Genomic DNA, 72,089 nt, shown 5'->3' with positions numbered 1-72,089 from the left:
TATAAAGAGGATAAAATTCCTGAAAAGGAGACATCTCCTGGTGAAGAAAAGATCCCTCCAAAGGAATATATTCCTAAACAATTAGATGACAACCAAATAAAAATAAACCCTACAATTCCTATAGTTGAACAATCTTATGCTTCCTTATAAAATCCTCCCCTCCCCGAGAGACTTCAATGTGAAAAAGGAATAAAAAGACAAATTATAACATGTCAGATGAATTGAAAAATATTTGCATCAAATTTTCATTGCTTCAGTCTATAAAGGAAATACCTATATTTTCAAAGACAATAAAGGAGTTATGTATCAAGAAACCAAGAAGAAAAAGAAAAGACATTAAAAAATTCAATTGGTGGGTAAAATTGTAGATATTATGATGGGGAAACCAATAATTGAAAAATATTCAAATCCACATAGCCCCATTGTAAAAATCCATATCAATAATATTGAAATTCTAAACACTTTAATTGATTTAGGTGCAACAATTAATATCACGAGTAAGAATACTATGGATCAACTAAGGTTAAAAAATATTCAATATACCCCAACTCTATTTCATTAGAAAATAGGTCTGTTGTCAAACCTAATGGTATATTAGAAGATGTTTTAATATCCTTAGATTCATGGGAGTATCCTCTTGAATTTATGATATTAAATCCCAAAAATAATCTAGGATGACACTCATTGATCCTTGGCAGACCATGGTTAGCTATATTTGATGCATTCATAAGTTGTAGATCAAGTGATATGTTCATTTCTGGAAATTCTACTATGAAATTCACATTATCTCCACCTGCAAAAATAATAACTAAAAGACATAATGAAGTTTGGATTGAAGATGATGATGATGAAGACATTGAAAACATTCAACAAGTATTAACTATTTCACAAATGATGAAGAGGATCAATTAGTAAATCTAATGAAGAATCACGATTTTACTAAATACCGTGAGAAAAAGGGGTAGACTTTGTGTGGTGTTCGACATCAACTCATTTACTTACACCATACAAATTGTAGTAGAGTACCTTGAGAGCCATTAACATCGTCGGCGGTTTCTCTCGCATTTCTTAATGACTTAAATCATCGTCTGGTAATCAGATGGTGTCTACCATGTTTGACCTCAAATCATTGATTCACATGGTTAGACTTGTATGTTGGTTGATCATGTGAAGGAAATAAAAGATCCCAGATCTAGTTTCATGCATATGGGCTACAATTTCAGGAGTTATATAGATATCAAAATGTATGATGGACATTGTTACACAGACAATCATCTAGCCATGGGTCCACCAGTTGTCATCTGTGGATGTGTCTTTTGATCATTATACATGTTATGTTAGCTTAGTGTTGAATATGGGTATGCCTCCCTCAGCAACAAATATGTCATGATGACAATGTATTATAACAGATAAAGTTCACCAATTGTTCTTCATCCATACTTGTCACAAGGTAAAGCACTTCAGTCATCAGTCGTAATTTCTGAATTTCCACTTTAGGAGGCAATATTTTATATGCTATTTTATCACATCTAATTAATAGGCCTCCTAATTGAATTAGTCAACATCCTATATTCCCCTTTGTCATCATCTTGCACAAATCCCTAAGCATGCCTCTTTCATTCCATAGAGTTTCTGCCTGAAATTGCATCATCTAAGTCAGTTTTAGTATTGAAAAATGTTCATCTACAAGTTTCTCCACTACGGTCTGTGATTATCACCTACAGGTTGCTTCTCTTTGCACGTGTGTTGGTTCTAAAAATTCAGGAAAAAGTGAGAAATTATAGAGGATTCCTCTTCCAGAAGATTCTAGAATTTGTTACAACCATTTACCTCAAATAAAACATTCAGATCCTATCCTATCCTACTTTGGAGTTTCCATCCCTTATCCTTTGATCCCATCATACAAGTTCTTCTTCAACTTTCACACGAATTTCTCCTTCCCTTTGACCTCATACCATGTGGCTGCTACATATATATTTCTTCCTCCAAATACCCATGAAGAGAGGTTGTCTTTAAATCTAACTGCTCAAGATGAAATTTTTTTACTGCCACTAGACATAAAATAGTTCTTATTTGAGTCATTTTAACAACAAGAGAAAAAATTCCATCAAAGTATATACCTTTCTTTTGTGCAAACCGATTCACCACAAATCTAGCCTTATACCTCTGTCTTCCTTCAACCTATAAACCCATTTATTCTACAATGTTTTTTTACCTGCAGGAAAATTGACTAAGTCCCAAGTCTGGTTATGCATCAAGGAGACCATCTCTTCTTCCATGGCTTGCTCCACTTCTTCCTGGTTTCTACCTGCATTGTTTTTACATATATTTTTGGTTTACCAGAATCAGTGAATAATACATAATATAATTTAGGAGAGTATCATTCAAGGGGTTAACTTATCCTTGTATATCTTCTAACTCAACTTTTATGTGTTTGAGGTGCCTTTTTCTATTGTGGTTGTTATTTTTGTTGTGGATGTTGATCATTATAATTTTCAAGCAACTTTACTTTTCATGTGATCTCATCAAGCACTGTGTATTTTTTTTTCCTTTTCTTGTTTCTTTCCCTGCATCTGATCCTTATACAAGACCTTTTCATTGAATATGACATCTCTTCTTCTAATGATTTTGTAATTTTCATAATCATATAAGCGATAACCAAAGTCATTAACACCATATCGAATAAACGTACATTTATTTGATTTTGCCTCAAGTTTTGTTCCATTTCCTTTATTAATGTGGACAAAGGCTTCATAACCGAAATTATTTAAAAATGAGTAGTTTACCTTTTTATGTCTCCATGCCTCCTCTGGAATACCACCATCCAAGGAACTTGAATGACCTCTGTTTATTAGATAAACAACAGTATCTACAACATTTGTCCAAAATTGTATCTTGCAACACATCACCTATCACATTTGCTTCATGATTTTTCTCTTGTTGTCCATCTCCTTCTTTTCCCTTCCAAGATTTGCAGTCCTTTTTCAGGTGTCTTTTCTTCCCACATTTCCAATACATTATCCCTGATCTAGATTTGGATATGTCTTTTCTTGACTTACTATGATTTCCTAGGCTCCTTCCTCTTTCCATTTTTCTTCCCCTAGTCTTTGCAGTCAAAGCATTACCTGATGTCTCACCGGAGATTTTCCATCACATTTCCTCTCTAACGATGGCACCAACAACATCATCAAACTTTAAAGTACTATATCTAGAGGCAAAGTTACTAATATCCATAACTAGGCCATTCCAACTTTCTGGAAATGAGCACAAAAATAATAGAGCCCTAACTTCATCGTTAAAATTTACCCCTACAGAGCTTAACTTCTTGGTAACTGTGTTAAATTAATTTAAATGATCAACAACAAATCCACCTTATGAAATATTCATATTAAATAAACACTTCATAAGAAATACCTTTTTTGAGGCTAATGGTTTTTCATATAATTTGGCCAATGTTGTCATTAAACCCTCTGTTGTCGTTTCCTTTGAAATGTTGAATGGCACCAACATTGCCATGAACAATCGTATTGTTCCTAGTGCATTTCTGTCGAGAAGATCCCATTCTTCATTTGGCATACTTGTCACCATCTTCTATTTTCCGCTCAATGGTAGGTATAAATGTTTTCGATATAGATAATCTTCCATCCGCGTCTTCCACAACTAGTAGTTTTGGATGTAAAATTTTCTACCATAAACCTACCAGCTTCCTCCATTACCCCCACTCAACCAAGAACCCTTCTTTCATGTGAGTTTATTATCCAAATAGACCTTTGATTCTAATATCAATTGTTAGAAAATTATATATTATAGAGCAATGGAACACATAAAATATTGCATACACACAAACACGAAAAACACATAAATCAAGAGAGACATAGGTATACGTGGTTCACCCAATTTGGACTTCATCCATGGAGAAACAACCAGTCATTCCTTTTATATTATCCAACAAAATGAAGAGATACAACCTACAACAGATCTGGTGTAATTTCCTCTTCACTCTCACACAGTCCCCTCTTTCTTTCTCGCTCAGAATAATCATACACAACTGCAATACAATTCCCTCATATAAAATGAGAGTTGCCTTCTAGGGAAAAAACCCTAAATTAACACAAATTCTATTGTCTGTTCATCCACCTAATGAACAACCCAGACTAATTAAAAAATTATAATATTTTACAAGGTAATTTTTCATCTATTTTTAGCTTCGGGGCTGCTACCCCCAAACCCCCGAACCCCCTATCCAAGGGGGAAAGCCGCCCCTCCCTCCCTGTGTGGATGGGTATACAATCTTCTTGGGGTATTATCTAGCTGAAATAAAGACCTCTGAATCAAGAAGATAATTAGGCTCCACATCCAACAATGCGAAGGTCCTATTTTGATCTAGAAGCTTAGATGTCAATGACAGTTCTCGATTCTAAGAAATAATTCCTTAAGTTGTTAACCTTAATACCATTATAAAAACATGTTGATTTGGAAGTGAAAGATAGTCAATTAAGTTCTAAATTGTTTTTATTATCATTTCCTATTGTGAAATCTATTTTTACACTTCAAGTAATACAAGCTCTAGTAATGGTATCTTTGTGATTGTTTTGGTGATTCAACTCTCGTGATATGAGTTCTTAACCTTTCACACTCATTAGAAGGGCCCCTTGAGGACGTGTGAGATAGTATACATGTATTTTGTCATTTTTATTTAATTTCTTTATGCTCAGCAACTAGATTAGAATCAACTTTACTTTGTTGTTCATTTTATTTAGATGCTTTGTTTCATTTCAATACTTTGTTTTTTAAATTAGAATTGCACTCATTTCTCTTTGTTTCATTACAAGTCAAGGACATGATAATAAATCAAAAACATCAAAAGATTTACCTTGAATTGTCTTTATAAGCTTAGTCTCATATCTATGTTTAGGTTAATATGTGTAGCTCCGGTTCATAACACACACACACACACACTAGTAATCTCTTATGTGCTCAAATGTTTGTAGATATTTCCTTTCCTTTTTGGTTACTGCTTTCTAGAAAAGTTTCAATTTCAAGTTTGGTAGATTATTTATGCTTTCACAAGTTTGATAGTTTAGACTTTATTTCAAGCCTCATATATTAAATTTGCCTCAACGTTTCATAGAATAGGTTTCTTTTCCAAAGTCAACAGTTTATATTTATTTTCAAAGCATAGTAGAGTAATTTTGTCTTTCAAATTTCAATAGAATAATATTTCATTTCCTTGTTTCATAGAACATATTTTAGATCTATCACATTAGCATAGTTTGCTTTGAATTCATTTAATTTTCAAGTCTTGAATTTAATATTGACCTTTGGGATAGAACATGCATGTGTGTTTACTAAGTTCTAGTCATCAATAGGTTTAACTTTCATCTTGCAATTATAATTGTTTTCTAGCATATATAGCGACAAGTGTACTTTGCAAGTTCACGAACCCTAGATTGATGATTTAATGTAAGTAATTTAATCAAAGATTAAACTATCCAACATTTTTGGCACCATTGTCGGGGAAATATACATAGGTGTCTACTTTTAATATAAAATTCCTTTTCATTTAAACACTTTTATTTATAGGGAATAGTGACACGAGAGATAAGAACCTTCAGATCATGATTGTGGGGTTATCTCTAAACTAGAGTTGTCACAACTACATTTCATAATAGTTGAATTCATTCTTTAGATGCACAATTAAATTCATATTAAAATAATTTAGGACATATGTATATAGAATGATATTTTAGGGGTAGATTTGTAATTAGAGGGTGTAGTTCAATACCAACATCACCAACAACCCCTACTAGACCACATAGTGCCAAACCACCTTTGATACATGCATTCCATCATTTGCAGGTAGAAAAATAATTCCTGAAGTGCATAGGTCAAAAATTCAACTTAGGGACTCACTAAATTCATATACAGAAGCTGCAGTAGAAGAACCTACATCCCCAACTGAAGGAGACATATTTCTTTCCTCAACTGGTGAAAAATACATAGGAAAAGAGTTAGAGGTACCTAGCGAAGAACAAGAAGTAGAAGAAGATATTTTTTTGAACTGCGATTGACAGGGGAACCAAAGTAAGAGGAGTTAGCTGAAGACAAGCCTATCATCCAACCTTATATTAGCTCTGAAGAATCTACAATAGTGGGTGAAGAAGGAGAAGTACGTAATGTAGAGGAAAACTAAGAATTGGTGGAGGTAGAGGTAGAGTAGGAGGAGTTAGTATAGGAGGTAGAGGTAGAGTAGGAGGAGTTAGTATAGGAGGTCGCGGTGGTACAGGAGGAAGGGGAGGTGATGGAGATTTTCATGAACATGATCCTTTTGGATTCCCTATTTTAGATATAGAGACCACTTCTACCATGAAATATATTTTCCCATATATCCTCCCTAACTTCTGTGGGCTAAGAAATGAGGATACAAAAACATTTGTTTTCGAGTTTGAGTTATTGTGTAGATCATATGACTATTTGATTAATACTAAAAAACTAAAAGTATTTCCTCCTATTTTAAAATATGGGGCTCTTAAATGGCTCATGAGTCTATGAACACATTCTATAAGGAAATGGGACAATATGAAAAAAATATTCCTAGAAAAATACAAATATTATTGCATGCATCGTGACCTTAAGGATGAAGTTTTTCATTAGGGGAATTTTGAGGTCTAAAATGGGCCTCCTTAGAAAAATGTACAACCAAAATAAACTTTATAAGAACTAATAGGATTTGAGATGATGATGTCAACCACGGGGGATGATTCAACATTTGTGGAGTAAAAAAGTAAAAAGATTAAAAAATAATAAAATAATAAAACTACTTTTTCATCTCGTATTTTAAACTTATCTTCCTAAGGTTTTACTCAAATTTCAAGCGGGATTACTTGTTCGATGCAAAATTTAATTCCCCATCCAAGTAGTACCCATGTTGCCTACTTTCGATGGGCTGTGCTACACGAAATATGTGAAATACATGAAAAAATGTGATTGCAATCACATTTTTCATGTATTTCTTATTTTTCATGTAGCAGGGTCAATCAAAAGTATGAAACATGGGTACTCCTTGGATGAGGAATCAAATTCTTTATCCAATGAGTGTTTTCGCTCAAAATTTGAGTAAACCCACAGGGAGATAAGTTGAAAATACGAGTTGAAAAAATAGTTTTTTCTTTTTCCCCTCTAAAATATTATGATGTAATCTAATCTTATTTTATTATTTCTACCTCAAAATTCCCCTAATGAAGATGCCCAAAAAATGGATGAAAGCCCTGAAGATATTGTGGAGAGGTTCGTTTATTATGTCAAAAGAGATAAATTACATAATTTAGAAGAAGACACGTTAAAAACTCTCTTGATAAAATCCATAAGAGCTGAATGCATTAATATTATTAACCTGTGGGGTAAAGGAGATGTTTCTCAATTGTTATTTCAAGATTTTGTGAGCTATGCAAACACATTTCAAGAGGAAAATCAAAATACGGTAAGAATCTAAGAGATCTGGTTATGTCAAGGGTAAGAAAATCTGCATCTGGAATGGTAACTAGAGCATAATCATGTAATTTTCTTGATAAATTTAAAAATGATATTATTGGGAATCTTAGTGAGAAATTAGATATGCTAAGAATAGAAAACAAGAAAAAAGTTGAAAAGTTTCATTGTCTATTTTATGTCCTAGATGTAGGAAGAAACATGCATTACGAAAATGCCCTCTTGATAGTATTGACATATGTGTTATATGTGCAGAAAATCATGCTACAAATGAGTTCCCTTCAATGCTTAAACTTAAAGCTATTTCCCAAGAAGAAGTTGGGACAAGGCAAACTAAACTACTTTTCTATGCTGCTTCTAGAAGACCTTGCCAACCTCTATAAAAAAGGCATGGCACAAGATCCCAATGCATAATATCAATGGTATGCACAACCACAAAGTAATTGGAATACATCCTTACCATGGAAAGCTTGCACATCTCAACCACAAAAACTGTCTTGGTCACAAGGATGGCAAGGATCTTATGGTAGGAATCCCCAATATCCTCAGACTTTCCAACAGCCATACCCTCAATACTGAACCCAGTATTATTCTCCTCCAAAACCTCTACAATCCATCCAACCGCAATTGTAACCTTAATTAACCTCAAGTCAACCACTTCCACTACCATCTAATTAATTTCCTCAGAAATCTAATCAAATTTATACACAACCACTCCCCAATCCGAATAATAAAGCACCATAACAACCCATCTATAATGTCCAAGGAAAAAATTCAAATTTGTATGATAACTCCTATAGATTTAAATGGTGTCCAGCTGGTCAAGTATTGCAAAAGAAAACACCTCCAGTTGTCATCCAAGAATATAAAGAGGATAAAATTCCTGAAAAGGAGACATCTCCTGGTCAAGAAAAAACCCCTCCAAAGGAAGATATTCCTAAACAATTAGATGACATCTAAATAAAAATAAACCCTACAATTCCTATAGTTGAACAACTTTATGCTTCCTTATAAAATCCTCCCCTCCCCGAGAGACTTCAATCTGATAAAGGAATAAAAAGACAAATTATAACATGCCAGATGAATTGAAAAATATTTGCATCGAAATTTCATTGCTTCAGTTTATAAAGGAAATACCTATATTTTCAAAGACAATAAAGGAGTTGTGTATCAAGAAATCAAGAAGAAAAATAAAAGACATTAAAAAAATTCAATTGGTGGGAAAAATTGTATATATTATGATGGGGAAACCAATAATCGAAAAATATTCAAATCCATGTAGCCCCATTGTAAAAATCCATATCAATAATATTGAAATTCTAAACACTTTGATTGATTTAGGTGCAACTATTAATTGTTGGCATTACGTTTTCTGGTATGACTGTATGTTACAGATGTTGTACTTGATGGCAACTCCAGTGGTAAGGCTCTCAGTTTGATGAAAATTAAGAAGGACGCAGGCAATCGGTTCCGAAAGTGCGCCCCCGCAGGTATACCATGCAGAAACCGCATCCAGGGACGTCGGCCGGCCGTTCAGGGGGTGCGTCCACCCAGTGCACACATTTCAAGGCAGAGAAAAGCACGTGGGGGTTTCTTGTGTGGTATCTAGCCGACGGTTTTGTGTTTCTATGGTGTCGGCTCGTGGTATTGTTCCATGTTTTGGGGAGAAGCTTGCCTATATAAAGCAAAGGAGTTCATTTGGATTGTGCAATTGTCTTGGGTTGAATATCTTATTTGGTGAGATCTAGTCCAGATCTAAAAAGGCGAATCTTCTAATGGACTGTGATCTCTATGGCGCATGAACAGATTGATAGATCTGACTGTTTGGGTTTGTTCTGAAGTCTTCATATCATTTATATCTGAAGGGTCGCAGGTTCAGTGAAGGGAAAGTGCGCCAGGACGCAGGTACTGTAAAGGACAAGTGCGCCGAGACGCAGTACAGTAGAGAGAGACCTGCGTGGGGACGCAGGGCGATCAAGGTTCAGGTGCGTCTCTGAAGCAGAAGGACGCGGCGCGATAGTGTTTTCAGGTGCGTCTCTGTAGCGAAAGACGCGGCGCGATAGTATCCTTGGGTGCATCCCTGAAGCAACAGAACGCAGAGCAGTCAAAGGAACAGTGCGTGGGCACGCAACGAAGCAGAAGGATATCTGCGGGTGGACGCAGAATAGCAGAAGGTTAACAGCGTCTGGTCGCAGGCCACAGAAAAGAAAACTGCGTCTCTGTTTTAAGATGTTCTGTTGATTGAATTTCTCTATTGATAAGGTGTTCTGGGTTAGTTCTGTTGTTGCTGATCTGATATCTGTAGTGATCTATATCTGTTATGTACTTGTTGATCATCTGATGCTTTATGAAAAGAAGTAGGGGGTTGTAGCTCCCTTCCAGGAGTAGACTGGAAAACGAGAGAGAGAGAGAGAGTTGCAGCTCTCTGCAGGTTGCAGCCTGCGTACTGGTAAAGGACTGCACCAATACAAAATCATTGTAAAAGAAGTTTCTAAATTGAAAGAAGATAGAGACATATTGCAGCAGGTGGTTTTCACCCACATTGGGTTTCCACCTTACATCTTGTGTTCTTTGGTGTGACTATCTGTTTTTCATGCTCATTATTTTATGGTACTGACATGCTAAAATAATTCAAAGATCAAATAAGGAAGATTTATTTAATTGCTAGATAATACTGATTCACCCCCCCTCTCAGTATTATTTCCAACAATTGGTATCAGAGCAGGTCCTTCAGAGAAGCTTGATCGCTTGAAGGTAGTTCGTTCATCATGAGCAACTACGAGAGAGAAGCATCAATCAGGCCACCGATTTTTGATGGGACAAACTTCAATTATTGGAAAGTAAGAGTTACTGCATATCTTCAATCTCTTGGTACAGAAGTTTGGGACATTGTAGAAACAGGCTATGCTTTTCCTTCAGCTACTCCTACAGATCCAGCTGAGAAAAAGAAGTATGAAACAAATGCAAAAGCAGTCAGTACTCTATTAGGAAGTATATCCCAAATAGAATTCATGAAGGTCATGCACTTCAAATCAGCAAAAGAGATATGGGACAAAATGATCACTAGCTATGAAGGAGATGAACAGGTAAAACAAGCTAAACTTCAAACTCTCAGGATTCAATATGAGACTCTCAAAATGTATAATGATGAAAGTGTGGCTAATTATTTTCTTCGGGTAGATGAGATTGTTAATTGTATGAAAAATTTGGGTGAAGAAATAAAAGAGACTATAGTAGTTCAAAAGATTCTAAGATCATTATCCCCCAAGTTTGAATCTAAAGTATCTGCAATAGAAGAAAAGGAAAATCTCCGTGTTCTCACTATGTCTCAGCTACATGGAATTCTAACTGCTTATGAAATGAGAAAGGGAGGTCCATCAGACAAAAGGGAAGCTGCTTTTAAGGCATCAGGCAAAGAAGATTACTATGAAGTAAGCCATGTTCCAGAAGAAGAGGAAGAAGAATCAAATTTTGTCAGAAGTCTTCAAAGGGGTTCTGGAAGGTTCAGAGGTAAGCTACCTTTCAAATGCTTTGCTTGTGGAAGAGTAGGTCATTATGCTGCAAAATGTCCTTATAAGGATAAAGGAAAAGAACCTGCTAGATGGAACAAGAAACAAAGTGCAAATAAGAAAAGCTACTACACCCATGAAGATAGTGATGGCTTATCAAACAGTGATGAAGATGAACAAGGTAATAAATATAAGCTGTTAATGGCATTTGAAGATGATGATTATGAGGATGCTGTAGATGTGGATAATCTCTATGATGAAATTACTAGACTCAAGAGATGCATAGAAGAAAAGAATGTGATCATTGATACTTTGCAATTTCAAATTGATGAAAAAGAAAAACATCTTGAAAAACTAGAAGGTGAAATTGTTGGTCTCAGAAAAGAAATAGAGAAAACAAAAGCTATTAATCTTAAGTTTGTCAAAGGATCTGAAACTTTGGATGAGATTATCAATGTGCAGCGGTCTCCTCTAAACAAGACAAGTTTGGGCTATAATGGAGAAACCTCTCAAGCATCCACCTCAAAAATTTATCTTGATGCAGCAAGAAGAAATGACCAGAAGAACAATGAAGATAATCAGATAAAGCAGGGACGAATTACAAACAGAAACTATCAGGGACAATCCATCTTAAGGGTGAACAAAAGCTACAACCAGCCACAGGTAAAATCTTCTCAGTTTGGTTCAAGAATAGATGAAAATAGAAATTACAATCAGTTGGCTGGTAGATTCAATAACCGCAGAAGCTTCTTCAATGGACAATGCTTTTCTTGCCATAACTTTGGTCACAAAGCAGCTCAATGTGTTGCATATAAAACAATCATGACTAGGGAAGCTCAAAAACAAAGAAGTATGACAGGGATTACAAAAAGGACCTATAACAACTTTTCGGTTCTTGAAAATGAAGTTGAATGTTCTATTTGCAATAATTTTGGTCATGAAGACTCTGAATGTAGGAGCAGGTTTCAGGAGAAAAAGGAACAAGCCATAAGCACCAAAACATGGAGAATAAAGGAACCTCAAACAGAAAGATGTGGGATAGCATTTTATGCAGAAGGTCAAGAAAATCTATGGTACATTGACAGTGGATGTTCGAAACATATGACAGGTGATAAAGAAAAAATTGAATCTTATTCTACTTTAGAAAAGGGAAAGAAAGTTTCTTTTGGAAATGATACTCCTGCAACTATAAAAGGAAAAGGTATTGCTCCTTTAAAAGAAAAGGTCAAGGCTGGAAATGTTCTGTATGTTGATGGATTGAAGCATAATCTACTAAGTGTCAGCCAGATGTGTGATCAAAAAACCGAGGTTATTTTCAGATCGAATGGATGTCTTGTTCGTGATCTTGATACAGGTAAAACAGTACTCAAAGGCAAAAGAACTCCAAATAATCTGTACATATTTGAAGAAGGACAACAACAATGCTATCTTAGCAAGGATGAAGAGCACTGGTTATGGCATCGAAGGTTGGGACATCTAAGCTTCTCACAAATAAGGAAAGCATGCAAATATCAGGCAGTTCGCGATCTTCCAGATATCAAAATTCCTGACAACACCATATGCAGATCATGTCAGTTTGGAAAACAAACCAGGACTAACTTTCCAGAGAAAGAGGGATCAGCTAGCATGCCTCTTGAGCTAGTACATACAGATACATGTGGCCCATTCAGGAAAAGAACACCTAGAGGAGAGGAATACTTGATATTATTTATTGACGATTTCTCCAGGTTTGTCTGGTTAGGACTTATGAAGCACAAAGATGAAGCATTCGAAAAATTCAAGACCTTCAAAGCCTTGGTTGAAAATGAATCAGGTCACAAAATTAAGTGCCTCAGATCAGACAAAGGTGGGGAATTTACTTCAAATGAATTTTTCGATTTCTGTGATGAACATGGGATAAGGAGAGAATTCTCTACAGCTAGAACTCCTCAGCAAAATGGAGTTGTTGAAAGAATGAACAGAACAATCCAACAAATGGCTCGTGCTATGCTTGATGAATCAGGAACTCCCGCAACTTTCTGGGGTGAAGCTGCACATGCTGCGGTTATTATTCTCAACAAGACAAATGTCCGGGTAAACAGCACTCAAACTCCTCATGAGCTCTGGAGTGGTAAAAATCCTTCGGTAAAGCACTTCAAAATCTTTGGGAGCAAATGCTATATCAAGAATACTGATGAGCAGCTTGGCAAACTTGAACCTAGAGCAGATGAAGGCATTCTTCTTGGCTATTCTCCACACAGCAAAGCATACAAATGCTACAATAAAAGACTTGGCAGAATTGTTGACAGCATTGATGTAGTGGTTGATGAGAAGGGATATATTCCTAGGCAAGTACATCATGAAGATATAGAAGAAGATGAAGGCTACCCTCAAAGACAGAATAATGAAGAAGAAGAACCCCAAGGAGAAATTCAAGAAGAACCAGAGGAGCAGATAAGAATAGAAGAGAAAACTCCATCCAGATATGTTCAGAAGAATCATCCAGAATCTCAGATTGTGGGGCAGAAAGAAGCAGGTGTACAAACAAGAAGAACAGCTGCAGAAGCCTCAAGCTATTTGGCATTACTCTCCTCTACTGAACCACAAAATGTGAAAGAAGCATGCAAAGATGAATGTTGGGTGAAAGCAATGGATGAAGAACTTGAGCAAATCGAAAAGAACAACACTTGGGAGCTGGTTCCTAGACCAAAGGATAAGAATGTTATCGGAACAAAATGGGTCTTCAAAAATAAATTGAATGAAAGTGGAGAAGTAATTAGAAACAAAGCCAAACTTGTTTGTAAAGGGTATGCGCAGCAAGAAGGAATAGACTTTGAAGAAACTTTTGCTCCTGTTGCAAGACTTGAGGCCATCCGAATGTTCCTTGCTCTCTCAAGTTTTCAAAACTTCAAAGTATTTCAAATGGACGTGAAATCAGCCTTTCTGAATGGAGACTTAGAAGAAGAAGTGTACATTGAACAGCCAGATGGGTTCATTCTTGGAAATGATCCAAATCTTGTATGCCGATTGAAAAAGGCTCTCTATGGTCTCAAACAAGCTCCAAGGGCTTGGTACTACCGGTTGGACAAATATCTTCATCAACAAGGTTTCTCAAAAGGTTCAGCAGATAGCAATCTGTATATAAAAGTTGAAAATGACAAATTGCTAATACTTGTTGTGTATGTAGATGACATTATTTTTGGCAGCAATGAAGAAGCTATGAGTCAAAGCTTTGCCTCAGTCATGCAGAAAGAATTTGAAATGTCCTTGCTAGGAGAATTGACATATTTCCTTGGTTTGCAAATCCAACAAAAGGAAGGAGGAATCTTATTATCTCAAACCAAGTATCTCAAGCAGATTTTGAAGAAATATGACATGGAAGATGCAAAACCTGTATGTACACCCATGGTCACAGGATGTAGTCTCAGTGCAAATGATGAATCTGCAGCAATACATCAACCAACCTACAGATCTATGATTGGAAGTTTACTATATTTGACAGGTACCCGACCAGACATCATGCATGCAGTTGGAATAGTTGGAAGATTTCAGGCAAATCCGAAGGAGACTCATCTTCAAGCAGTAAAGAGAATTTTCAAATATCTTCAAGGGACTCAAAATTATGGCTTATGGTATCCTAGAGATACAGATCTTACTCTTCATGCTTATACAGATGCAGATTGGGCCGGAAGTGTGGATGACAGGAAAAGCACAAGTGGTGGTGCGTTCTTTATGGGTTCCAGACTGGTATCTTGGTTCAGCAAGAAACAGAGTTCGATTGCCTTGTCTACAGCTGAAGCGGAATATGTTGCTGCTGCATCTTGTTGCACTCAACTCCTTTGGATGATGCAGACTTTGCAGGATTTTCAAATCACTTGTACACCACCTATCCCCATCTTATGTGATAACACAAGTGCAATCAGCATCTCAAAGAATCCGGTCATGCATTCAAAAACCAAGCACATACCAATCAAGTACCATTTTCTCCGGGAACAAGTGCTTGAACAGAAAGTCAAGTTGGAGTATGTTCCTTCCAAGGAACAAGTTGCTGATATTCTTACCAAACCATTGCCCAGGGACACGTTTGAATACCTCAGGCAAAAGCTGGGGGTTGTTGATGCATCATCTTGTTGAACCTCTTCTTATTGGTGGTACAGGCTCAGGGGGAGCACATAATGCATTGTTGGCATTATGGAGAAGGATATCTTGGAAATAGCTGCAATATGTCTCTATCTCTTTCATAGTGGTGCGTTGCTGCAGATCTGGTCCATGCGCTTAGGGGGAGCATACCCTTTGCTCTTGATGTCAAAGGGGGAGAATGAAGCTGAAGTTTGTGAGGTTGCCATCAAGTCCAAAGGGGGAGATTGTTGGCATTACGTTTTCTGGTATGACTGTATGTTACAGATGTTGTACTTGATGGAAACTCCAGTGGTAAGGCTCTCAGTTTGATGAAAATTAAGAAGGACGTAGGCAATCGGTTCCGAAAGTGCGCCCCCGTAGGTATACCATGCAGAAACCGCGTCCAGGGACGCCGGCCGGCTGTTCAGGGGGTGCGTCCACCCAGTGCACACATTTCAAGGCAGAGAAAAGCACGTGGGGGTTTCTTGTGTGGTATCTAGCCGACGGTTTTGTGTTTCTATGGTGTCGGCTCGTGGTATTGTTCCATGTTTTGGGGAGAAGCTTGCCTATATAAAGCAAAGGAGTTCATTTGGATTGTGCAATTGTCTTGGGTTGAATATCTTATTTGGTGAGATCTAGTCCAGATCTAAAAAGGCGAATCTTCTAATGGACTGTGATCTCTATGGCGCATGAACAGATTGATAGATCTGACTGTTTGGGTTTGTTCTGAAGTCTTCATATCATTTATATCTGAAGGGTCGCAGGTTCAGTGAAGGGAAAGTGCGCCGGGACGCAGGTACTGTAAAGGACAAGTGCGCCGAGACGCAGTACAGTAGAGAGAGACCTGCGTGGGGACGCAGGGCGATCAAGGTTCAGGTGCGTCTCTGAAGCAGAAGGACGCGGCGCGATAGTGTTTTCAGGTGCGTCTCTGTAGCGAAAGACGCGGCGCGATAGTATCCTTGGGTGCGTCCCTGAAGCAACAGAACGCAGAGCAGTCAAAGGAACAGTGCGTGGGCACGCAGCGAAGCAGAAGGATATCTGCGGGTGGATGCAGAATAGCAGAAGGTTAACAGCGTCTGGTCGCAGGCCACAGAAAAGAAAACTGCGTCTCTGTTTTAAGATGTTCTGTTGATTGAATTTCTCTATTGATAAGGTGTTCTGGGTTAGTTCTGTTGTTGCTGATCTGATATCTGTAGTGATCTATATCTGTTATGTACTTGTTGATCATCTGATGCTTTATGAAAAGAAGTAGGGGGTTGTAGCTCCCTTCCAGGAGTAGACTGGAAAACGAGAGAGAGAGAGAGAGTTGCAGCTCTCTGCAGGTTGCAGCCTGCGTACTGGTAAAGGACTGCACCATTAAAAAATCATTGTAAAAGAAGTTTCTAAATTGAAAGAAGATAGAGACATATTGCAGCAGGTGGTTTTCACCCACATTGGGTTTCCACCTTACATCTTGTGTTCTTTGGTGTGACTATCTGTTTTTCATGCTCATTATTTTATGGTACTGACATGCTAAAATAATTCAAAGATCAAATAAGGAAGATTTATTTAATTGCTAGATAATACTGATTCACCCCCCCTCTCAGTATTATTTCCAACATTAATATCATGAGTAAGAATACTATGGATCAACTAAGGTTAAAAGATATTCAATATATCCCAACTCTATTGCATTAGAAAATAGATCTGTTGTCAAACCTAATGGTATATTAGAAGATGTCTCAATATCCTTAGATTCATGGGAGTATCCTCTTGAATTTAAGATATTAAATCCCAAAAATAATCTAGGATGACACCCATTGATCCTTGGTAGACCATGGTTAGCTATAGTTGATGCATTCATAAGTTGTAGATCTAGTGATATGTTCATTTCTGGCAATTCTACTATGAAATTCACATTATATCCACCTGTAAAAATAATAACTGAAATACATAATGAATTTTGGATTGAATATGATGATGATGAAGACATTGAAAACATTCAACAAGTATTAACTATTTCACAAAATGATGAAGAGGATCAATTAGTAAATCTAATGAAGAATCATTATTTTACTAAATATTGTGAGAAAAAGGGGTAGACTCTGTGTGGTGTTCAACATCAACTCATTTACTCACACCATACAAATTGTATTAGAGCCTTGAGAGCCATTAACATTGTCGATGATTTCTCTCACATTTGTTAATGACTTACATCATCGTCTGGTAATCAGATGTTGTCTACCATGTTCGACCTCAAATCATTGATTCACATGGTTAGGCTTATACGTTGGTTGGTCGTGTGAAGGAAATAAAAGACCCCAGATCTAGTTTCATGCATATGGGATACAATTTCAGGAGTAATATAGATATCGCAATGTATGATGGCCATTGTCACACAAATAATCATCTAGTCATGGGTCCACTAGTTGTCATCTATGGATGTGTCTTTTGATCATTATCCATGTTATGTTATCCTAGTGTTGAGTATGGGTATGCCTCCCTCAGCAACAAATATGTCATGATGAAAATGTATTGTAATAGATGAAGTTCACCGATTGTTCTTCATCTCGACTTGTCACAAGGTAAAGCACTTTAGTCATCAGTCATCATTTCTGGCTTTCCACTTTAGGAGGCAATATGTTATATGCTATTTTATCACATCTAATTAAAAGGCCTCCTAATGGAATTAGTCAACATCCTATATTCCCCTTTGTCATCATCTTGCACAAATCCCTAAGCATGCCTCTTTCATTCCACAAAGTTTCTACCTAAAATTGCATCATCTAAGCCAGTTTTAGTACCAATGCTCCCTGGCCTCCTGTTGGACAATGTTCATGGATAGGTTTCTCCACTATTGCCTGTGATGATCACCTACAGGTTGCTTCTCTTTGCACGTGTGTTGGTTCTAAAAATTCAGGAAAAAGAGAGAAATTATGTAGGATTCCTCTTCCAAAAGATTCTAGAATTTGTTACAACCATTTACCTCAAATAAAACATTCAGATCCTATCCTATCCTACTTTGGAGTTTCCATCCCTTATCCTTTTATCCCATCATACAAGTTCTTTTTCAATTTTCACACTAATTTCTCGTTCCCTTTGACCTCATACCATGTTGCTACTACATATATATTTCTTCCTCCAAATACCCATGAAGAGAGGTTGTCTTTAAATCTAACTTCTTAAGATGCAAGTTTTTTGTTGCCACTAGACATAAAATAGTTCTTATTGGAGTCATTTTAACAACAAGAGAAAAAATTCCATCAAAGTATATTCCTTTCTTTGGTGCAAACCCCTTCACCACGAGTTTAGCCTTATACCTCTATTTTCCTCCATCTTCTTCCTTCAACCTATAAACCCATTTATTCTACAATGTTTTTTTACCTCTAGGAAAATTGACTAAGTCCCAAGTCTGGTTATGCATCAAGGAGACCATCTCTTCTTCCATGGCTTGCTCCCACTTCTTCCTAGTTTCTACCCGCATTGTTTTTTCATATATTTCTGGTTTACCAGAATTAGTAAATAATACATAATATAATTCAGGAGAGTATCATTCAAGGGGTTTACTTATCCTTGTATATCTTCTAACTCCACTTTTATGTGTTTGAGGTGCCTTTTTCTGTTGTGGTTGTTATTGTTGTTGTGGATGTTGATCCTTACAATTTTCAAGAAACTTTACTTTTCATGTGATCTCATCAAGCATTGTGTATTCTTTGTTTTCCTTTTCTTGTTTCTTTCCCTACATCTGATCCTTATACAAGACCTTTTCATTGATTATGACATCTCTTCTTCTAATGATTTTGTGATTTTCATAATCATATAAGCGATAACCAAAGTCATTAACACCATATCGAATAAACGTACATTTATTTGATTTTGCCTCAAGTTTTGTTCCATTTTCTTTATTAATGTGGACAAAGGCTTCACAACCGAAAGTACTTAAAAATGAGTAGTTTACCTTTTTACTTGTCCATGCCTCTTCTGGAATACCACCATCCAAGGAACTTGAAGGACCTCTTTTTATTAGATAAACAACAATATCTACAACATTTGTCCAAAATTGTATCTTACAACACATCACCTATCAAATTTGCTTCATGATTTTTCTCTTGTTGTCCATCTCCTTCTTTTCCCTTCCGAGATTTGTAGTCTTTTTTTAGGCCTTTCTTCCCACATTTCCAATACACTATCCCTGATCTAGATTTGGATATGCCTTTTCTTGACTTACTATGATTTCCTGGGCTTCTTCCTCTTTTCATTTTTCTTCCCCTAGTCTTTGCAGTCAAACCATTACCTGATGTCTCACCGGGGATTTTCCATCTAATTTCCTCTCTAAGGATGGCACCAACAACATCATCAAACTTTAAAGTACTAGATCCAGAGACAAAGTTACTAATATCCATAACTAGGCCATTCCAACTTTCTAGAAATGAGCACAAAAATAATAGAGCCCTAATTTCATCATTAAAATTTACCCCTACAGAGCTTAACTTCTTGGTAACCATGTTAAATTAATTTAAATGATCAACAACAAATCCACCTTATGAAATATTCATATTAAATAAACGCTTCAGAAGAAATGCCTTGTTTGAGGCTAAGGGTTTTTCATATAATTTGGCCAATGTCATCATTAAACCCTCTGTTGTCATTTCCTTTGAAATGTTGAATGGCACCAACATTGCCATAAACAATCGTATTGTTCCTAGTGCATTTCTGTCGATAAGATCCCATTCTTGATTTGGTATACTTGTTAGCTTCTTCTATTTTCTGCTCAATGGTAGGTATAGATGTTTCCGATATAGATAATCTTCCATCTGCATCTTCCACAACGCGTAGTTTTGGATGTTAAAATTTTCTACCCTAAACCCACCATCTTCCTCCATTACCCCCACTCAAACCAGGAACCCTTCTTTCCTGCGAGTTTATTAGCCAAGTAGACCTTTGACTCTAATACCAATTGTTAGAAAATTATATATTACAGAGCAATGGAACACATAAAATATTGCATAAACACAAACATGGAAAACACATAAATCAAGAGAGACACAGATATACGTGGTTCACCCAATTTGGACTTCATCCATGGAGAAACAACCATTCATTCATTTTATATTATCCAACAAAATAAAGAGATACAACCTACAACAGATCTGGTGTAATTTCCTCTTCACTCTCACATAGTCCCCTCTTACATTCTCACTCATAATAATCATACACAACTGCAATACAATTCCCTCATATAAAATGAGAGTTGCCTTCTAGGGAAAAAACCCTAAATTAACACAACTTCTGTTGTCAGTTCATCCACCTTATGAACGACCCAGATTAATTAAAAAATCATAATATTTTACAAGGTAATTTTTCATCTATTTTTAGCTTCAAGGGCGCTAATCCCAAACCCCTGATCCCCCTATCCAGGGGGGAAGAGCCCCCCCTCTCTCCCTGCGTGGAGGGGTATACAATCTTCTTGGGGTATTATCTGGCTGAAATAAAGACCTCTAAATCAAGAAGATAATTAGGCTCCACATCCAACAATGCGAAGGTCCTATTTTAATCTAGAAGCTTAGATGTCAATTACAGTTCTCGATTATAAGAAATAATTCCTTAAGTTGTTAACCTTGAAACCATTATAAAAACACATTGATTTGGAAGTGAAAGATAGTCAATTAAGTTCTAAATTGTTTTTATTATCATTTCCTATTGTGAAATCTATTTTTACACTTCAAGTAATACAAGTTGTAGTCAAGGTAACTTTGTGATTGCTTTGGTGATTCAACTCTCGTGATATGAGTTCTTAACCTTCCACACTCATTAGGAGGGCCCCTTGAGGATGTGTGAGATAGTATACATGTATTTTGTCATTTTTATTTAATATCTTTATGCTCTGTAACTAGATTAGAATCAACTTTACTTTGTTGTTCATTTTATTTAGATGCTCTGTTTCATTTCAATACTTTGTTTTTAAATTAGAATTGCACTCATTTCTCTTTGTTTCATTACAAGTCAAGGACATGATAATAAATCAAAAAAATCAAAAGATTTACCTTGAAGTGTCTTTTTAAGCTTAGTCTCATATCTATGTTTAGGTTATTATGAGTAGCTCCGGTTCATAACACACACACACACTAGTAATTTCTTACATGCTCAAATGTTTGTGATATTTCCTTTCCTTTTTGGTTACTGCTTTCTAGAAAAGTTTAAATTTCAAGTTTGGTAGATTATTTATGCTTTCACAAGTTTGATAGTTTAGACTTTATTTCAAGCCTCATAGATTAAATTTGCCTCAACGTTTCATAAAATAGGTTTCTTTGCCAGAGTTAATAGTTTAGATTTATTTTCAAAGCATGGTAGAGTAATTTTGTCTTTCAAACTTCAATAGAATAATATTTCATTTCCTTGTTTCATAGAACATATTTTAGATCTATCACATTTTAGCATAGTTTTCTTTGAATTCATTTAATTTCCAAGTCTTGAATTTAATATTGGCCTTTGGGATAGAAAATGCATGTGTGCTTACTAAGTTTTAGTCATAAATAGGTTTAACTTTCATCTTGCAATTATAATAGTTTTCTAGCATATATAGCGACAAGTGTACTTTGCAAGTTCACGAACCCTAGATTGATCATTTAATGTAAGTAATTTAATCAAAAATTAAATTATCCAACATTTTTGGCACCACTGTCGGGGAAATATACATAGGTGTCTACTTTTAATATTAAATTCCTTTTCATTTAAACAATTTTATTTAGAGGGAGTAGTGAGACGAGAGATAAGAACCTTCAGATCATGATTGTGGGGTTATGTCTAAACTAGAGTTGTCACAACTACAATTTCATTATTTAGATGCATAATTAAATTCATATTAAAATAATTTTGGACACATGTATATAGAATGATATTTTAGGAGTAGATTTGTAACTAGAGGGTGTAGTTCAATACCAACATCACCAACCACCCCTACTACCACGTAGTGCCAAACCACCTTTGATACATGCATTCCATCATTTGCAGGTAGAAAAATAATTCCCGAAGTGCATAGGTAAAAGTTTCAACTTAGGAACTCACTAACTTCATCTATAGAAGTTGCAGTAGAAGAACCTACATCCCCAACTGAAGGAGACATATTTCTTTCCTCAACTGGTGAAAAATACATAGGACAAGAGTTAGAGGTACCTAGCGAAGAACAAGAAGTAGAAGAAGATTTTTTTTTTGAACTGCGATTGACAGACGAACCAGAGTAAGAGTAGTTAGTTGAAGACAACACTATCATAGAACCTTATATTAGCTCTGAAGAATCTAAAATAGTGGGTGAAGAAGGAGAAGTACATAATGTAGAGGAAAAACTAAGAATTGGTGGAGGTAGAGGTAGAGAAGGAGGAGTTGGTATAGGAGGTTGAGGTGGTAGAGGAGGAAGGGGAGATGATGGAGATTGTCATGAACATGATCCGTTTGGATTCCCTATTTTAGATATCGATACCACTTCTACCATGAAATATATTTTCCCATATATCCTCCCTAACTTCCGTGGGCTTAGAAATGAGGATCCAAAAACATTTGTTTTTGAGTTTGAGTTATTGTGTAGATCATATGGCTATTTGATTGATACTAAAAAACTAAAATTATTTCTTCCTACTTTAAAATATGGGGCTCGTAAATGGTTCATGAGACTATGAACACATTCTATAAGGACATGGGACAATATGAAAAAAATATTCTTAGAAAAATACAAATATTATTGCATGCATTGTGACCTTAAGGATGAAGTTTTTCATTAGGGGAATTTCGAGGTCTAAAATGGGCCTCCTTAGAAAAATGTGCAACCAAAATAAACTTTATAAGAACTAATAGGATTTGAGATGATGATGTCAACCATGGGGGATGATTCACCATTTTTGGAGTAAAAAAGTAAAAAGATTAAAAAATAATAAAATAATAAAACTACTTTTTCATCTCGAATTTTAAACTTATCTTCCTAATGTTTTACTCAAATTTCAAGCAGGATTACGTTGTTGATGCAAAATTTAATTCCCCATCCAAGGAGTACCCATGTTGCATACTTTCGATGGGCCGTGCTACACGAAATATGTGAAATACATGAAAAATGTGATTGCAATCACATTTTTCATCTATTTCTTATTTTTCATGTAGCAGGGTCCATCAAAAGTATGAAACATGGGTAATCCTTGGATGAGGAATAAAATTCTTCATCCAATGAGTGTTTTCACTTGAAATTTGAGTAAACCCATAGGGAGATAAGTTGAAAGTAAGAGTTGAAAAAATAGTTTTTTCTTTTTCCCCTCTAAAATATTATGATGTAATCTAATCTTATTTTATTATTTCCGCTATTAGTTTATAATTTCCTTAGGAGGCCCATTTTAAACCTCAAAATTCCCCTAATGAAGATGACCCAAAAAATGGATGAAAGCCCTGAAGATTTTGTGGAGAGGTTCGTTTATAATGTCAAAAGAGATAAATTGCATAATTTAGAAGAAGACACAGTAAAAACTCTCTTGATAAAATCCATAAGAGATGAATGCATTGATATTATTAACCTGTGGGGTAAAGGATATGTTTCTCAATTGTTATTTCAAGATTTTTGTGAGCTATGCAAATACATTTCAAGAGGAAAATCAAAATACAGTAAGAATCTAAGAGATCTGGGTATGTCAAGGGTAAGAAAATCTGCATCTCGAATGGTAATAGAGCATAATCATGTAATTTTCTTGATAACCTTAAAAATGATATTATTGGGAATCTTAGTGAGAAATTAGATATGCTAAGAATAGAAAACAAGAAAAAAAGTTGAAAAGTTTCATTGTCTATTTTATATCCTAGATGTAGGAAAAAACAGGCATTATGAAAATTCCCTCTTGATAGTGTTGACATATGTGGTATATGTGTAGAAAATCATGCTACAAATGAGTTCCCTTCAATACTTAAACTTAAAGCTATTTTCCAAGAATAATTTGGGAGAAGTCAAACTAAACTACTTTTCTATGATGCTTCCAGAAGACCTTGCCAACCTCTATAAAAAAGGTATGACACAAGATCCCAATGCACAATATCAACGGTATGCACAACCACAAAGTAATTTCAAACTTGGCCATCTCAACCACAAAAACCATCTTGGTCACAAGGATGGCAAGAATCTTATGGTAGGAATTCCCAATATCCTCAGACTTTCCAACAACCATACCCTCAATACTGAACCTCAGTATTATTCTCCTCCCAAACCTCTATAATCCATCCAATCACAATTTTAACCTTAATTAACCTCAAGTCAACCATTTCCACTACCATATAATTCATTTCCTCAGAAATCTAATCAACTTTCTACACAACCACTCCCCAATCCGAATAATAAAGCACCTCAGCAACCCATCTATAATGTCAAGGGAAAAAAATTTCAAATTTGTATGATAACTCCTACAGATTTAAATGGTGTCCATTTGGTCAAGTATTGCAAAAGAAAACACCTCCAGTTGTCATCCAAGAATATAAAGAGGATAAAATTCTTGAAAAGGAGACATCTCCTGGTCAACAAAAGGCCCCTCCAAAGGAAGATATTCCTAAACAATTAGATGACAACCAAATAAAAATAAACCCTACAATTCCTATAGTTGAACAACCTTATGCTTCCTTATAAAATCCTCCCCTCCCCGAGAGACTTCAATGTGATAAAGGAATAAAAAGACAAATTATAACATGCCAGAAGAACTGAAAAGTATTTGCATCAAAATTTCATTGCTTTCGTCTATAAAGGAAATACCTATATTTTCAAAGACAATAAAGGAGTTGTGTATCAAGAAACCAAGAATAAAAAGAAAAGACATTAAAAAATTCAATTGGTGGGAAAAATTGTAGATATTATGATGGGGAAACCAATAATCGAAAAATATTCAAATCCACGTAGCCCCATTGTAAAAATCCATATCAATAATATTGAAATTATAAACACTTTTATTGATTTAGGTGCAACTATTAATATCATGAGTAAGAATACTATGGATCAACTAAGGTTAAAAGATATTCAATATACCCCAACACTATTGCATTAGAAAATAGATCTGTTGTCAAACCTAATGGTATATTAGAAGATGTTTCAATATCCTTAGATTCATGGGAGTATCCTCTTGAATTTATGATATTAAATCCCAAAAATAATCTAGGATGACACCCATTGATCCTTGGTATACCGTGGTTAGCTATAGTTGATGCATTCATAAGTTGTAGATCTAGTGATATGTTCATTTCTGGAAATTCTACTATGAAATTCACATTATATCCACCTGCAAAAATAATAACTGAAATAGATAATGAAGTTTGGATTGAAGATGATGATGATGAAGACATTGAAAACATTCAACAAGTATTAACTATTTCACAAAATGATGAAGAGGATCAATTAGTATATCTAATGAAGAATCACAATTTTACTAAATACCATAAGAAAAAGGGGTAGACTCTATCTGGTGTTTGACATCAACTCATTTACTCACACCAGACAAATTGTACTAGAGTACCTTGGAGCCATTAACATCGTCGGTGGTTTCTCTCGCATTTGTTAATGACTTACATCATCGTCTGGTAATCAGATGGTGTCTACCATGTTCGACCTCAAACCATTGATTCACATGGTTAGACTTGTACGTTGGTTGGTCGTGTGAAGGAAATAAAAGACCCCAGATCTAGTTTCATGCATATGGGCTGCGATTTTGGGAGTTATATAGATATCATAATGTATGATGGCCATTGTCACACAGGCAATCATCTAGTCATGGGTCCACTAGTTGTCATCTATGGATGCGTCTTTTTATCATTATACATGTTATGTTAGCTTATGTGTTGAGTATGGGTATGCCTCCCTCAGCAACAAATATGTCATGATGAAAATGTATTGTAACAGATGAAGTTCACCGATTGTTCTTCATCCTGACTTGTCACAAGGTAAAGTACTTCAGTCATCAGTCGTCATTTCTGACTTTCCACTTTAGGAGGCAATATGTTATACACTATTTTATCACATCTAATTAATAGGCCTCCTAATGGAATTAGTCAACATCCTATATTCCCCTTTGTCATCATCTTGCACAAATCCCTAAGCATGCATCTTTCATTCCACAGAGTTTCTGCCTGAAATTGCACCATCTAAGCCAGTTTTAGTACCAACTCTCCCTGGGCTCCTATTGGACAATGTTCATCTATAGGTTTCTCCACTATGGTCTATGATGATCACCTATAGGTTTCTTCTCTTTGCATGTGTGTTGGTTCTAAAAATTCAGGAAAAAGAGTGAAATTCTGGATGATTCCTCTTCTAGAAGATTCTAGAATTTTTTACAACCATTTACCTCAGATAAAACATTCAGATCCTATCCTATCCTACTTTGGAGTTTCCATCCCTTATCCTTTGATCCCATCCTCCCATCAAAGTTGGATATAAAAACTTAGATTGCTAATTGGATAAGAACTCCCAAGTTACCCCACTCCTCTATATATTTACAACCTTCCATATGGAAGGGGTTGGATTTTGGAGAGTGATTCTACCCCTATGTTGATGTGGTGAGAGGTTTCATTTCATGCATTTAGGTTGATTGGAGTTTCACATTGTGATAAGGAAAGGACAATTCAGCCTTGTAGGATCTCTTCTACAAGATCAACATCTATTTATGGTTGTAAACTCCTTCCATTTACATTAATGCAAATAATTCTTTGTTTTCCTATATGTGATGTTTTTACTTCATATATTTCAATACCATGCTCATCTATTGAATAGAGTATTTATATGATACTACATAGATCTTGTATTTTCTTGGCTTGTGTTATCTGATTGTGTAGCTTCTAATTTTGGCAACCAGTGCTGGAATTGGAAAGAATTTTAGGTAGGCTAGATACCTTCATCTATTTTCTTTAAGGAAAGAATTGTGTTCCTTGTCTCTCTGTTGTTCTAGGTTAGCCACCAAACCTATGGGAGATACTTTTGCCCACAATCGTAAATCCCATATAACATCCCATCTAATTAGCAACCATCTCTTCCCCCTTTTGTTAATTTGAATTTGATGAAGCCATTAAGGGTAATATAGACCTCATAGGGCATGGAGTCACCATCAAAGACCACAAAGGGATGTTGATATTCATATATACACGGACAACAAGGATGGACACTAATAATGTAGTGGAGTTAATAGGTCTGATAATGGGGACATAGTATGCCTAGACTCAAGGTTACAATACTATGTTTGTGGAAGGGGACTCCAAAATCATCATTAACATGGTTTGCAAACTACAAGAAGGTTCCCATATACACAAGGTATCTAAAATCTGGAGATAGGAATCACTGCTAGAACAGGTAGCGCTTATTATATCAAAGACCTCAGCTTTAGTTCTAATGTGTGTTAAGAAAATAGGGAACAAAATGGTGGATCTGTTGGCTAATAATGGATTCTTGGAGTCATCTCATCCAATGGTGTCGGTGTGGAATTTCCTACCTGCCTCCCCTATGGATATGGCCTACTAACAGATGGTTCAAGAATATTTCCCAATCCTAGATGGGGTGATGAATGAAGTAAAGGAAGGTGGGTGGTGGGTTACCACCACCCCAGTAGGCCAATAGACCAGGGGATGTGGATCCATTCCTTCAACAAGTGTAATATAGCCACAAAGGGAAATTACCCCTCCTCGTCCTAACATATGAACTATCAATTGGATTATTCTTATTGCAACATAATATGTGTGAAGGAGAAGTTGGTAATTATGGTTAACATGTATGGATCCATTCAAATGCACAGTCTAAAGCTTGATCACAAAAGTGCACTAGAACAACTTCCAGGTTGGCATGATAATCACAACTAGAGGGAGACGAGGTGTCAGCAATTCATTATTCAGGTGAAGGCTCTCATCACCATGTTGTTGGTGCAACGAGGAGAGGAGCATTGTGTTTTTTAGTTCTAGATTGAATTAAGATGAATTGCTAATTTAGGGTGGTGAATCAGAAAGGGAAATGGAAACTATCTCTAGTTGAATAAGAAATTACTGAGCTATCAAGAGGCAAAGGTACAATTAATTTTGTTAAATATTGTTTCACTTTCACTCTTTACATGGAGCATACCAAATTTATTTTCATGTAATTTCCCTCCTTTTCACTTGAGTCCTCTTTCTGATACTAGTTATTGATTTCTTTGTTTAGAAGGTGTCTTATGTGTCTCCTCATGTTTCAATTAGATCCTAGGGGTGGGTGGCCTATGTGTTCGTACTACTTAGACCCAAACCACTGGAAAATACAAAATATGGAGGGGTATGAGGGATCCCTAAACCCAGGTGTGATTGACATATTATCTTAGGCCAGAGAAAGTTTCTTGTGATATTAGACGTGTAGTTTATTTGGACTATGTTTCCTCTTATAGTTGGAGCTCCTTATTCTGTCTTAAGAATTTTATTATTTGTTGAAGGCGTTGGCTGAAGCCTATGTAGGTCTTTGTATGATGGTGGTGCATACTCCCTTAAGATTTTATGGGTTTTGGTTTTCTCATTGGCAACCACATAGTAACATGGGATAGGTGGTGGCAATATTGCATCTGGAAAAATGTTAGATTGGGTCGAACTTAGCTTGAGAGGTGGTTGTATGAGTCTGTGGGTGGTTGGGGACATGGAGTTGATGGGGGTTGGAATTTTACAATGTTGTTGGGGGACCAAAACCTTGATAGAAAAGGTGACATGTTGATGAAGTATCAGAAATTTGGTAGGGTAAGGTGGTTCTAGGGGGGATAATCCCTATCTATTCAGTATTGTGTGTTGTTTGTTGTCTAGGATCCATGTGGCACTGCCACAATGCCTATAATGAGAGCTAGAATGAGAAGAGGGGTGGCCTACCATGAGGAGTGTGCTTGTAGAGTAAATACCCATATGCATCAACGTATGGAAGGTTCTTGTAGCTACATATAAAGAGAATATCTCAACTCATGTGCAAGCAGAAGTGGTTGGGTATACGACAAAGAATCATCCCACATAACTTCCCTCTGAGACTCTGAAGTTATGGTGGAATGGAAAAATTGGATTCTTGACGTGGGACATACTCGAGGAAGCCTCAACCAATATATGTTGATAGTCAACTTATATTGGTAGATAAAATTCCTGCTAGGAAACACTCTGCTTGGTTTGCATGAATCTTGGATGGATCTATTTTCAACTATAAAATTCTTGCTAGGAAACACTCTTCTTGATTTACATGAGTCTCGGATGGATCTAATCCATTCATTTGAACACATGCATGAAAACTTGAAGGACTATGATGACATATTAGAGCGGATTGAACACAGACTGGTGAGGATCAAACAACATCTCGAAATCCCACCAGTAGGAAATACCTCTGATGGATCCAATATACCTAATCATAGTAGCAAGTGTTGATGTAGATCCATTACTTGACTATGTGTATGGATTTGGCACATGATTCTACTCTTGTAGGTTTTCTGAATTGGGGTTAACTAGGCCACTATTTAGCCTTAGGTTGTATGTTTGTGAGCTCTATTAGTTTTTAGTTTTCTCTCTTGTCTCTTTAGTGAGTTCATTTTGGATTATGGTTTGGTCTCCCTTATCAGAGACTAATTGACTTTTGGTACCTCATAATGTAATCTCTTCTTTCCAAATTTAATTGAATTCACTCCATAAAAAAAAACATAGTGTGTATAGGAATAATAATAACCATCATAACCCTCACAACAAGGGAAAGGGAATGAAAAATCGAATTGGGGTGGTCATTGTAACAACCTCATGCTAAAATTTCATGTAATAAAGGCTAATAAAGGAAAAAGAATAAGACCAAGGTCATGGGACATATATTCCAAGTTGAATGTTGGGAAAAACATCCTACTGGGTGTCTCTTTCGATTAAATAATGGCTATGGAAATTGGAAAAGAGGCATTAATTGGCATTTATTTATGAAAATAAAGGAAAATAGGAGAAAAGGGAGATGGAGGGTCACAAATTTTCATGAGAGGAAAATTGAAGGAAAAATAAACAAAAATGAAGAAATTAGAGGCATCAGAGGATCAGTTTGGGGCCTTTTGTCAATTTTTATTTGGAATTAGCTTCTTAGGGAGAGAGAAGAGAACCAAGAGGAGAAATTAAGTAATCAAAGGAAATATAAGGAAAGAAAAGGAAAGCAAAGGACAAGTAAGGAAGGTTGGATCAAGTAGTTTCAGTAAGAGGATTTCATGTAACAATTTGCATGTGTGATTTCCTAGTTGAGGTGCGAATGCATGGTACATCTATTTGCTTTCATCAGCATGGGCTTTTCCTGGATTTTATAGTGGTTTGATCATTGCCTTGCCATTTCTTGGATAGTTATGGTGTGATGGGATTCATTTATTTGGTTGAGTTTTGGATTTTCAAAAGGTTTTGTAACTGAGTGAGGTGGTCTCAGGAATATTCCCTAGGGTTTGGGGTGGAGGTGGTTTTGTAACGGCCTTGGTGAAACATCCATGTAATAAAAGATAAAAAAAAAAATAGCCACATATTAATGGGGCATGTATTCCAAGTTGAATGGTGGGCAAGACATCCTAATGGGTGTTCATTTGCTTTCTTATGGCTAAGGAAATTGGAAAAGGCTTTGGAAAGGCAAAGAGGCATTAATTGACATTTTATTTATGAAAATAATGGAAATTATGAGAAAATGAAAGTGAAAGGTCACAGGCTGCATGTGAGGAGAAAAATGAAGGAAAATAATGGAAAATGAAGAAAATAGATGCATCATTCATAAAAAGGATTTTGAGGATTAGTTGGCCATCTTGGTCAGGGTAACCTTTTGTCAGTTCAATGTTGGAGCTGTCTCTCTCTCTCTCTCTCACATACTCTTAGATACTTAGAGTTTTCTTGGAGAACTCTTGGAGGGCATGGCATACTTGGATTCTTGGAGAAAGAAGGAAAAGGAAGAGCATGAATGTGCAAGAAGGCATTGACATCAGTAGCTACATCATATTTTCTTGCAGGTACCGAGTTGCATGTATGATTTCTTCACTAGTTTGGACATGCACGACAAATGCATATGGATTCATGATCTTTCATTGGCATGGAGGTTTCCTAGATTGACAGTGGATTTCCTAGCCTTTCCATTTCTTGGATAGCCATGGTGATTGTGGGTTTACTTTCATGCTTTGTTTTTGGTCTTCTCATGATTCATTAGCTTGGGTTGAGTTATTGGTTACCAAAAGCCTTGGTTGGACAAACAATTTGGAAAATTGTTGGGCCTAACAATTATCCTTGAAATACATCCAATTTCACTCCATTCAACATCCACTTTCTCTCCATTCACACATTTTCTCACCTCTATTCCACCACCATGTCATCACATTAGCTTCACTTTCATCATTAAATGGGTTACCATTGTGTTTTCCAAAATATTATTAATTCGTAGCATTTTTAAGAGAATTTGTGGTTAAACTTTTGAAAATAGTATCCATATGGTTATACCTAACAATTAGAATGAGTTTGTTGACATGTGTAGGTACAAAGGAAGCTTCTAAGGCACCCTTATGTGGCACTCTATGTTCAAATTCGAATTTGAGGAGATAATGGACCTCATGGAGAAGATCATGGAGGATAGGGTTATGTGTCACCATTGGTTGAGATATATGTGGATTCGAAGAGGGAATAGTGGATCATCATTATGAGTTTGTTATCTCATCTTGTTGCATAAATAGGATTCGAAGAGGGAATAGTGGATCATCATTATGAGTTTGTTATCTCATCTTGTTGTATAAATAGGAATGTTATCTCCTTCATTTGTAATCTTAATTTTCCTTAGAATTTAGAAAATTAGTCCTTCATTTGTAATTCTAGATTTTAGGATCATTGTAATGGAGATTTGGAATCTCTTGGAATGTAGAACTTGGAGCTTGTAATTGCAATTTGCAATTGATGATAAATAAAGTGGATTGGATTTTCTTCTACATTTGACTTCTTTCTAAGTGTGCTTGTGGAGCTATGGAGGGCCCCCATTGCCTCAGTTGCATACTTGTTTTGGTATAGTAAGCTTTCATTTATGTTTTTAATTTCATTAGTTTAAAGATCTTGATGCTGGAAATATAAATGAATAGTCTCTTGTAAGAGTGCTTTAATATTTCTTGTAACCAATTTGAATTATGTTTAAATTCCTTCATTTCTTAGTTTATTTATTAAGATGGTTAAAAATACCAATGAAAAACCTCCTGTAAGGGAGCTTTGGCATTTCTTCACCTAACTTAGCTTAGTTTGTCTCTAAGTCCATATATATTGGATGATCCTTGAAGTTTACTTACCCGGATTGATAGTAAATGAAACTCTAATGTGCATCTACATTTTAGACCCAACATTTTGGCACCGTTGCTAGGGAGGATAATTTAGAGATAGACTTAGGAAGTTATTTTTATTCCAATTTATTTTTATGGACTAAATTGTAAAACTTGGTGACAATAGGATCTTCATAAAGGTGTTCAAGTTTGAACTTTTTGATTTTTCATACTTAGTTTGATTTTAAATTCAGTTTTTTTTATCAAACCCCCCATTTCTTACTAATTCATCTACGGATGAGAAATTTAAAGATGTTAAACGGGTACTTCTTGGAGAGCAAGAACAATATTGAAGATTGGTTTCAAAAGAACCTTGCACCAAATCCAAGAATAAAACACGTTACTCAGATCCTTGTAAATAATCAGATAAAAATTTTAAATCTTGATGTGAGAATTTTCGAATTCTTAGTCTATAGGTGGCTTCACTAGAAGCATGCTTTTACCTAGGAAAAAAAAATTCAACCAAGTTAAGGTAGAATAGGTAGAAAAATAAAACGAGAACTCGCTAGATTTTTTAGTCTTGTTTTTCTTTGGAAAAAGAACATCATCATTTCTCATGAATAAATTTACACGTCATCCAAGCTAACCCGCAAAAATAATAAAAAAAACAAATCAATAGGTTAGTATGCTCTCTTCCTGCGCTTAGAGCGATCAGGAAAGATCAAAAAATCTATTGATTTATTTTGCACAAAACAATAAAATTCTCTTGCTTGGAATTTGCACAAACCATTAAAACTATAGCATTATAAGAAATCAAAATCATTAAAAAAAAAGTTGTTATTTTCAATACAAAATTTAAAAATTAAATCTGTAGTTTAGTGATTTGATCAATATGTTAAAACTCTCTGCATATGTTTATTTACTCCTAACAGACCATAATTTGCAGCTCCATGATGTACAAAATATTCATTATGTCAAAATATTTATTATATTCTGCTTTGATTTGATGGGATCCAACAAGCCAAATCTATATATAAACAATTCAATGTCAGTTTTTAAGGAAGAAATATGCAATAAAAATCCATTCAGCTTGATCGAATTGCAAACAAATATCTGCTCTTAATCTTTTTGAAACCAATTATTTCATGACAAGGGAGGTTTTACATGATTACTCTATCCTCTGTCTCACAATTTCAAGTTAAAACTGAAAACAACTAAAAAAGAAATTGAAGCAGACAATCAACAAATAAATGTTGTTTGTAAAAAGTTCTAAAAACGTTTTACAACAACACTTGGACGAGCTAAGGGCGCAGGTGGCTCATCTGAGAGCAGCTAACGGGCAGATAATGAACAATTTTAATATTGTTTCACAGCGTTATGCTCAGATTACAGAGGAGAACCACCTGTTGAGATCAGAGGCAGTGGAGCTCAGCCAGAAGCTCGAGAGCTTACGCCACACAATAAATTTTCAGTATCATGGTGCCTTTAGAACTATGAGTATTGAAAACGGGAATTGTAGCGTTGTGCATCTGAGCTCAGAATCAAGCACCATTGCTCAGTCCCTGTTATCTCCCGATCTCTTGTTATGAGGCGTAGAGCGTTTTTAAAGTTATCACGTCTGAATACTGTTTTCTAAATAATGGATTAGGTATCTGGTTGGATTTTGTACGTGGGACAACCTCGTAAAACCCTATGGCTTCAGAAAAATCAGGCGCTATGGGCAGAAGAAAAAATAGAGGAGAGGGCTTCCCATCGAATCTTTATAATATTATTGAGATAATATTTTGGGTTGTTATGTAGTTTCAAGTTATAAGTGTCAAAAATTATTTACCTATTGAATTAGATGGACTGAAAAAAAAAAAAAAAAAAAAAAAAAAAAAAAAAAAAAAAAAAAAAAAAAAAACAAAACAAAAAACAAAAACAAAAACAAAAACAAACAAAAAACAAAAAACAAAAACAAAAACAAAAAAAAAAAAAACAAACAAACAAACAAAACACAAAACAAAACAAAACCTGTATCACACGAAAAGAAATGGTTAAATCCTTCATAAGAGTCATTGGTCAACCCTAACGTGCCAAAATAACAATTTGGACATGAGCGATTTTAGCAATTTTGCATGCAGATTGAGTGATTCCATTGATTTGAGCGATTTTGCATGCAGATTTTGTGACCTCAGTTTGCTTGAAATGTAAAAGATATTTCGGGGCAACAACGCAGTGAAGACCGGCAATTCAATTAATTGAATACAAAACCAACACAAACATCAGAATTGATACCGAAAGAATAAGTTGCAGTTGTTAACAAAACACTGATATGACCTGGAGAACGTTAGCCCTCAACTCGTCCTCATTGAAAGGCCTGCAATGATTTACAAGTGGAAAATACTCGAATAATTTGTTTGACAAAAAAAACAAGTGGTAAAAGGTTTCACAATGCCTCCATGCACAATAAATTCCTAATCCTCAGAATAACTGAGATCTGAATTTCCAAGAAAATTGCCTACCGCTACCCCTAAGCGCATAGCCTCCCGACGCAACATTTGCCACAACCAAACTACAAACAATTCCACGGTGGAAGGGAACCTGAAGTAATAAGAAAGCATGTTAGTCAAATAATTACGAAGGGGTTAGGCAATTTAATTCTGGTATTGGCGTGACCCTGATCAGCAGGTACTACGACTGGTATTAAGACTTACCACTGCACTACTGCGAAAGTTTCAAGCATTATGTTTATGAGTTTCCCCTATACAAAATTCTGACATAAGACATTTGGGTTTAACATGTCTTTTGGGAACCTAACCTTGTTGCTGATTCAATATATAAAAAGGCCTTGTTCTTGGATGCAGACTTATGTACTGTGACTGAATCTCTGCTGGGGGTTCTTTTCTCTGTTGCTGCTTTTAGTTTTTTTATTTATTCTCCAGTTGGGACCCTTTCTTATGTTTCTTGTTGGTTCCTAGTCAAGCGCAGTTCCGTCGGCTAGAGTAGATCCTGAGGTCATATTTCTGGTTTGGGTTTGGATGTTGCAGCACAGGGCGGTATTCTGGCAGCAAAGAGGGAAGTTATATATCTTGATGGATATGTGCCTTAGTAGGTCTTGTTTCGACATCAAGAGCTCTCAGCATAGCACATTGGCAGACTTTTGAAGTGAATTTGGAAGACGAAATAACTAGAGGATTATGCTTAGAGTTGGCATTAAAATCTATGCTTTTATTCTTGTTGTATGCTTTTATGTAATGTACTAATCTACAGGACACAACAAAGCTCTAATGCCAAGCTTTTTGCCATGCACATTCCATGAACCATCTGACACAAATGTATTTATTAGAAATGGACTGTTATCAACATCAAGAATTGGACTAAAATTATGCTTTTGATTCTCCTTAATCTGTTTCATTTGCCATTAATTTTTGCATAAGAATCATCAAGGAATTAGCCATTTCTTTTTTAACACACTTATGTTCTTTATGCCAAGTTTTTTTGCAGATTTCAGATGATCAACTGATCATTAAGGAAACTAATTGTGCGCACAATTGGTCTTCAAAAGACTAATTTCATGGGAAATTATAAAGAACAAGTCCATGATCATCAACAAAATTTCCAAAAAATTACAAGTTCATGCAACTTCATGTAATAGCTTAAAGGTTTGACATATTACATGAAGGATTAGAAAATTCAAAGATCTGGGATTTGTTCCTAAATTCCAAGGATGGTGAAATACCTATCCACTTTTGAATTCAAAGTCTACAAGTGGCTGGTCAACGCTGGTCAAACTTGGCTATTTTAGCAGATATTCGAGAATTAATGAGCAGATGTGCTATTTTTGAGATTTTGAATGCCATAATTCAGTTTTTCCCAACAAGAGTCATTATCCATTTCTCATTACCCACATACACTCCATTACATTTTCTTCAATCCTAGCTCACTAATAAAACCATCGAAGCTCATTTACAAGCTTTTTGTCCACTTTACATATTCATTGTCAGTTTCCTTTTTCCTGCACTTGCAAATAAAACCTTGCTTCCATACACCATTGAGTCCATAGTCCCTAAGTCTAAATATTTTTCTAAAAACACCTTGAAGCTTTCATGCCTTAAGGGCAAGCTATCATGCTGATAAACAAAGGGAATACATCAATGTCCCTTGTTCATTGGATCTTCTAAGTATTCGACAACAACAAATTCATTCATACTTAGAAAGATGTGTTTGGGGCATCTTGACTCTCATCCACATCAAAGATGGGAGATCTCGTGTTGACTAGTGGAATCCATCAATGGCCACTAAGTTAACAATTTCTTGTTATGTTCGACACCGAAACATTTATTCACATGACAAGAATTGTGCCAAAGAGCATTGAAGACTTGAAGACCAATCATTTTGTAGCAGAGGAAGCAGAATTACAATCATTACTTTTCAGTTTTTGATGTAAATGTGTAGTGTTGTCATGGAGTATGTCTTCATGTGTGTATCATTGATTATGCATTGTTATGCACATCAGTGTTCACATGTTATAAAATGCACGTGAGGTGGTTTTTGTTGTCATGCATGAGTTCATGGTTTGTGTAGTTGATATGGTCATGCATTGATGACTAGACTCTAGCTAGAATGACGTGAATATGGTTTGGTACTCATGTGTTATGTGTCTATACGCAGTTGTCATGCATGTATGGTATTGATTATAATTATGCATAAATAGTAGGTCAAACATGCCTTGTGAATTCATTGTATGCAATTTAGGTCATCATGATGCTATTGGTTGTTATGATGCTAATGTGTTGGCTGAAATAGAGTAGGAGATGCAGATTATCATAATGAGGTTGTAGAATTAGACTTATGGGTAAGAGCAGATCGTCATATTGGTATTGTAGGTTTGGCATGTAGGTATGTAAGTTAAGGATTGTTATATGCATTAGGTTTATATACATGTCTATTGATGTTATGGTTACATTCATGATAGATGTTAATTGATTACTGTAGTTATATGCACATGTGTCAAATAGTCAAGCATGATAGTAACCTATGGTTGTATGCATTGCTAATGGTACCTTATGTTAGATAGGTATATGTTGTTGATGAGCATGATATATAGATTATTGTTGTTATATATTATTAACTTGATAATTAGGGTTATTTCATTGATATCTTGATATTGTAATTTGGATTGGTCATATGCGTGTTGGTTATGTTCATTGCACTGAAGATCTTGATGTTATATGTATTGTGTTAACCTGATTTGACCTATGTCGATGGTTATGGTTGCCATATTCAGGTATGAGACAACACATTTGTGATATGGTGTCATACTAATCTATATTGATCGTACATATGTGATTGTTATGCATGAACAATAAATTCTTATGAGCTTATGACATGAACATGTTAGTTAGTTACTGTTATGGATATCATGATTTATGTTTGAGTTGATATGTTGTGAAGTTATATCATGCTAACCTTTCTTTATGGTGCAGACAAGATAGCCTCCCCTGAAATACACTAAGGAATGAGTTTTCTTATGTCGTATATTTGGTGCTTGATTGTTTGATTATGTCATCTATTTGGTGTTTGAGTGTTTGGTGTATATTATATCGTCTGGTTGATTCATGTAGCATGGTATGTTTGAAAGTTGGTTGAATGTTTGATGAATTTCATAATATGAGTATGTTTTCCAATGATCTTGTTTTAAGATGATTGTACTAATACGTATGTGTTGAGACAATTGATAAGTACTTGAGTGTAGTAGGTGATAGTTGTAGCATTATGTCTAATGACTATGAGTTGAATATGGATTATGACATGTTTGTTAGTATTGGTAAAGGTTGATTTCAATTGATAGATATGATTGTCTTAATATTTCGAACATGTGGTTGACATGTGTGAGCAGTTGCAGGGAACATGATTGTTATTAGCGTAAAAAGGTAAAAATTGATATGTTTACATAACTAACAACTAGGTGATGTGGAAGTGCATAGTAAGACTCAGTTGCAGTAGAGTGAAGGTAAAAGAAAGGATTTGGATAAGAATTCCTTTGGCTATGTTTGGAAACCCTAATTCCAAACGAATGAGTGCGTTTCATACAGGGAGTCTTCTTAACCTTGATTTTGTCTAACATAGGCATATGTGCCAAAGAACTCGAGATTTGTGCCACTTTTCTATCCCAGAATCCAAAAATTTGGCCCAAAACTTCCTATAAACTTAAGAATCCATCAAATACATGATAACAATGCTAAAAAATCAAAAATAAACCTCAGGACTAGCCCTGAGTGTTGGGTAGCGAAGGGCCCGTGTAACGGTTTTGGGGATCAAAGCCCACAATTTTGGGTAAAAGTATGGTAAAGGCTCCGCGCGGTGCGCAGAGAGCGAATTGTAATGAGTCAAGTCAAAGGGTTGTTCACCAAAAATAATATAAAATATTAGGAAGTGAGTCGGCCTACCCATGGTCCGCGGACCATGGAAATGTATAAATAGAGCAAGGCTCTAGGGTTAGAAGGTGGTTTTTGAGTTTGTGAGGTGGATCTTAAATGTTATGGGTTTATGAAGGCAACATTTTCTCATCGTTTGTAAGTCTGAGTGGAGGGTGTTGGTAGATAGTTAGAGGCCCTGCAGCTGTGTGCGTAGAGGTCTGGTAGAGTCTGCAACTATGTGTGCAGACCCTTGCAGCTAAGTGTGCAGGGTCGATCTGGTTGTATTGATAGAAGATAAATAAAGATAAGAATTGCTGGAACATTGTGTGCTTTTGTTGCGAATCTATCTGTTGCTTATGTTCTGAATTTATGCATCATCCTTTTCTTTGTTAAGATATGGTTGCGCGCACTGGGTTTTATTGTTAAATGTTTGCTTAAAGAACGTAAGAAGAAAATCAAATCTGTAATAACTCATTAATAAGAAAGTACGTTTGTGCAGATCTACGTGGAAGACCGACAGCAATACAGAGTGGCACAAGGCTGCAGAGCGGTTCCCCAACCCTCCAGACCACATCAAGACATCCCAAGGGTGCAGAAACCTGGTTCCAGCACCCTCCCCTACTACCTCAGGTGAGAACTCAGTCCGTGCTCTACAGTCTGTTGGTGAAAGGGCCAGTAGTTGTGGGATTTGTTTGGCTAATAACTCTTCCAAACCTAGGTCAGGCCCCAATAAGCCAACAAATGGTTCTGTTGCCAGGACCGGGATCTGCCTAAGGGATGTCTGATGTCGGAACACTATAACCCTAAAAAGAAAGAACTTGAAGATGGTTGGATCAAAAGCTTCACGAGTTCATGGTACAGGAAAACAGAGATCCGCAGATATCTGAGGAAAGGTGTCTAGATCGCTACATATACACAGAAATCCACGAGATCTTCTTCACATCCTTCTCGAAAAAACTGTACGAGTGGATTGTAAGGCTAGCTAATATTTTGGGAAGGTGCAGACTGGATCAGCCCATCGTGTGGATGCCAGAGTTGGTGCGCAGGCTGGAAGCCTTGAAAGATAAAATCGCACGGGTGGTAGATCACTGGTTGGATCGAATAATAGGATGTTTTATCACCGAATTCACGATAGACACAACTGTGAGTTACAGAAAAGCGGAAAGGCACTTTCTCCAAGGACCTCGGGGTAAGTACATCAAATTGTTGAACACTTGGACTAAAATGTTGTTATGTGAAAAAGGGGTTATGCACATCCATTGATGTTTGGGGTAACGCAGAGCGGAAAGGGCTATCGAGGGACTGAAGAGTTAGAGAATAGTCCTCTGATTTTTATTTCACAAGAAATCGAGGAGGAGCTCGCAAGATTCTCTCTAAGAAGTGCAGTTCAAATGATAAATCAATGCTTTCCACTAGTACCACCCCCATCCACGTCATCCCCCACCTCACCTACATCGAAACCACCTTCGCCTACCCCACCTCCACCACCATCGAGGGTCAGAATTGCAAGTGCAATCAAGTTGCTAGTATTTAGAGGCGTAGGAAATGAGGAACTAGATCAGTTCTGATTCGTGGTAAAGGCTGTATGGGAAGCCCAAGGCATAATGGATGATAACATCAAAAAGGCTACTCTGGTTAGTGTGCTGCAGGACTACACGTTGATGTGGTATATAAAGTACTCGAGCGACCACCCAAACGTGGGAAGAGTGGTGATCCAGGATGCATTGAACAAAGAATTTAGACAGCCAAAATCAGAAACGTAGTCTATCATCGGGTTCAAGGAGATCGTGATGTTACCTAGTGAAACCATCTGGGATCTGGATTAGAGATTGAAGAGTACAATCCATGAGGCTAACATAACATTGATATATGTGCAGCACCACGTGTGGTCTGTGGCGTCTTTGACACCACATCTGAGGATGACATTGTCACAGTAAAATATCTCAACCCAAGCTGAAGCATTAGAGATAACGATGAGGTTGCATGAAACTCCAATATAGGATCCGGGGTTGGGAGTTCAGCAACTCCACACGCAACTACAAAACCTATGCTTAGAGATGTAAAGTTTGAAGCAAGGTAAGGCACCTCGACCACAGGTGTGCGAAGAAGTGTGGTGTATCAAATGCAAAGGCCAAGGTCACGATAAGGACCACTGCCCCATATTCGCAAACTATGTGGCAGGGGGGGACCAATGCCATTGCGACCAGAGGCACAAGTAGGGCCAAGCACGGCGCCCACCCTCTGGTGTGCAATCTGTCAAGTGGGAGGAAAGCACACTACGGACAACTATCATCTATTACAAAAACTTATACAGCCGCCCCAGCAGCCATTTGGCAATTTTTGTAGATCGATGGGCCATGACGAACGAAATTTCCGAAGTTATGAGTTGTTGATGGATCGGACACCTTCTTATAAGATACAGACAGAGGTGCGAGGTCAGGATCTAGCTGCAGTAATAGCGCATGGTGGATTCCAGGGACGAGGGTGGGCACAAGGAATGGGACATGGATGGGGGCATGGATAATTAATCTTCTACCATTGTGGAGGACCTGGGCACTACACGCGTGATTGCACGAACCCGACAAGGACATGTTTCCCGTACTGTTACCAATTTGATCATGAAGCAGTGGATTTCCCCACACTAATTACACAAATGCATGAAAAAGGGGTGCTTCAGACTTCTCTTGCTCAAAACGTCCAAATGATGAAGGTTGAACCGCGCGAAGAGGACCCTAATGTGAACATGGTACTTAGAAGTGGTGCCACTATAGGGGAAGAAAAGGGGAAGAAACCCGAGGAGGATACATGGGTTCACAAGGCCCCTACAAAGCAGCCTGAGTTTGATTTTGAACACACGAAAGAAACATATATGGAGGCTAAGAAGAGCTTCGCAGAGGCTTCTACTTCAAGCAACAAGGATCAAGTTGAGCCAGAAATGGATTCGTCCATGCTAACTACCTTTTTAGAAACATGCATGAAGCTACTACGAGACAATAAAGCAGTTAAGGGGTTGCAAGAGTTGATAACTAGGTGCGTAGGGTCAGGTGAACTACGCATGGTTTGGAAACTAGGCAAGCATGCTTTACACACCGAGCGGGAAATGCGGTTGATTGCCCAAATTGGGGACTATGAGATGGATTAGGTTGTTTTGGATTTAGGGTTAGATGCGAATGTACTTCCTAAATAGACTTGGGAGCATATGGGCAGGCCTACAATACAATGGTCTCCTATTTAATTACAGATGGCGAACCAACAGAAGATCTTGCCTATGGGGAGACTACAAGGAGTTACAGTAGACATTGAAGGTGCGAGCACACAGACAGATTTTGAAGCAATAGAAATTGTGGATGACAGTAACCCATATCCTGCATTGTTAGGAATAGACTGGGCCATAGATATGAATGGAGTCATTAACCTAAGGTGAAGAAAGATGATATTCGAGAAAAAGTCTCTTTGTGTCATGGTTCCGCTGGACCCAGCCGAAGGGGCGCGCTATACTAAGCCTGTGCACGATGAAGACAGTGACGATGACCTGGACTGTATTTACCAGATCACAGCGCAAGATCAAGACCGGGTGAATCCAATAGCAGACATAAGACTTTCATGGGAACGTGACAGTTTCTGCATGTCGGATTCAAATGAAGAAGTAGAACATTGGCAGAATCGACTGCATGAGGTAACGACGCTAAATTGTAACCTGATGGTCAGATCACTACGGCGCGTGACGACCGAAGTAAGGACGCTACCAGCAAGTGAGGATGCAACAAATGAGGAGAAAGGTGTGGACCACTGGGGAACTACAACTATGAAGCAGAAGTAGGATAATGCCCAGAAAGTGGTTTTGCGTGCAAATGGGTGGACAACACCTCAGAGAATTAAGTGGAACAAGTGCGAACGAAAAAGGCGGTTGCAGGGACGGAAGCAATGTCTCTAGTGTCAATTGAGGGCTGGGAAGCCAGGATGGGGTGGTTTGAGCGTCGACTTGTGATGACGGTCACAACTGTGTGCTATGCAACCACTACTAAACCCGCGCGTACCAAGGGTTCGATCGGCAGTTAGGACTGCAAACAAGGCACAACATGCAAGGATGACTGTATCTACAACCAAATCAAGGGAAACCAGGTAGGTGGAGAAACGTTCCTCGCGCATGCCCCCAGTAGTTCGGACTAACCTGGGTGAAGGCATTAAGCACTTGCATGAAGCTATTGAGCGCAACAGGTTAAGACTTCGCAAACATGATTAGGAATGGGCAAGGCTGAGGAGGAAACTTGCGAGGTTGGATGAACAAATTAGCAAAATTAAACGTGGAGTCACACAACTGGGTGGCGTGAATCTGAGAAAAGGGGAACCCAACCTAGCTGGCTCTCCTATGACACTAGAACGAACTACGACCCTATTATCATGGTTGTGACCGCACCTTAATGACTAGAGGAGTACAGAACGCGATGCGCTACTAAATGCACAAATATGGGAAGGGTGCCCGCAGCCCGGGTTAGCAAGAAAGAGGAAGCCTCGCACAAGGGGTGCCACCACCTAACTATCCGTAGGAGGCCAAGTCTCAACGTCCCACTTAGTTGGAAGAGGGCTAAAGACTATAAAGAACCCTGTAGGGAGGTTGCACTGCGTGGACGTAGCACGCAGGATCAGTATGCAGTATCGAGCGCGGCCACGCCGAGGGGGATACGCTGCCATGTTGGAGGGTTGGGAGATGACCATTAGTGTCACTATTCATGACAAGAAGTTCGGATTACGGCAGGGAGGAGCGGGTGGCAGGCCATTAATGCTAGAGGTTCAAGATAGATACAAAACGATCTACCGACAAGAAGACATTAATGCATTGACAAGGGCGGGAAGACTTACATTTAAACTCACGCGGTCCTACAAAAACCCTTGGCCAACACTGGGATATTTGAGGTTTGAGCTTGTACATAACACTAACCACCCAACTATCAGGCCTCCGATGAGTACCATGGCTAGAACATGAGCAAGGTTCACGGAAGAGTTACATCTAGCCTAGGAGGACCCAGTAGAAGCAACTATTTCCCCGGAGGTTCCAAAGTCCACTCGCACACCGGAACCCTGAAAAGCTATGGGGCCAGTCCGGGTATCACTGAGATTCAGTAAATTATCAGTGGCAGAAAAGGGCAAAGCAATCACCACTGAAATTGATGAAGATGAGGAAGATTTGAAGGACCTGATCGCTCAGATTGAAGCACAGGACAAAGAAGCAAAGGATGCTGTCCAAATACCATCGCTACCACCATATATCTCTCCATGGCATGGGAAAACCAAGATACCAAAGGATCTGTACGCCACAAAGAGTATGCTTCAGACCCCATTTCTCCCGGATGAGATTAGATTTGATGGTTTTCCACTAGGCCGAATACCAAGTATCAAGTTCGAAGATTGGGATCTTGCGGATATTGAGAAGTTCCCTTAGTTGGCCGAAGATAAATTAATGCAGTAGAAGTGGCTAAGGGGTGTGGAAAAGGCGGGATTACTCAATCTAAGGTGGATACCCCACCATCACCGCGTGGCCATCACCATTTTTGTTATCTGACAATTACTATGTCTGGTATATGATGGGTATCTCTGGTTGGAGGAACCCATTCCCATCACGGCTGATTTAGTACACCGACTTACCCATCTGCCTACTAAAGGGAGTGACCCCACAGATATAATCAGTACCAGGAGTGAGGTGGGTCTCGCCGAAGCAATGAAGGCTAAATATAAGTTGCAAAAGCAGAAGCACGGGTATGTCATAGCGAGCATCAAAGACTGAGGGGTGCGAGTCGCCACCTAGCTACTGGCTAGTAAACTCATGAGGAAATGCCACGTAGATGAGGTACCATCCACTGTCATTGCACTTGTGGAGTAGTGTGCATAAGGGGTTCAGTTCAACTGGGCTTAGTTTCTATGTGACGAATTTTTGACCAACTGTAAGGAAGCACAACAAAAAGGTAAAACTTTCCATTATGCATGGTTGCTACTATCAATCCTTTTGGTTGCAGGAGAACTACTGCAGGGTAGCCAGTTTCCCAGCATCGAGAAGAACCTACTTGAAGCAGTGCGGTATACCTCGCTCTGGGCCACAAAGGATGCCACGAGGGTTTGTGACATCAAGGTATTTTGGATATTCATGGAGGCAAGTATCCGGACATGGATCACTTGTAGACCACGATTGTCCCCGACAGTATACAACAATTTACAAAGCACGACCGAGTTCAAAGCGGACATGCATAACCTATATATCCGGGCGCGAAAGGATCCAAAACAGACATGGGTAAAGCTTCCATTCATTGCAATGGACGATGCAATTTACGAGGTACTGGAAGCATGGCCTTCGGAATGGTGCACCCCAGACATGGCCGCATTAGAAAAGATGGTAGCACAACAACGAAAGAAGGAAATCTAGCTACGCCTCATTAAACTGACGGAGAAGACACGTCAGGGACAAATGACAACTTCGTAGTAGGAGGCGACCAAGGAAGTAATAGCCAAGGAGATCACGGAATATTAGGAAATGTCCTTAGAACAGAACATGCAAAGGGAAATAGAGACTCGGGAACACATGGACCATCCCACAAAATTGACACAAGGCAAGAGGTTGCGCATCAAGGAATCGCCACATCCACGCAAAAATTCCAAAACAACAAAGACCTTGGAGAAAGATTTTCTTGAATATAGCGAATCAACGTACAATATCACTCCAGGTGCATTGGAAGATCTGATGACAGAGCAGACAACTGTGTTGGGGGAGCTCAAAGTGCAACTGCAGGCATTATAGGTGCAACCCGCGGGAGGGATGATACCAAACATAGCAGATGACACAGCCGCAACCGAGCAGATGGTGCGCAACCCCACAATGAACACTTTAGTGTTGCTAGTAGGCGTTGTCTTAGCAGAAGCAGAAGGTGACATGAGAAGTTGGGGGGTGAATTTGGCCGCCCTTCCTAGAGAAACTCTATACCAATTACAGGATGGGGTAACCGCTGAACTTCGTGCCAGGGAAGGCCATGCCCTCCAAATCTTAATGGAGCAGAAGGAAAATCTAGAGCAAGTCCGTCTACGGCAAGATGACATGGTCACACACAACCAGGAAGTAGAACAGGCCATGGCGGAGGCCTGCGGCAAGTTACCTGAGTTAGCTGTCCTAGAAGAACTTCCTATAGCTGACAAGATTCATCACATGGCCACAAGATTCCGAACGGCCCAAGAAGAGGCCGTGAAAGCCCAGTGGGAATTAAATTTAAAAATCGCGGAGCTAAGACTGAAGACGCAGCCACCCACACCTCTGAAAGTCCGAGAGTAGCACCGCAAAGAAATTCAAGTAGGACTGGAATTAATAAAGTGCACCGTCCAAGATTGCTCGGAATTGTTGGATCAGTCCCTGTTAATGCTCACATCCCTCTAGGAAGACCCAATGCTGCAACAAGTAGAGACCAAAGCACGGAAGTTACAACAGACTTATGACAAAGTCTGGGGAACTACGCAAACGGTCGCCGTCATGCAACAATTGGCCAAAATGAGGGAGGCCCAAGTTCTCAAGGCACAAGTGGATGCTGCTTGGTAGAAGGAAGTAGTTCTTAAAGAACACATCTCGTCGTGGCTTGATGAGGCATTTGTGATCTCCACCAACATTGAGGGAAAGTTAGCACACATGCAAGCAGTATATGAACCAGGACAAGCAACAAAAACTGATACTAATGCATCGGTGGCACGCGTCGAACGGATACAACAGATGGTGGAAAATTTTGTTGCAGATGTAAACGAAGCATAGAAGTTGTTGAACGACCTCCGCACGAAGATGGCTACACCAGCCGAGTGACTTGGGACAAGTCACGATGATTGTGTTGGGGGCCTGTTGGGTAGCGGAGAGCTCGTGTAATGGTTTTGGGTAAAGTATGGTAAAGGGTCCGCAAGGTGCACAGAGCGTGAATTGTAATGAGTCAAGTCAAAGGGTTGTCCACCCAAAAATAATATAAAATATTAGGAAGTGAGTCGGCCTGCCCATGGTCTGCGGACCATGGAAATGTATAAATAGAGAAAGGCTTTAGGGTTAGAAGGTAGTTTTTGAGTTTGTGAGGTGGATCTTGAACGTTATGGGTTTATGAAGGCAATATTTTCTCAGCGTCTGTAAGTCCGAGTCGAGGGTGTTGGTAGATAGTTAGAGGCCCTGCAGCTGTGTGCGCAGAGGCCCGGTAAAGTCCATAGCTATGTGCACAGACCCCTGCAGCTGAGTGCGGAGGGTAGATCTAGTTGTATTGAAAGAAGATAAATAAAGATAAGAATTTTTGGAACATTGTGTGCTTTTGTTGCGAATCTATCTGTTGCTTATGTTCTGAATTTATGCATCATCCTTTTCTTTGTTAAGATATGGTTGCGTGCACTGGGTTTTATTGTTAAATGTTTGCTTAAAGACTGTAAGAAGAAGATCATAGCTGTAATAAGTCATTAATAAGGAAGTATGCTTTTGCGGATCTACGGGGAAGACCGACAGCAATACAGAGTGGCACGAGGCCGCAGAGCGGTTCGTGAACCCTCCAGACCACGTCAAGACATCCCAATGGTGCAGAAACCTAGTTCCATCACCCTCCCCTACTACCTTAGGTGAGACCTCAGTCTGCACTCCACGAACTGTTGCCGAAAGCGCCAGTAGTTACGGGATTTGTTTGGCTAATAACTCTTCCGAACCTGGGTCAGGCCCTAATAAGCCAACACTGAGCATCCCAACCAGGGCTGACATTCTATCAAACACTTGGAATCAATGTAACCTATAGATCTAGAATACAAGATAGAGCATAAATGACAGAAAGAACTTATGAAACATAACCAGAAGGATCGCCTCCTTCTCCATTGAACTATTATATCATCATCTCAATCTTTCATCCATCCATTTAACAATTACAAGTAAATACATGAAATAACCATGACATGAACCAATCATTTAACCATCCTTATAACTAGCATAAAACCATATAAATATTAGAGATATGATAACCATTAAGTTCACATATAAACCAGTGAAAAAGTAAGATAAATTAGCTTTTATCAATCATAGACAAATCTAACCAAGTTCAAGACTTCTAAGTACCACCTGATCGTAGACATGGCTAAACCAAATCTCTCTTTCAGCCAGTGACCCTCGTTCCATATTCCAAGCATGAATGTGGGATCTCATAGAATAATCAATCCAATAACAACCAAAGGAATCCCGAGGTTAAACCACCTCCACCCTCATCACACTGTGATCACACCAAAACTAGTGCTCCAATCACAACTGAATCGAACTTGGAATGCCATCCGAAATCTTTTGTGTGTGGAGCATGATTGTTTAGAGGTCTTTGTTTCAGCCAGATGTATACCCCAGGAAGTTTTGTACACCCCTCCACACGGGGGGGTGCGGGGGGGACTTGTCCCCCCCGCGGGGTCCGGGGGCCAGCGGTCCCCCGGCGGGGGCTTGGGGGCAGCGCCCCCGAAGCCAAAAAATAAATGTAAAATTGCCTTGTAAAAGTATAGTAATTTCTAGTCAATCTGGGCCGTTCATTAGGCGGATGATTTGACGGTAGAACTTATGTTTAGTTTAGGGTTTTTTGCCCTAGAAGGAAACCCCTCTATTTGTATGAGGGTATTGTATTTGAGGCTGTGAAATAGATGTGTATTCTGTGAGCGAGAAATAGAGAGGTGAGACTGTGAGAGAAAACAGAGGATATTACAGCGGATTTGATGTAGGTTGTGTCTCTTCATTTTGCTAGATAATAGAAAGGAAGGACTGGCTGTTCGGGGTGGACGTAGCCCAAACTGGGTGAACCACGTATATCTGTGTCTCTCTTGTTTTGTGCGTTTTCTGTGTTTATATTTCTGCAATATTTTATGTGTTACATTGCTCAGTAATATATACTTTTCTAACAAAATCCATCATTATCCTTGAGGGATTTTCTGTCTCCTTGTCTCTCAGGCTTTACCGCAATCCTATCCCGAATCACTAGGCCCTTAACCGAGACCAATCTATCAGGATTTATCGTAATCCAAATCTAGATCACTAGGCCCTAAACCGAGACTTCTCCCTTACGTTTCATCGTATATCCCACCAAAACCAGTCAAGAGATTCCTAGGCCTTTGGGAATGAAACTTGAGACCACCTCCGCCCCGAATTCCAAAATCCATTTCGAAAAGCAAAGCTCAAAAACCAAAATAGACATACCAACACCATGGCATTCAGAAAATGCAAGGCTAGCCTAGAAACCACCGTCATAACCTGGAAAAACCATGCCACCGACAACAAGAGAACCACACACCAATATGAAAATTCATGCATGTCCAAACCAACTAGAAAATCACACATGCAAAAGGTTACCTGCAAGTATTCATGTTGAAGTTACTTGATCCTACTTTTCCTTCCTTGATCCAAAGCTATAGTTCTCCAAGAAAACTCTAAGTGACCAAGAGTGTGAGAGAGAGAGAATAATGAGAGAGTTTTAAACTTGAACTGACAAAATATTACGCTGAATAAGCTTGAGCCAAGAGCCTACACTAACTAAGAGCTTTCCAACTGATCCTCATAAGCCTTTTTATTAATGTGGCCTCTAATTTCTTATTTCTCCATTATTTTCCTTCATTTTCCTCCTCACATGCCACTTGTGACCTTTCACCTTACTTTTCTCCTAATTTCCTTTATTTTCATAAATAACTGTGCCAAAAATGTATTTTTGTCTTTTAATGCCTTTTCCTTTGCCAATTTCCTTAGCCTTAAACACACATCCAGTGATGTCCACTAGGATATCTTTGCCCAACATTAAGCTTGGAATATTGTCCTTTACCCATGGTCTTATTTTTCCTTTATTGACATTTATTACATGAAATTTTCACTAGGGTTGTTACAACAATCAAATATACTTGATATTATGATGATTCGATGGTTATTATGTCATGGTTAATAATTTGTTTATATATTGGTTATAAACATGTATATGTAATGTGCTCTATCTATGGATTCATTCAGGATTTGATAAGTATTTGATGGTTAATGAAAGTATGGGCTAACAAGTGTTATTGTAGCTATTATGGGAGGGCATTAGACCTTCTTGCTGATTCTCAGATAAGTTTCAAACTTATATGATTGTAATGTCTCGTAGTAATAATAATAATAATAATAATAAATATAATATAATATTAAAATATAAGCAAATAAATAATAAACAATAAAGAAAAGATAATAATAGTAAATAGATAAATAAATAAATATAATAATAACAAATAAATAAAATAATAAAGTTCTAAATAAGTATATATAAAAGTAAATTATAAAATAGTAGCAATAAGTAAAGTTAACAAAAAGTAAAATAAAATAAGAAAGAGTTAACTAAGAGAACTATAAAAATAGTAAAAATAAGTAAAGTTATCAAATAAGAAAGAAATAAATTAAGAAAAAATTTAACTTAATTAAAACTTAAAATAAAATAAAATAAAAGTTGCATGTTGACACATGGAATGTGTGCATGTGGTTCCCTTTCTAATGTTTTGTCTATTTAATACATGATGAGGACGATGAGACATCATTCGATCAGCCATTCTCTTGGGAGAAAAGTGTTGTGAGACAAAAGATTCCCTGATAGTAGTATGTTGATCGAGGGCTCGAGGGTGGCCAGTTGTAGAAAGATTATGTGCAACTAAGCCTACGGTTGGGTGGAGAGTTGTCCCCAAAACTTTGTTTTGGCTAGTAGGATTCAAATAGCATTCAACTCTGAAATCACAAGTAAGGAATATCATCGCCATAGGTAAGTTATCTCTACTCATATTTATGAAATTCTATGTTAAATAGTTGATTAATTGTGTGTTGATTATAAATCGCATAATTGATGTAATTATTTGTATATTCTAAAATGGAAGTTGTTACATATGGTATCAGAGCATGGTTACAACCTTGAGGCCTATGAGCCCTAGTATGTATGCCTAATTTTGATAAAATCTATTATATATATATATATATATATATATATATATATATATATATATATATATATAAGAACGCCTAACAATTAGAAATTTATGATGATATTTCAAGGCGTGAAGTGGTGATCGCATGTAAATTTTATGACATGCATGAGCATGAAGTTTTTACTATTCAAAATCTTGTGATAACAATGATGTTATGTTATCAAGATGACTTGCAAGAGTGGGCATATAGTTTATTTTCTATGATACTATGATGTTATAGCTGATGCATTGGATGTATGTTGAGATGTGGTGATTGACAAGAAATCCACAAATGGGTCGAGAGGACCGGTTTATTTGATGATCTCGTAGGAGCCCATACTTGTCAGGGAGAATATGTAACACCATATAGGTTAGGGACAAACTCAAATAACACTACATACGCTAGTGGTTCCTTTGTCTTGTATAGCTCTTGATGGATAGCTCTTGAGGTGCAATGGGACCATCTTGAGGAGGCCACGTGCCTGATATTGTAGGCTAGGTGTTGGTTATTATATTGGGATGCCGAAGTTTGGTGGGGGTGTAAGGAATTCAATGCCTGGGGTTGTGCACCTTAGTAGGTGTGGAGGGAGTGGTCCAGCCTTGTTAGATGCCTAGAGTCATTGAGTACCGTACCAGATGCCTGCCTTGGGGTAGATGAGGTTTGAGTCGGGCGCGAGCCATGCGGCCAGCCTTAGGCTAGGATACAAATTGATGAAGCTTTCCTAGTTCCGAAAGTGGGAAAAAGTATAGAGATTCCTTGAGATTTCCCCGGTGTTGTGAAAATTTTTAATGCCTGCTAGTTATACTAGTTCAGTAGAGGGTGTAGGGAAAACATGAAATAATAAATAAAGAAATAAATAAAATGTTAGATGATTCAATTTAACTTCGGGACGAATTTCCTTAAAGAGGGGGAGTATGTAATGTCTCATAATAAAAATAATAATAATAATATAAGAAAATAAATAATAAACAATAAAGAAAAGATAATAATAGTAAATAGATAAATAAAGAAATATAATAATAACAAATAAACAAAATAGTAAAGTTCTAAATAAGTATATATAAAAGTAAACTATAAAATAGTAACAATAAGTAAAGTTAACAAAAAGTAAAATAAATTAAGAAATAAATAAATTAAGATAAAATTTAACTTAAGTAAAACTTAAAATAAAATAAAAATAAAAGTTGCATGTTGACACATGGAATGTGTGCATGCGGTTCTCTTTCCAATGTTTTGTCTATTTAATAGATGATGAGGAAGATGAGAGATCATTCCATCATCCATTCTCTTGGGAGAAAAGTGTTGTGAGACAAAGGATTCCATGGAAGTATTATGTTGATTGAGGGCTCAGGGGTGGCTAGTTGTAGAAAGATTATGTGCAACTGAGCCTACGGTTGGGTAGAGATTCATCCCCATAAATTTGTTGCGGTTAGCAGGATTCAAATAGCATTCAACTCTGAAATCACAAGTAAGGAATATCATCGCCACAGGTAAGTTGTCTCTAGAGGCTCATATTTCCAAAATTCTATGTTAAATAGTTGATTAATTGTGTGTTTATTATAAATTTCATAATTGATGTAATTATTTGTATGTTCTAAAATCAGGGTTGTTACAATGATCAAATATGCATTCATTACCTGTAGTTTACATGTTCTTTATATATTTGATGAAATGACTATCATGGTTAGGCCTGGTTAGGTCAAGTTCTTGTTCAAGTTTTGAATGTTTAGCATCACCCTTATGTTATTTATCATTTTGAGAAGTCTCCGACAATTTTGGGCAGGGGTCTAGAGGTTGGCCTAGAATTGTAGCTCAGATATCGAGACCACAAGCATTGAACTGAGTAGTTTAGGTCACAACTACATGGAGCACTTTTGAGTGTGGTCGGAGACCTTCAACTACATGTAGGCAGTATCAAGGGTTTGGTTGGGAGTCTAGGTCACTAAAACAAAGTTCCAACTCAAGAATTGATCACCTGGGGTGTTCCTTCAACTCCTTGGTGATCTGTAGTCCTTGTAGGATGTCAGCTTGTGGACAATAAGTCTTAGTTGTAGGCCCCACTTCCTTAACTGGAGCTAGGAGGTCGTTTCATGTCATAGTGGCACTCTCTTTCACATTTACCTAGAAGGCCTGTTAAAGCGAGTAAATATGAGAGGAGGCATTACAATCATGTTTCTTAAGGATATGATGTTTATTTTCTAGAAGTCCCACAAATTAGATGATTCATTCAATAATTTACACGTGCTTCTTATTCATTTATGTCTAGACAATAGACATGCATCAAGTACCATTCAAAAGAAGGTTCTAGTTGGCTAATGTCAATGAACATATAGTGGGAGGACATGATGGAGGGGTAGTGATATATAAAATGAATCTACTTAGGACTATTAGATTAGAAAGGAATCAAAGGTCATTATTATGTCACGATATATTTTGATTGATCATTAGCATAACACAATGAGAAGCTAAAACAAAATGGGGTGGATGAGACCAATATATGTGAGTGCATTAGAGGATAACCACATTAACCATTTGACAATAGTGATGATATTCGAATAAAAGAATGAATATGAGTTACACTTTTGGGCCAAATGTGGTGATGAAATTTCAAGTTTTTCCTCTTTTATCAAATTGTAGCCCTCAAAATTCATATAAGCATTATGAATTTTTATTCAAAGGAAAAAGATAATATGTGGAGCTGTTGTATTAATAATATTTTTTGGAAAAAAAAGAGTGTCATATAATCTCTCAAATTTTCATTAAATGCAATATATGTCCTTGCAAATTTTAGCAAAACTTAAGAAGTATGTGTGTGTTCACATAGTATAACTTAGTCTAAAATGTATAATTTAAAAAAATTATACATGAGCATGATGTACACGGAGAGAAAAATAACTAAGTTTTTCTTATTAAAATTTTATTTTTTAAGCAAAATTATATTTTTTATTATTTTTTGTAGTTGGCAAAGTAATATTTAAATTGCATTTTGGAGACACGTGTGTTCATGTAAGATTTTTTCAACTCTTTAAATAAATTGAAAAATGAAAAACTCCCTTTTGAAGAGGACTCATAAACGAAGATAGGGGTTATTTTTGAAATTTTTTCATTTTGCATATTTTATGTTATTGATTTTGCATTAAGGCCCTTTGAAACCATCCAAAAAAAATTCAAACATTAAGTTTAAAAGTAATTATATAAAAATATCATATGAATTTGAAAATGTCAAACCCATATGCCATTGGATAGAGGGTTCCTTCTCAAATCCAACATGATCAACTCCGCCACTTAAGCAAAAATTTTGTTTGGAGTTTGCTAAGGTACAAAATGGTATTGCATAGAAATCTGCAAAAGAGGAGCTAAAACTCTATTTTTTAGGACCTAAATAGCTTGATTGAGTACTTAAAATACTCGACCGAGTGTTTTAAATTCAAATTTCAAATAACTCGATCGAGGGTTTAAGAAAACCTTTATCGTGGTTAAACAAAGGCTTGATCGAGCTATCATAACTATCTAAAACGATGGAAGAAAAGAAAAGAAAAACAAAACCACTCAATACAAATTATGAAATTTATTTATTCCACAAAAATATTTTTTATACATATTCAAATATATTTAAAACTCTAATTTTCCTTAATTATAATCCAAATTTTATTTTATTTTATTTTTCCAATAAAAATAAGACAATTATAATAATATAATTATAACTTTCTATAAAAGAAATAACTTTTCTTTTTCAATTTTGAAATTCTTAAAAATGATAATTTGTTTATTCTTTTGCATTTAAATATTATATATTTTTATACTTAATCATTTTATAATTTTTTATGCAGAAATTTTCAATAAAAATAAATCAAATTATAATAAATAGATAAAAAAACAACAAACTAAAGTAAACTAAATTTTATAATATTATTATTTTAAAAACACTTTCATATACACATTTAAATTTAGTTACTCAAATTCAAATTAGTCAAATTATGTTTTAAAATTTATGATTTCCTTATGTTTTTATTATTTTAAAAATATATATTGCAAACCTAAGTGAGGAGTAAAAAATTATATATATACTTAGCACTTGTGCAAATTGAGGACAAAACTGAGTGAATCACATTTTACATAGTCAAATAATGTTTTAAAATTTATGATTTCCTTATGTTTTTATTATTTTAAAAATATATATTGCAAACCTAAGTGAGGAGTAAAAAATTATATACATACTTAGCACTTGTGGAAATTGAGGGCAAAACTAAGTGAATCAAGTTTTATAGGTTGAGAGATATTTATAAAGGCAGATACAATTTCATCCATTACAACTATATTAATTATAACTTACAACTATTACAATTAAGTTAATTGTTACTGCACTCATTTCTTTTTCTAAACAAGTGAATATTACTACCTTATATATATATATATATATATATATATATATATATATATATATATATATATATATATATATATATATATATATATCTGTGTGTGTGTGTGTCTATATATATCTGTGTGTGTGTGTGTGTCTATATATATATATATATATATATATATATATATATATATATATATATATATATATATATATATATATATATCTATATATAGATATATAGATATATATATATATATCTATCTGACCCAAAGAACTACGTTTATTAAGTCTTGAGTGAATTTTATAAAATATACATTTCTAACAATGTGAAAATAGCATTTTAAGTTACACTTATTCATATAAAAAATTATAATGTTTATTAAAATCAAATTGATAAATTTAATCAATTTATTATTTAAATTATATTTATAATAAATTTATTATTTAAATTATAACATTGAAAATTTATATTATATTAGAAACTAATTTTTAAGTTATCAAATTATAAATATAAGAATACTACACTTTCAATGGAAGTGCGATAGAATCATTTTTCAAATCTATACACCAAAACACTAGAAATGTAATGAGAAATTAATCCACACATTTTTTAATTACCTATTCAAATGTAATTGGTAATTAAATTTGATTTTTTTTTTTTTTTTTACTATCAAATCCTTGTAATTTTAAAGTTTGCGTATCATTATTGATATTTACTTAAATTTTAAAATTTCCACCTTTAAAGCTCGATCGAACTTTAGAAGTTCGATTGAGATTTTGTGCTCAATTGAGCTCCTAACCTGGGGTTACACAGGAGCTTGATCAAGAGTTAATTTTAATGCTCGATCGAGGAATTTTTTAGCGCCCGAGAAGCTCGATTGAATGATTAAAAATGGCTTGATCAAGCGCTTAAAATTGCTCGATTAGGCATCCTTTTATCACCAAAACACACCCTCGTTTCACCAAAAAGTGTAACCCGACTCCATGCTTTCACCCATTCATCCACTATAGTGTGTTTAAATAAATTCTATATCTTCCATGCTTGCAAAAATAGATTATCATTAACTAGCCATTAGCCTCCCCTTTCAGAATAACTCATGAAAAGATAATAAAAAATGGTTTCTCTATACTTAAATATATAACATGATTGCCTCGAATGATTGTAATAATCATCTCATACCAAAAAAAATGTAAAGGTAGAAAAAACGAAATATAATCATATATAATCCCCAATTGAATCACAATATTTAAAGACTTCTAACATTTATTCATGTTCAATTCTAAAGCATGGCCCAAATAAATTTCTTAAACAAGCATATCTCTAAGACAACATAAAAGGTTCCCTCTCCCATAATTCAACGAAAAATTCTCTCTATTTACATCCATAATTATTTTGTTGTTCAATCCGCACATCAGATTTTAATCAAAGCTCAAGCATTTACCTCTTGTATAGTCATATTGGAAAACACACAATATACATCTAATTTGAAAACACTACATAAAAATTAGATTTGATATTCTTACTACTACTCCCATCATTTCAAGTAAATAATCTCTATAATTTCAGATTTCACATTCTATTGTGGTTGTTATCACCAAAATAGGACCCTTATAGGCTGTTGATCAGACTACCTCAGTGTAACTATTTCAAACCAATCTTTTAGCTGAGGCTTAGCCTCCTCAGCCTGAGAGGGCTCTCTCAAGGGTTAATGATATAAGTTATAGATAGATGGCTAACTATGTGGTTTGTGGTTTTGTATGTTTATAGGTTGAAAGATGAAGGCTTGCTACCATTGGGCTATGGAGTCAACAAGTTAATAGATTCAGTGGCAAAGTTTCTAGACATGGAAGTTGAGGCAAATGGGATTTTCAAACAAAGATAATTCACTCAAGAAAATAGGTCAACATAGTAATTCCATTACTAAAGGAAGTCAGAGCATAGGGTTATGAATTCTGAGTAATAGTAATGAAACTTACTGTTAGTAGTTCAAAGATAGTTTACTCACAAAATGCAGAAAGACACAGTCATCTCATTTCTAAAGAAAGTCAGAGCACATGGTTGTGAATTCTGAGTAATAGCAATGAGATCTACTGCTAAACACAACAATTCCATTACTAAAGGAAGTCAGAGCATAGGGTTATGAATTCTGAGTAATAGTAATGAAACTTACTGTTAGTAGTTCAAAGATAGTTTACTCACAAAATGCAGAAAGACACAATCATCTCATTTCTAAAGGAACTCAGAGCACATGGTTGTGAATTCTGAGTAATAACAATAAGATCTACTGCAAATGATTAAAAGTAACATATAAATCAAGAAAACATTAACCCCATGAGAACTCAGATCTATTCAGGAAAATTTTCTCTGCATTACTGATTATAGTTCATAGCATAAAGCGACAGCTAGGCAAAAAATTCTTCAACCACTTCCTAATTCCACCTCTTGCTTCATATATAGCTTTTACAATAAGGATTCACTCATCCTCCATCAAGATAATTCTAATTTCTATGATTTACACCTATTCTAACCATAAAATGGACTATTAAATACAAGTGACAGTTGATTAACTGTCTTAGAGTCCTAATAAAATTAGGTGTACAACTCCTTATTATGATTAAAACAACCTTATCTAGGAATTAAACATTCTCTTTGACACCTATAACTCCATGAATTTGAATTTGATGATGTCCATAACCCTCTTGCTGGCCTTCAATAACTTCTCCTTTATATGTCCTGAAAACTAGGAAAATGTTCCCTGCAGTGTAGCCTTGGTCTTCAATGGTGTTCCTCAAATCTCCTATTGGCCAAAATATTCCCTTTAATCATATAACATATTTTGAATTAGCCATAGAACCCTGCTCTTACACTTATGCAAAAATTGAACTCCTTGAAGTTGCATGAAAACAATCAATCTGGATGTGCTACAAAATAAACTGTTGTTTTTGTAGCGCAAAACTTTGTTCTTGCATATATTTTTCATTCTTTGAGTTTTTCCTTTACTTGGGCTTTAAACCTTCTCAAATGACCTCCTCACATTCTCCAGTAGCATCCTTCTCCAAAAATAGCCCCTTCTTTCCTTTGAAGATTGATCAAAAAGAACAAAATTGCACCTACAGCAGTTTCGTAGCGCGCTACGAAACTACTGTGCATGTCACCTACAGCAAAGAAAGCCTTGTATCTCCCAACTGGTAACACTTATGAAAAAAGTGAGATAGGTTATTGTAGTTGGAGATTTTATGAAGAGAAACTTCCTTCATAATTCCAAAATACTTTTGCATGTGGCTAGAAACTGATCTTGAAAAAGACTGCTAAAACCAGAAAACAAAGTTCCTCTCAGCAGTTTCATAGTGCAAGTTTAAACCATCAATTTCTCCCACCTCATATTGAATTTGAAGAAACTGAAAGAGGTTTTTGTATTTCAGTATGTTAGGAAGAAAAATCTCTTTCAGTTTTCCAAAATATGCTTTCAGTTGCTCAAGAAACCCCTTGGAAGTTGACTACTTAAAACAGAAAACATAGTTTTTTTTTTGCTGAAAAACACTGCTTCAATCATTTCGTAGCGCAAAACAGGTTTTTTACACTATTTGCACTATGAAAACATGGATTCGTAGCTACTCTCAAAATTTTTTCAAAATGACTTGAGATATGACTTCTAAACACAAGGTGAAACTTCTAAGACATGGAATAAGGTTGTCAAACATGGAAATATGACCTTAAAGACTTCTAACCCTATGACCTAACCCTTTAAGCATGAAATGACCTAGAGACCCTTTAACACCATAACTAGAAGAAGGGTTAGTAAATGAGAATGACAATATCGAGACTCTAATCCTATCACTTATCCCTTTAAGCATGCGATGACTCAAAACTTATTATAATACCATGATTAGAAACAAGGCAAACTTTTCAAAGTTTAAAAAAAAATTAGGGTGATAACAGCGGCTCCACTAGGGATAGTATGCCCCCTGTGGTATGCTAAGAACTAGTAGTTCCAGTGCTGTAATCCATTCCTTTAAAAATAAAAACTTTGAAATTCTACCCAATCTGCTTCAAACTGTACCTAGTAAAAATTGCTCAATCAACTTTGAGCTTATTTTCATTTTCCTACCTACCTACCCTATCAGCTACAATCTCCATTTGTAGCTCAAGGAACATAAAAATTCCAATGAAGCTAGTCATTAATATGATCCGACACTTGCATCTCTTGGCTGTGCTTGAAGCAAAAATAAACATGAAACTGAAATAATCGAGGCAGCATGAGATATATATGATCTTCATAATGGAAATATATTTGGAAATCTGGACTATAGAATCTTTACATGTAGCCAGCTATAGGATCAAAAAAAACATGGTCAGTTTGATGTTTCTTGTGATATTCTGCAGCTTTGGAAAACTCACCAATACTTTGATCATCTACATAAGGCTTCAGTTATGTTCTCTCAAACTGCTCCTCAAATTGATTTTCAAAAATAATGTATTCTTCCTCAATCTCAAAAGAGAAAGGAAGCAACACCCTCTCTTTGTATTTTTCCATAGAAAGCTTTTGAAAAGTATGATCATGATCAAGAAGACTATATGATTGAATTTGACCTTGGAAACCTTCAATGTCTTTCTCAATGTTCTTAGCAACTTCATCCAAAAATTTCATCTTATTTTATGTCTTGCACTCAAATGATTTTAGATAAGAAGACAAGGACAAAGAAAAAATTTCATCTATTTCTTCATTAATATGATCATCATTCCATTGTTTGAAACCTTGAATTGAAGGAGAGTTTGCCACCAACTGTGTTCTGTCTATCCATTCCTCCAAAAACATAAGCCAAAAGTTTGCAAATGACTTAATAGACTTGACACGAAAGCTTTCAATCCACTATTTACATTTCCCTTGAAATGAACCATAGAACAACATAATGCAAACATCCTCATGTTTGACTCTAAGAAGCTCAGTAAAATCACAGAAAACTGATATATGCTTCAAAGTTAAACTCAAATCTTCTCCATTGAATTTTGGACCATTCCTTAAAAAATATGTATCCTTGGGAAAATGATTTGGAAAACCATGAATTTCTAAAAAATGTATACATGCATGCCTTGAAACAAGAATGACAGCATGTGATTTCTCCATAAGTTCAGTAGAATCACCATAAATCTATGATATTTGAATTCTTCAACAATGGAGTCACCAAGGTAGTTTTGCAGCCTCGAAAAGATTCCTAAGCTCTTGCTATCTTCAGAAATTCAGCTTCTTGATTTCGGGAATGAGTAATCTTCAGACTCCCAGCAGACGCACCAAAATGTTATCACCAAAATAGGACCCAGATAGACTGTTGATCAGACTACCTCAGTGTAACTATTTCAAACCAATCTTTTAGCTGAGGCTTAGCCTCCTCAGCCTGAGAGGGCTCTCTCAAGGGTTAATGATATAAGTTATAGATAGATGGCTAACTCTGTGGTTTGTGGTTTTGTATGTTTATAGGTTGAAAGATGAAGGCTTGCTACCATTGGGCTATGGAGTCAACAAGTTAATTGATTTAGTGGCAAAGTTTCTAGACATGGAAGCTGAGGCAAATGGGATTTTAAAACAAATATAATTCACTCAAAAAAATGAGTCAACATAGTAATTCCATTACTAAAGGAAGTCAGAGCATAGGGTTATGAATTCTGAGTAATATTAATGAAACTTATTGTTAATAGTTCAAAGATAGTTTACTCACAAAATGTAGAAAGACACAGTCATCTCATTTCTAAAGAAAGTTAGAGCACATGGTTGTGAATTCTGAGTAATAGCAATGAGATCTACTGCTAAACATAACAATTCCATTACTAAAGGAAGTCAAATCATAGGGCTATGAATTCTGAGTAATAGTAATGAAACTTATTGTTAGTAGTTCAAAGATAGTTTACTGAAAAAATGCAGAAAGACATAGTCTCTAAAGGAACTCAAATCACATGGTTGTGAATTCTGAGTAATAGCAATAAGATCTACTGCAAATGATTCAAAGTAACATATAAATCAAGAAAACATTAACCCCATGAGAACTCAGATCTGTTCAGGAAAACCTTCTTTGCATTACTGATTATAGTTCATAGCATAAAGCAGCAACTGGGCCAAAAAGTCTTCAACCACTTCCCAATTCCACCTCTTGCTTCATATATAGCTTTTACAATAAGGGTTCCCTCATCCTTCATCAAGAGAATTCGAATTTCTATAATTGACACCTATTCTAACCATAAAATAGACTATTAAATACAAGTGACAGTTAACTAACTGTCTTAGAGTCCTAATACAATTAGGAGTACAACTCCTTATTATGATTAAAACAACCTTATCTAGGAATTAAACATTCTCTTTGACACCTATAACTCCATGAATTCGAATTTGATGATGTCCATAACCCTCTTTCTGGCCTTCAATAACTTCTCCTTTATCTCTCCTGAAAACTACGAAAATGTTCCCTGCAGCATAGCTTTGGTCTTCAATGGTGTTCCTTGAATCTCCTACTAGCCAAAATATTCCTTTTAATCATATAACGTATGTTGAATTAGCCATAGAACCCTGCTCTTAAACTTGTGCAAAAATTGAACTCCTTGAAGTTGCATGAAAACAGTCAATCTGGATGTGCTACGAAATAAACTGTTGTTTTTGTAGCGAAAAACTTTGTTCTTGCATATATTTTTCATTATTTGAGTTTTTCCTTTACTTGGGCTTTAAACCTTCTCAAATGACCTCCTCACATTCTCCAATAGCATCCTTCTCCAAAAATAGCCCCTTCTTTCCTTTGAAGATTGATAAAAAAGAACAAAATTGCACCCACAGCAAAGAAAGCCTTGTATCTCTCAACTGGTAACACTTATGAAAAAAGTGAGATAGGTTATTGTAGCTGGGGATTTTACGAAGAGAAACCTCCTTTAGAATTCCAAAATACTTTTTCATGTCGTGAGAAACTAATCTTAAAAAGGCCGCTAAAACGAGAAAACAGAGTTCCTCTTAAAAGTTTCATAGTGCAAGTTTAAACCACCAATTTCTCCCACCTCATATTGAATTTAAAGAAACTAAAAAAGGTGTTTGTAGTTCAGTCTGTTAGGAAGAAGAACCTCTTTCAGTTTTCCAAAATATACTTTCAGTTTCTCAAGAAACCCTTTGGAAGTGACTACTTAAAACAGAAAGCATAGTTTTTTTTTTTTTTTTTTTGGTTGAAAAAGGCTGGTTCAGTCATTTCGTAGCGCAAAACAGATTTTTTACATTGTCTGCGCTACGAATACATGGATTTGTAGCTAATTTCAAAATCTTTTGAAAATTACTTGAGATATGACTTCTAAACACAAGGTGAGACTTCTAAGACATGGAATAAGGTTGTCAAACTTTGTTTGGAAATGAAATGTGACCTTAAAGACTTCTAACCCTATGACCTAACCCTTCAAGCATGAAATGACCTAGAGACCCTTTAACACCATACCTAGAAGAATGGTTTGTAAACGAGAATGACACTATTGAGACTCTAATCCTATCACTTATCCCTTTAATCATGTGATGACTCAAAACTTATTATAAGACCATGACTAGAAACAAGGCAAACGTTCCAAAGTTTAAAAAAAAATTAGGGTGATAACAGTGGTGTTCAATGACTACCATCTCTCTCTTAAGATCTTCATCAATGAACCTATAAAATTTTAGCCTTCAATATTGAACATAAGAATAACGTAGGGTAGGTTAGGTCTTTCATAAATTTGCATTGCGTGAGTAACCCATCCCTGACTCTGGCATAATAACAATCATATCACCAGTTATACACAAAGATAACATTGCTAGAATGGAAACATACATAAAAGGAATAGTACAAGCCTCAAACATGGTTTGAGTCATCATGCCACTATTTAATACATAAAATGAAAATCAAAAGTAAGTGTCTCAAACATATTCTAAGTCATCATTCTTATTATTTCCCTAGCATTAAGAGGAGATTTAATAAGATGTTCATGATTCTCTTTTGAAGAGACCCAATTGTAGAATGCATGATGCCAAATCTCCTCTATTGCATCCCAATTTCTAATAATACGATATTTGAATATATTTTTATTATTTATTCATGGAACTATTTTATTATTTATTCATGGAACTAATGAAAATGTTTACAATGTTTTGATTAATCTAACTCTTCATTTACATATTTGGATCACAAAAAGTGTCACATAGATGGTCTAACTAAAAATTACAAGTTTATACAACAAGCCACAACTACTTATTCGAGTTGTTTCTCTTACTTTTACCCATATCAACAAGGGAAATTGATTCCTTAGGGGCCTTCTCATAATGATGACTTTCGACCATGTTAATCATTTTTTTGGAACAATAGGGTGTGATTTCATTTTGGGAGAGTTGGTTAGGCCTTTGTGTTTCTATACAATAATTCTCAAGCTCAACGAACATCTAAGACAAGAAGGACACAAAGTTGGCCTTTCTAAACCCATACAACTTTGTGGGTACTACCACTTTTTGCTTTGATAAGATCTTTTTTGCCCTCATCTTATGAGCCTTAACATTAACATCCTTATAGGAATTGAGTATCCAATACTTTTGAGGTTAACATAAACATATATCTGACATAATGTTTTGTTTTGGCATGAAAACCCCTTCACGAGTATTGGATATTTTGTAATCTTCATCCACCATTGTTGTTAACATGTTTTTGATTTTGTTGCATGAGGTTATCAATAAAGTGAATACATTTTCTATACTACTCCAAAACATTATGTATATTAATATTCAATCCGGCCCACCTCCTCATATAGTGAGTTTTGTTACACTTTCTTGTATGACATGTTAATGTTGTAGTGGGAAAGGTGACAATTATATTTTAGAGAAGGAATTTTATAGTGCAAGAAAAATATGAAATATACCACTCAATAAATGTCACTCACTCAAAAAGGGGAATAGGATTGGGGGATTGAGGTCATCATTGGTTATATATGCCACAAGGAATGAACCATTGGCCACCATGCAATCATGTTATTCTTAGGGCTTCCTACATTGAATTTACACATTTCCATTATTTCGCCCCCTTCTGTAACACCCTCCTCCCACATCTACCCAAGCAACCGACTGTTAGATCCCTATAATACTAGTGTATTCCCTTATTATTATTGTCATAGTAGCCCCTTATTGTTATTTTTGTGCCCATGTTGTCCCCATATTGTTCTTATTGTGCCCCATAGAAGCCCACTACTGTTATTGTTGTGCCCTTACATTATTATTGTTATGTCAGCTCTGATTATATTGTGAACCCTTAGACTACTATATATAGAAAGGAGTTTTTTTCATTTGTATCATCCAAGAATTGTTTATTTGTGTAATGTAAAGGAGGTTTACCCTTCGAAGAGGCTAATTTTGAAGTTGATGATCTCTCTTTTCTTCTCTTTTTTGAGCTGGTTGCATAACATTTAGTATTATAGCTCTGGATTCTAGGGTTTCGCTGCTTCAAACAGGTCATCATGGAATTTTCGCTATAACGTTTTCTGTAAGAAGTTTCAGAATCTTAAATCAAAACCCATTTGAGCTGAAATATCGATGAACCTCAAGTCCTAATTTTAGATATTTTTTCACTATATTTTTAGATATATGATCCAAGGATGTTAGGTTTTTGCAGGCTCTCAAATTACATCTCAAACAGGTGACCTTGGGAAAATCATCATAAAGTTTTCTCTGAGCATCAGAATGAAATTTCGTAAAAAATTATAGAAAGAAGATGGACTATAGTTTTCTGGGTATCGTTTTTAGGTCCGAAGGTCGAAGTAGTGACACGTGGAACTTCATACAAGTTCGCTCTACTAAACCAGTCTATAATCAGGTCATCGTGGGATATTTGACATAACTCTTTCTTGGAGAATCCAACATTGATTAGACTTGTGAAGCTAGAAATAGGACACAGAGGGATATCACAAGACAAAATTTCAAACATTGGAGATCCAAAATTATAGAGATACAACAAATTCAATATCGAGCTCCTACAAAGCAAAAAAATGTGTGTAGTCTTTGTAAACTTTTTCATAAGTTTGGTTTGAAAAATTAGTTTGCAGTGATTCAAAGGGAACATTGAAGCATAATTACCATTAATTGATGCCTTGAATAAAGAAAATGGAAACACCTAGTAAGACACCTGGAAGCTCTAGCATGACTCATGAAGAAGAGGAAGAAATGCAACATGATATGTCAAAATTATGAGACCAAGTGCAACAAATTTCACTCTCATAAAAAGTAACAGAAGCTAAGATGGATGATTTAAAGAAAGGCGTGGAAGCTAATATGGATGGTGTGGAAGCTAATATGGATGGTTTATAAGTAAACATTGAAGATTTGAAGAAATATATGGAAGGTTTGAAAGGAGGTTTGGTAAAGTTGCTACAAGAAATGCTTCCTAATGACGAAAAGGTAGTAGAGGAAACTCATGTTGAGAACAAAAGAAATGTTAATCATGATTTCATAGAATCTAACACTGGATTGAAGATCTGCCATGTTCCAAAGATTGAAATGAGGAAGTTTGATAGCAAGGATCCCGTGACATGGATACTACAGATGGAGCAATTTCGATCTCCATAATGTGAAAAACACACAAAAGGTATGCATTGCAACTTTATATTTGGAACCCAATCAGTTTGTATGGTATCAATGGATTTTCTCTCGTAAACAAATTGTCACTTGGTCAATTTTTATGGAGGAAATGATAGCACATTATGGGGATACAATAAACAATATCTTCTTTAACCAATTGATAAATCTCAAACAAAAGGGAACAATGGTGGATAACATTGAGGACTTCCAGAAATTGAATATAAGGGTAAAATATATTCCATAGGAGTGTAGGATTGATGTGTTCATAGGGACTTTAAAATATAAAATCAAACATGAAGTTCTCCTTTGGGAACTTGACTCATTGGAGAAGGCATTCAAGTTGGCAAGAAAAATTGAAAGCAAAATTATGCCAACAAGGAAGCCTACCACTCACAACTATAAAGAAGGAAGTGTTGCTACCCCTAGCCTTCAACAACTTGCAAGGTTTACACCTCAACAATTGGAAGAAAAAAGAGCAAAATTGCTTTGTTACAGTTGTGATATAAAATACACTAAAGGTCATAAGTGTGCTGAGAAGAAATTATTTTACATAGATTCCAAAGAGGAGGAAGAAAGGGAACAAGAAACATAAAAATAAGAGGATATACACCAGGAACAAACCCTAGAAAAAGAATAAGTGAATCTGACCATATCTTGCAATGCATTGTTAGGAATTACCACTCTTCAAACTCTAAAGGTAGAAGGACATATCAAGAAGAAAAAGGTAATAGTGTTGATTGATTCGGGTAGTACCCATAATTTTATTCATTGTAAGATAGCCAATGAAGTGAATTTCTTCCTATATCCAGCACTAGAGTGTCAAGTAATGGTTGCAAATGGAGGAACCATAAATTTCTTTGGAAAGTGCCATAATATCAAGCTATCCATGAGAGAATATGTATTGAATAGTTCAATGCTTTCCATTCCAATGGGTGGTGCTGATGTTGTACTATGAGTCTAATGGCTACAATCTTTGGGTACTATCGCTTTTAATTTCAAGAACTTTTCTTGAAATTTTTTTCGGAAGGAAAGGAAGTTGACTTAATGGGTATTAGAGGGAAACCGGGAAAGATAATCAGCTCTAACAACATGAAAAATATTCTAAAGAAAGAACAATGAGGTGTAATTTCACAATTATGTTCACTAGAGGTTCCCACATCGAAATCATCTATTTCTCTAGATCTCCAAAAAGTTTTGGACAATCATTCCAAGGTATTTGATACTCCCAAAGGCCTCCCTCCTATTCGTGATCATGATCATGCTATTCATTTAATTCCAAGAATTTTTCCTCCAAACATCAGGCCTTATAGATATCCATATGCCCAAAAGAGTTAAATTGAACGTATGGTTGCAAAAATGCTAGAGCATGGTATAATTCAACCTAGTCAAAGTTCTTTCTCTGCTCCAATAGTATTAGTGCACAAGAAGGATGGATCACGGCGAATGTGTCTGAAGTATAGGGATCTCAAAAAGCTCAATATTAAAGATAAATTTCCCATTCCTATCATTGATGAATTATTGGATGAATTACATGGAGAAATTTACTTCACCAAGTTGGATCTTCATTCAAGATATCATCAAATCAGAATGAAGACTGAAGACATTCCAAAAACAACATTTAGAACTCATGAGGGTCGTTATGAATTTTTGGTCATGCCTTTTGGTCTTATCAATGCACCTTCTACATTTCAAGGTTTGATGAATTTCATTTTCAAATCCTTCCTTAGAAAATTTGTGTTAGTATCTTTTGACGATATACTAATCTACAGCAAGTTTTGGAAGGATCATGTTCAACATGTTGGCTGGGTGCTCAAACTATTGGAGGAGAAACAATTATAAGCAAAAACCTCCAAATGTTTCTTTGGAGTAGAAGAGGTGGAATATTTAGGTCATATTGTATCTCATGAAGGTGTTAAGGTAGACCCTAGAAAAATTAAATTCATTAAGGAATTGAAAATCCCCACATCCATAAAGCATTTGCAAGGATTTCTCAGGTTGACAGGGTATTATCGCAAGTTTGTTAAGAATTATGGGATAATAGCAGCACCTCTAACAACATTACTAAAGAAAGATGTATTTTCTTGGACTTCAAAAGCAATGAAGGCCTTTGAACATCTTAAAGAGGCAATGTGCCAAGCACCGGTCTTAGCTACACCAGACTTCACAAAAACCTTTATTGTGGAATGTGATTCCTCGGGAAATGGAATTGGTGTTGTTCCAATTCAAGAAGAAAGACCCATTTCTTTCGAAGGTTGTCCAATCAAAGGAAAGTATTTACACAAGGCTATTTATGAGAAGGGAATGTTGGCAATACTACATGCACTTAAGAAATGGAAACATTACCTAATGGGAAGACACTTCAAGTAAAAATGGATCATGATAATCTTAAATACTTTTTAGAACAAAGATTATCTTTAGAAGAGAAGAAAATCTTAAATTCATTAAGGAATTGAAAATCCCCACATCCATAAAGCATTTGCAAGTATTTCTCAGGTTGACAGGGTATTATCACAAGTTTGTTAAGAATTATGGGATAATAGCAGCACCTCTAACAACATTACTAAAGAAAGATGTATTTTCTTGGACTTCAAAAGCAATGAAGGCCTTTGAACATCTTAAAGAGGCAATGTGCCAAGCATCGGTCTTAGCTACACCAGACTTCACAAAAACCTTTACTGTGGAATGTGATTCCTCAGGAAATGGAATTGGTGTTGTTCCAATTCAAGAAGAAAGACCCATTTCTTTCGAAGGTCGTCCAATCAAAGGAAAGTATTTACACAAGGCTATTTATGAGAAGGAAATGTTGGCAATACTACATGCACTTAAGAAATGGCAACCTTACCTAATGGGAAGACGCTTCAAGTAAAAATGGATCATGATAATCTTAAATACTTTTTAGAACAAAGATTATCTTTAGAAGAGAAGAAAAAATGGGTCTCAAAGATGTTGGGTTATGACTTTGAAATCATCTAAAAAAAGGGAAGCAAAATGTTGTTGCATATGCACTCTCAATAAAGGATGAGGATGTGGAAGCATTGCTTTGTGCAATTTATATTATCCAACTAGATTGGATAAACAAAGCAAGGGATGAATGGAAGAATAACGAAGAAGTGTGGGCACTCATTCAAAAGTTACAGCAAGATCCCAATACATCTGATACATTTAGCTGGAAAAATGATTTGTTATGGTACAAAGATCGCTTCTACCTCTATAAGAATTCGCAACTCAAACAAAATATTCTTCTAGAATTGCACACCTCTCCCTTAGGAGGGCACTCAGGATTTTTAAAAACTTACCACAAGGTTGAGAAGGATTATTTTTGGGATGGCCTTAAATATGATATTCAAAAGTTTGTGGCGAAATGTTTGGTTTTCCAACAAAATAAAGTTGATACAATTAAGAGCCTGGGTTTGTTACAATGTTTATCCATTCCAAGTCAACTTTGGGAGGAGGTTTCAATGGATTTTATCACAGATTTACGCAATTCCGAAGGAAAGAGTGTCATGTTTGTGGTACTTGATAGACTTACCAAGTATGCACATTTTTGTGCATTATCTCATCCATTTAAAGCCAGTGCAGTTGCTACTACATTTATGGAAACAATTCAAAAGAGACATGGCAGCCCAAATATTGTTGTAAGCGACAAAGATCTCATTTTCACTAGAAATTTTTGGACATAATTATTTTCTTGTCTGGGTACTCAGTTAGCTCATAGCTCATCTTATCATCCTCAATCTGATGGGAAAACTGAGATAGTAAACAAATTTTTGGAAGGAGATCTGTGTTGCTTTGTATCTAATAAACAGACACAATGGGTCAAGTGGTTTCCCCTAGCTGAATGGTTGTATAACACTTCCTTCCATACTACAGCAAAAATGACCCCATTTATGACACTTTATCGATATCATCCACCTTCCATCACATCATCTTTAAAAGAAAATTCTAAGGTTCAAGTAGTGGAAGATCACATCGAGCATCAACAACAAGTTCTCCAACTCTTAAAGGATAACTTCACTTTGGCGCAGAATAGAATGGAACAACATGAAGATCAACATCGCAATGAAAGAAGTTTTGATGTAGGTGAATGGGTATTTCTACGACTACAACCATACAAACAAATTTCCCTCAGGCAAGCTAAGAAGGATAATAAATTATCACCAAAGTATTATGGTTCGTACAATGTGTTACAAAAGATTGGTACTATGGCACACAAATTGGAGCTTCCTGCATCTTCTCGAGTGTACCCAGTTTTCCATGTTTCATGCTTAAAGAAGCTTATAGGTGACAAGCTCCCAGTTCAAAAAATATTGCTAGGACTTAGTGAGGAAGGAAAAATCGTATTGGAACCTGAAGCAATAACAAAAACAAGAAATTTATAGCTATGAAATCGATCAATTTCATAGTATCTCATCAAGTGGAAGAACTTACCCACTAAAGATTCCACATGGGAGGGTGAGAATTTTATATAGAAGCATCCAGAAATACTCAAGCGTTGAGGAAAACAATTTTTTGAAGGAGAGGGTCATGTTAGGTCCCTATAATACTAGTGTATTCCCTTATTATTATTGTCATAGTAGCCCCTTATTGTTATCGTTGTGCCCAAGTTGTCCCCATATTGTTATTATTGTACCCCATAGAAGCCCACTATTGTTTTTGTTGTGCCCTTACACTATTATTTTTATGTCGGCTCTGATTATATTGTGATGCCTTAGACTACTATATATAGAAAGGAGGTTTTTTCATTTGTATCATCCAAGAATTGTTCATTTGTGTAATGTAAAGGAGGTTTCCCCCTCAAAGAGGTTGATTTTGAAGTTGTTGATCTCTCTTTTCTTCTATTTTGTGAGCTAGTTGCATAACACCAACCAACCGGGGTAAATATGTGACGAGAAGTTACTATGATATGATTCGACCTCCTAAGTCACATTGAGGAAGTGGAACCAATGGAAACATACCATATAGACCTTCAACATCAGCAATAGGACCCCTTGGAACCATCCCAACCTTTCTTTTAACCAACCCTTGGGTCACACTGAGATTTTAGACATATTGACCTCTGGACACTCCCATGCTATGGGCATGCCAGCATTCAGAGAGTTCTGGATACTTCCACAAGCCTACATTTCTATGTCTAGGGACTATTTCAAGCAAACTTTTTCCAGAGTCTGGGGAATTTAAGGTACTTTTCAAGCCTAGAACTCCTACCATTGCCCATAACTTGTTGTAACTTCTGGAATCCATTAAACACATGCTGACAAGACTGATAAACTAAAAACTAACTCTAGTATTAGGCCTGACCATCCCCAACCGGGAATGAAATTATGTCAAACACTTGGCATCAATGTAATCTACAGGTCTAAACAACAAAACTAAGCATAGGGGTTTCATACTTATCTGATATTTTCTATGAAGCATTTTTTCCTTATCACATTAGTTGCAGTTTCATCCATTAGGCCATAGATACATTGCTCATTCATATAAAAGTAAAAACATGATGGGAGCCATACATAGCCACTATCATAATACACATTCATAACCAACATAATAACAACATAAATGCCAAGGAAAAAACAGCCATATAATCCACATATGAACCAATATAATACCCATGAGATAACAGGGAGAAATAACCTCATATTAATGATGAAAAACCCAACCCGGTATGGGACTACCACGTTCCACCTTATCATATAATGGCTCAGCCAAATCTCTCTTTAATCATTCACCCTTGTGCCATATTCCAAGCATGAATGTGGTATCTCATAGAATACATCAATCCAAAACCACCCAGGGCTTCCAGAAGCCATTCACCTCAACCCATCAAACAATGGTTCCACCTCATAGTCGAACATCACAAAACCATCATCAGATTGGCCTCTATCCAAGCCTTCCAAGGCTTCCAGAGCGTTCATCCAACAAATGCTTCCAAGACTAGTAACTCAAACCCACAACTTTTACCAAGATTTCAGAGCGTTTTTCCAACTAGGGTTTCCAGGACTAGTAACTCAACACACCAAGGGCTTCCAAAGCATTTGTCCAACCAAGGCTTCTAGGACTAGTAACTCAACCCAATATGTTACATGGCTTCCAAAGCGTTTGTCTAACCAGGGTTTCCAGGACTAATAACTCAACCCAAGCTAAGGAAACATGAGAACCAACCAAAATAAAACAATGAAATAAATCCAAAATCTCCATGGCCATCCAGGAAATGGTAAGGCTAGGCAATCCACTGTCAATCTAGGCAATCCGCCATGCGAATAACAAATCATAACCAAAAAACCATATGCATATTCCACACATTCCAAAAATGGCGAGGAAAACATACATGCACCTTGGTACCTGTAAGAAAAACACATTGTAGTTAATGGTCTTGATGTCCTCTTGTGCTTTCTTTCTCTTC

This window comes from Pinus tabuliformis, chromosome 1_1 (assembly GCF_031772625.1).
Source record: "Pinus tabuliformis cultivar Carrire ecotype Pingquan chromosome 1_1, CPIR1, whole genome shotgun sequence".
NCBI classification, from domain to species: domain Eukaryota; kingdom Viridiplantae; phylum Streptophyta; class Pinopsida; order Pinales; family Pinaceae; genus Pinus; species Pinus tabuliformis.
The sequence above is the reverse complement of the archived record's forward strand: the minus strand, read 5'-3'. Positions refer to the sequence as shown.